Raw genomic sequence first — 72,089 nt, 5'->3', positions numbered from 1 at the left:
GGAGACATAATGGGGGCATAAATGCACACAGCATTACAGTGGACTATCAGCATTTCTGGTCTGAGTCGCATCCCTAACATTTGATCCTCAACTTTATAGTTTACATTAAGATAAACTATCATCAGCTCTTCATAGTTTACCACATCTTATATCCTCTGCTACCCAAACCCTTCCCTCTCCTCCCTCATATAAACTGCTTTCCCCTCCACTCTAAACCGTCACCTTTCTCCTTAAACACAATCTTCCACTTCCAACTCCAGCATCCTCTCCCAGATGCCTCAACACAACTTTATCCACCACATTAGTTCATGTTGCTAAACTAGTTCTGTTTAGTGCGGGCTATGTCCACAGCAACTGCAGAGGTCTCCACTTCCATACAGTCCAATAGTACAGTTCGTGAAGACACCTAGGTTAATCCAGGTGTTTTCAGGATTTTTTTGTTTATCCTGGTGCACGCTGGGACAACTGAGTTTTGTCCTACTTGTCTTTTGCGGTTGTGTATGGGTTAGTATTAGGAGGTGGGAAGCAAGAGACTCCTATCAGGTGGAGACTTCAACTCACAGAGCGACCCACATTAGAGTGGGAAGCTGGGTGGGAAGGGGCGAAGCAACCACAGAGGAAAGTGTCTATCAAAGAAAGACTTTGTTCAAAGAACCAGTTGCAAGGCAGTTGCATTCTTGTCACAAAACACAGACCGAGAAATTCTTGTCTTTGTTCTAAAAAAGCGGCGGTTGCCCAAAGTGTATCTATAATCTGAAATTCACAAAAAAGACGGAGACAGCCCATTCCACCAGGGTGAGTCACAGAAACATCGACTTTGTAAGACACGGTTCTAAGAACAAGTTATTTGAGTTCTCAGCGAGCAACTTCCCGCACTCATATTCGTCTAGTTTACATAACGTTAGTAGCCTACTTGCTTTAAACTGAAAGGCATAACATGCTAATTTAACCTCATAGATTTGTACACATTTTTTTGCATTAGGAAACGCCACATCTCTGTAAAAACTAAATGTTAGTAGAACCCGGTAGTGTTTTGGGGGTTGCAGTGCACATGTTAAAGGGATGTAAGCCGGCTATAGCCTACCCACCTGCCAGTTGCAGAAGACAAATAGTGGGTTTCCCGTTACGGACGAACAGATTTGTACAGCACACTCGGCCCCCTGCATTACGACATGCCCATCATACGCAATGTGTCCCGGTCTGTCTGTGCTGTGCACATCCGGATCACGTTGAACGAGGCCCGCTACCTATGTATAACGAATTCGTACCTTGCTCCCCCAATGCGGGCCAGTGTCGTAGGCTACATTCGTTCAAACCCATCACACCAACAGATCGACATAGATAGCTTTCCCCTCGTTTGACATTCTAAATTAGGCGACATCACTTGAGGAAATTAAAGAAAGCCCTATTTGCGTACTGAAGTAATCTCAAGTGAAAAATCTTACCGTAATTAGACGACAACGATAACAGGAAAGATCTGGACGCAGGATGTTGCCTCAGTGGCTGTTTTGACTCCCAGCAGATGAGATGCGTACACTACCGATCATGCGCAAGGATGAGGGTGATGCAGCGCGCATCTGATGCTCCGTGGAGGAGAGGAGCCGACGGGATTGTCAGATAACAGGCGCGCCTCTATCCCGATGTGGGGTATTCGTCAGCGTAGCTAACCATCTAGCGCTCTCTCCTATCGCGTCAGGACGTGCTCAGCACAACTGTTTCCGTCGTTAGTGTCTCAGATCGCCCTCTCTTGCTTTCATTTTGAGAGACACTTTCTCTCTCTCTTTCTCTCTCTCTCTCTCTTTCTCTCTCACACAAACACACACACGCACACACCCTCTCTCTCCACCCCTCACTCATCCAGCATGCTCCAATCCACTGCTTTCATTCACTGGCGCACACGGCAGCACCAGCCCCTCCCGACTCACCTTCGTTGTCTCCTCCGATTGAAATGAAAACAGAGAGAATAACGGTGTTGTTCGGCCCTTTGTTGCAGGTCCTCGTCTCCCCTGCGTACTGAATCATGTGCGGAGGGAATTGGGGGGTAGGTGGATGTACGCCCTTCCCCCCCCTTCCCACCTCCCCAATCTGCAACAATATGCTCCTAACACACGCAATCACACAATTGGGAAGCACACCCGCGCCCACCAACACACACACACACACACACACACACACACAGCATGATTTTCGTGTCTCACACAATTTCACAGAAGCTACACCTGGTGCCTGAGAAACGATTGCTCACACGTTTTCTCGAGGTGACTTATTAGCACCCAGTGCTCACATCATGTAACACCTATTGGTCCTGTGGTATTATTCACAACACGACAGGCACCACAAAATTAAACCAGAATGATTACAAAGTCTGTGTGGCAAACAAAGAAAAAAACAACTGTTTCTTCACAAACCATACAACACATACAACAAATAATAATAATAATAATAATAATAATAATAATAATAATAATAATAATACAGTGTTTTTAACTTTTACTTTGCATCTTATTTTCCATTTTTAAACATTAGCAGTATTTGTTTTATAACGTTTAATTGTGTATTTTATTACCTTTATGGTGTGTTTTAGTAGCCTATGTATTTTAATTGCGTTTTATATTTCTATATTCTATTTTCATTTGACCCTCATGTATTTTTTGTATTATTATTATTATTATTATCTGCTACTCATGCAGATATGTTAGGTCAACATAATGGTTCTCAAGCATCAAATTAAAATCTATGCAAAGTCAAATGTATTTGAGGAAGAGTGTAAGACTAGCAAATGCATTGGACAGTGTGCCGTTATGGATTCTGCTCTAATTAATGAAATTTAGTCTCCCACAAGTGAGAAAGCCACCTAATGAAAAGCTGGTTGACTTGTCGGGCTGCCACAGGACAGATGTTCAGTTCAGATCTGAATGACCTTTCTGACCCTCTACTTGGACAACTGCTCTGAGATCAGCACCAAAGGGCAGAAAGCCAGGGTAAGATAATGGATGTTATCAGGGGAAGTCACCAAGGCAATGAATTCAATAAAGAAATTCAGTCAGACAGACAGACTGCCCTGTGCATGGAGATGAGTGAGATGTATCTGGCCTTGAGAAAAGATCCAGTTACCGTAATGGATTTCAGAAATGTAGTAAGATGACACCAAAAACTCTAAATGTGCCATGTAGCTTTACAGTACAGGACTGGAAGATTATGGCTGTTTCACAAAATAAGGTAATTGCAGAATGTATCATGCATGTGCAACACAATAAATTATGAATGAAATATGCAGAATACAGATTAAAAGATAATGCACATTTTTCAGTGTGCATTATCTTTGTATCTGTATTCTGCAGAGGTCAGTGTTAATGAACGTCTTTAATGGAGTCGGTTTCCGTTGCGTGGCTACTACAATTCCCACTTATCTTAATGATTTCATGACCTGTTCTCTTTTTCTACTTCTGCTGCTGTCTCTCTCTAGCACATTTTGCATGGATAGTTAAGAGCTTCATGAGTGCTGCAGTTCAGCTCAGTAACTGCTTGAGCAGGATATTTTCCTTTATATTTTATGTCTTTGGGAGATGACATCCTATCCTATCATACCAATAGCAAATACTTGATATATGGATCTCATACTGTACACATAAAATGTGTAAGCAAATTTGATCCTGAAATGAAATAAACTATTTGTATATTTACTTGTAGGCAAGAAAGGGACTGATTATTTAAAATCCCCTATTCTAATTACTTCTTGGGCTGAAATGTCAGATTCCAGGCCTCTGTTGCATGGAGTTGATATTCTTATTGAAACCACACCCATGCAAAATGCAACATATCCAGACAGAGTGACAGCCAGACATGGGTACTACAGACATTGTCAGATGACACGAGGAGTGTCCAGAGTGTTTCGACCCGTTCCGGGAACGTTCCTCCCTGTCTGCTGTTCTCCTCTCCGGGCTCATGCGATACAGCCGGGAGGATGCTGCCTGTCATCTCAGCGTGGACTCCCTTGGGAAGCCCCCCCCACTACCCACCTGCCCTCCCCTCGCCTCCCTGCCCCAGACGACTCTCACAGGTCGTATTCATTTTCATATTAGCAGCTCACACCATGCAACACAAAACACATCTCACCCAGGACCATCAGGGACCATATGTTTCTTATCTGCTGGTTGTTGGAGTTGTTTGTTTCTCTCTCCATGAACTGCAGCAGTTTATTCACTAGTCATCACTGGTTTAGCTCTCTCTTTTTTAGGACTAAGAAAGAAAAATATATACCGATGAACGTAGAAATCTTATTAATCAAATTCACTTATTTCAAAATGTTTGAGTAATTCAGAATTTTTACTCAGAGCTTAAGGGGACATTATTATAATAAAGCAATATCTCCTTCATAATACACAAATATGATGATTCAGAAAACAGCAGTGAGACATCCACAGAAGAAGACATAAATATCTCAAAATTTTCAGTGATGTACTACACACATATCTGAGGATAGTTCAATATCTTCAACAATATATACATAATATAAGATAAGGGAATATGTTATCATCATCATCATCATCAACATGTTATCATCATCATCATCTAAATAAACCCATCCCAGAGTTGAGTTATGTACACTTTTGACCACACTTTTCTATGTCTTTTCCTTTGAGGAAAACCTTTTCATTGTATGCTCATTCTGCACCGCATTAATGTCTTTTGATAAGTAATGGGTGTACACATGGACATTATCTTGGTCAATAAATGCTTATGATGTAATCCTCTGTTCTTGGCTATTAATGACAGAGCCATGATTGAGCCTTGGGCTGGATTTCCCTAAAACTCCCAGTGGGAAGGAAAGCCTTCTGTTGCCATAAAGGATCAATACGTTTGATTCCTTAGTGATGCCTAAAAGCCCACCGAAACCCAAGTGCTTTGCCCCACTGCTGCCACCATCCACTACTGTCAGGGTTGACGGATGACATCCCGCCACCACCGATCCCCTGGAAGAGACTGCAGTCTGTCAGGAGCGATAGCGAGCAATCATTTTTGGGCTGGAAAAAAATGGGCTTTCATGCGGTAACCTTCTCTCTTCCTCTCTCTCTGTCTCTTTCCTATGCACATATGCATGCAATGCAAATAACATATGTGCATAGGGGCAGCCGTGGCCTACTGGTTAGCACTTCGGCCTTGTAACCGGAGGGTTGCCGGTTTGAACCCCGACCAGTAGGAATGGCTGAAGTGCACTTGAGCAAGGCACCTAACCCCTCACTGCTCCCCGAGCGCCGCTGTTGATGCAGGCAGCTCACTGCGCCGGGATTAGTGTGCTTCACCTCACTGTGGGTTCACTGTGTGCTGAGTGTGTTTCACTAATTCACGGATTGGGATAAATGCAGAGACCAAATTTCCCTCACGGGATCAAAAGAGTATATATACTTATACTTATACATGCACACACATGCGCACACACACGCACACACACACACACACACAGGTGTGCACAATCCCATCTCCTGCTCTTAGTCAAATGGATGACATTACAAAGATAACATTTCTGCTCCCTGAAAGAAGAGTCGTGCCACTCATTCAGACTGAAAAATTCTGTTGAGAGGTTCTTTGACTAGTTGAGTTTCACTTCTCTTCCTCCTCCCTTCATCCACCTCCTCTCTCCACCTCCACCGCAGCTCAGGGACCATTAGCATTTAGATGGCTGGTTTTATTTGGACCCTCTCCTCCCTCCCTCCCGGGGGGAGGTATCGCCTGGGGCAGACAGTCTGCAGGAGAGATGCTCCGAGGCCTGGACAGAAGCCCCCAGTGCCTGCTGCCTGGGATGGGCATGACTGCATTTTAAGAGCTGGTGCTCCGTACATGCCGTATGAGAGCAAAGCTAAATCCCTGCGCTTCAGCCTTACATAGAAAAACAGTGGATAACAAGGGCACAGCTCAGTGCAAGGCAGTAGAACACACAATGTGACTAGTACTGCTTCAAAAGTCTGTGCAGAGTTTAAGGGATGCACTGAATGTACTGTAACTTGTTTTGTTCAGCACAGTAGAGTCAGCATATGATCGTCTGGGATTCATACTATAACACTGCTATAACATTACTGGGATTGATACTATAACACTGCTATAACATTACTGGGGTTGATACTATACCATTGCGATAACATTACTGGGATTGATACTATACCATTGCTATAACATTACTTGGATTGATACTATAACACTGCGATAACATTACTGGGATTGATACTATACCATTGCGATAACATTACTGGGATTGATACTATACCATTGCGATAACATTACTGGGATTGATACTATACCATTGCTATAACATACTATGACATTCAAACACAAACACATACATACGCTGTGGCCATTACCGATGAACAGGTGGCCTCTGTAATCCTCCTCCATTAGACATGATGAACTGACTCAACAGAGAGCCCTGTGTAGTGAGTGTGTGTTTCATCTTTGACATGGATACAGTCTTGGCCGTATTGGACTGATGACTGAGGTAGAGAAGAACATGGAACAGATGTTAAAAACTGGACATCAAAACTATGATCGATGTCTTATTGTTTATTGTTCATTGTTGGATATTGGTACACATTGGCATTGGCACTATACTGGACACTTTTTTTCAGTGCCATTAAGATATTAAAGGAGCATCCATCATCTTTATTAAGGTTTAAAATTAGGCAATGGCAACAACATAAATTGTACACGATAACTCTGAATGATGAATACAACTCTGAAAGAGTTTAAGCAGATCCAAGGCAAATTTATGCTGGTTGTTTAGTTTATAAAAGTTCGAAAGAAACCTTTAGAGTCAGCTGTTTGTATGCCCTGAGGGGAACTCAACGCAATCCCATGAGGAGCCCTGGGTGAAAACATCCTCTTTGGATGCAGAAAAACTTCATAAGGGGCTTCTAATGTGCAGTGGAGTACATGGTTGTTAAATCAATAGTTAGCCTATGGCCTAGAGTAAGACAACCTTGTAGGAAATGTAAAGTTAAAATATATAGAAGCTAGCGAATCAGCTTCAGCATGGCCGTAACTGGGATCAGTGTATAAAGCTCTCCTGTGACTGTTTTTGGATACGCAGGGTAGATGGTTTTGAGGATATAAGGAACATCAGGGGTCAACATGGCCCAAGCGTATAAGCCAATCAGACAACCTTAAAAGAAATGGACATTCCTGTCTGCCAACTAGTTTTGCAATATGTAATGGACAATGGGGATGGGTTAAAAATTGATACTGGACAAATTAGCCAAAAGAAGCATAAATGTAAGCAAAGATGTCGCTTACAGCACCCATATTGCAACATCTCAAAGAAAGGAATCACCACCCTCTTAATATCTGAAAAATCTGAGTTCAGCCATGAACCTACTTTCTCCTACACCTCTGTCTCTGCAAAATGGAGTCTAGCCTTCCTTTTGGCAGGGAACTTCAAAGTCTGAAAAAGTGTTTGACAAACTGCCAGGGAGACTGAGACTTCTAATGTCTCCAGGTCCAAGCCAGTCGTATGATCGGTGTGCCACCATGGCACAGCACCAACAGGGGCATAGACAGGAGGGGAAACGTCTATCTTATCAATTGACAGGGAAAGAGTTTTTTTTGTGAGCCAGCCTATTTCTAATTACCACTCTGAGAAGATGACCGTGAAACTGATGCCAGAGTAGAACAGCATCTTCCTCTAGGGCAACTGAATGTTTATCCTCATGATTTCATGGTTCATTCTCAGTCCAGCAGCATGTTAGTTTTGAAATGGCCTTGAGATGCCCTGCTGACTCATATAATCTTGTAACTGGAAAAAGTCTGGAGCATTACACAGCCTTATATCTTTGTTCTGAATTCAACAACACTCTTTTCAAAGCTTTAGCCTTTTTGTTTTGTTTTGAAAGGCTTTGTTGAACCCTGGGTGCTGCTAAAATGCTTTGAATCTTTATGAATCATCATTAATGATATGCAATGCAACAATTATACAGTGTACACACTATGCAGGCACAGCATATGTTTACAGTACAGATGGCTGGTTTTTCACAATGTGAGACCAATTAATAGGAAAATCTGTAGCCTGCCAATCACATTGGCGATGAATGACAGGGAAAAGAAGAAGGAAACAGACGCCCGACAGATGATGTGTACCTAAGCCCCACCAACCCCTCACACCCCAAAACCCCCCACCCCACCAACTCCTACTCTCACTCACTTACTTTCATTCCCCTCAACACACAGCCCGTCTTATCTCAGTGGATGGCCCTCATGGGACTGGACCCATTAAAGGCCATTACCCGACAGAGGGAACACGAGAGGACAGGACCATCGATCCTGCAGGCGGGGTGGGCCACTCCATTGCTCGTCTGTTGGCCCTTCCTCAGGAGGTCTGACATTTCCAATCAGCCGTCCGAAGTTTGGAAGTGACATTGACTCGTGTCGCGAGACAAAGGCGGACTTTGTGCATCCATCTGGTAACAAGGTTTTGTGCCAAAACCTCATTGCCTGCATCCCTGACTGGCACTCTCCCAATCACACACACACACACACACACACACACACACACACACACACACACACACACACACACACCACCACCACCACCACCACCACCTTCATCCCCTCCATGCTCCATTACCAAATAAAACCAAGCTCTTGTCTCAGGCTCTTCAGAGAACCAATGGGGAAGAAATAAATAACTGAGGGAATAGTTAAGTGAATTAATTTCATAAAGCACTTCCTCTTTGGAGGGGTGGCGTGCTGTGTGCTCCTCAGATGAAAGCAATTTGCCGACGCTGCACATCAACCAACACCGCCCCCCCCCCCCCCCCCATCCCAAAAAAGGGAAGCGGCATTTCCACGGGCGACGGCGGTGCTCTGCTAAGTTAAAAGCGAGACCCATCTCAGAGGTGATTATTATGCCTGACGGAGCCCAGCAGCCCCTGAGACTCCGCTCCAAACACCCAGGATTCCGTCTCACCGTTCCGCTCTAAACGCTTAAGAGGCCGACTAATACAGATATCAGTGACTCCACTCCTTTCACACCAAGTCGACCACACATTCCATTTGAAGAGATATCTTACGGGGTTTTGGAGAGGGGGAGATCAGCACACTGTGATTAGAACAGTGAGAGCTGATTATCAATTAGTTGTAATTATCAGAGTGTGGAGATTAGAGGGATGTTCTGGGAATGAGGAGTGGCAGTGCTCTCCACACAGCTTTCAGAGCTGGAAGGCAAATAGATTGGTCCATTTAATTTTGGGAAAAGACGGAGCGTTGCTTGCCCAGGGAGGGTGGAATATGGATGACTCACAGGCAAGTGTGTAAATTAATCACAAGACCAAAGTGCCAGGTCTCACCATTAATTAAACATGCTTTTAGGTAGAGAATGGTGTTTTTACTTAGCAGAAATTAAATTAAACGTAATTGCCAGGGAGCCACAGCAGGATATTGCTGAAGAACAAACAATGGTATAATGGTGGAAGAGCACATTTTTTTGAGTTCAAAACACCTATTCAAACAAAATAAACTAAATGTAAAAATGTACCCACACAGTTCACCATAAAAAATAAGCTTACAGTTGGGAAAAGGGAGGGAAATGAAGGTTCCACCCATGAACCTGTTAGAATCCTAAACTAAACATATCTATTGGTTATTTTTTTACTAGTTGATAAATGTAAATGTAACAGCTAGCTGATAGATGTAAATGGCAGAAAATGAAAAATATAACTTACATGTGTCTCCAAGTCTGAGTGCATTTTGATTCCCACGGCCAAAGTGAAAAGGGCGGATGGAAACAGCAGTTCAAAAAGACAGTAGCGACAAGAAGTCGTTAATCTTGTAAATTCCATATAAAGATAGGTTACAGTAGCCTATATTTGTTTTCGTCTTGATTTTTATTAGTTGTGGAGCGTTTCATGAGCTACCAGATAAAATGTGTGCATTTCCTCCAACAAAAACAAAAGCTCTCTTAGCAGTAAATAACACATGTATTGTGTCAATTTATCCAGAGGCATGAGAGATAAAAGATTTGACACATCATGTGTTAAAATGCTATTTACACAGCAATATCTGTTGTTTTTTTGACATATCTGTTTTTGCAGTGTCCCTAAGACTCCAAACACTAAGGAAGGTAGGCCTATTTCTCAGTATCCTTGTTCTCTTACTTTTTTCTTCAGATGTTTTCTTATGGGCTATTTCTTAACATTTATCAAGGACAGAGAGTTCCAAATAAACAAAATAAAGCCTGAAACAGAATGAAGCAAAGAAAGCCTAAACACAGAGCACACTCTATTTCATATCATGTAGGCTAGTCAATGTGTACAAAAGTCTAGAAGCATTTTTGCATTTACATTTACATGTCTCTAACTAGTACACTCAAAAATGCAAAGAAAAAATATATTATCTTCACATCCTAAAGCGTAGACTTAATATTTAACGTGCAATGAGACTTGTGCAAACTACTTTCATTTTATACCTAAAAGCCTTATCACAAAGTTTTATCACACCGACTGTATGTCACACACTAAAATAGACATCAGTTAGAACATAATCTTTGTATTAACATTTTAACAATGTAATGTCTATTCAACATGATGCAATACAGGATATATATAAAAATAATAAACGGACAGGATGTATATAAAAATAAAACAGAAGCAGATGGCCAAACTCAGTGGCTTAACATGAGGAGAACCCCTTCACGCAGGGGCTCAAGAAGCAACAGCCAGTGGCCGAGCTAATGAAATGTAAATCTGGGGAGAGAGTGTGGATCGTTTTAAGAGGTGTGCTTAATTAATAAAAGATGGGCTTGTTTTAGGCTTCCCTCCCCTTCATTCCCTCTCTCCCCCGAGTGCGCGCCCCCCACCCCACTCCACCCCAACCCCGGAGAGGGAAAGGGTGGTGGGTGAAGAACAAGGGTAGGGGAGGAGCACTCCCTCTCTTTTGACATGTGAGCTAATTGCCATACAGTGGCTTCAGCCGGACAGCTGGGCTGGGCAGTTCATTAAGGGGCTTTGCTGTGGCGGGTGTAGGGGCAGGGTCCTCAGGGACGCAGGGAGAGACAGAGAGAGAGAGATAAAAAGGAAGAGGGATGGAGGGAGTTGAGGGGGGGGGGGGGTCTGGACCTTCCTCTCCCCCCTCTGGTGTTACAGTGAGGGGTCAGCGGCTGCCCCTGTTCCCCTGGTCTGATGCCTTAAGTAACATTAATAATTGACAGCGCACAGTGAGCGATGGAGGCTGTGGCTTTTAAGTGGCGAGTGAAGCTCAGCTCTGCCCTCTATGACAAATGAACAGTAATGTGATTACACAAAAAGAAGCTTCCCCCCCAAACGCTCGCTAAAAGTCTCTCCCTGACAAATGATTGACTTAGGAATGACTTCAGATTGTGTCTGGAAGATGGATTGGCAAGCGTTGCATCAGTGTCAGGCATCTCAGTGCTGTCTCACCTCGCACGATTCAGGCGTCACATGGATTTAACTTCACCAGTAGTTTAGTTTTGTTGTGCACTTGGTAATACTGCAGTGCGAATACTTTAGCAACTCTAAGGTCATTCATATTGTTGCAGACTTTGATATTGTTGCCAGTGCATGCTGCATGCGACACCTACACTTTCTGATGGTTATTGTGTAATGAGTTGTGGCAGCGAGAACGCTTTAGCAAGTGATGAATGATGTCATTAAGGTATTTTATCAGTGCTTGACTGATGGTTGATTTTAGTTATTTTATCTATTCACATGTCAGTGTGTGTGTGTGTGTGTGGGGGGGGGGAATCTTGTTGAGCAAGAGATGGAGGTGGTGTGTGTTCTGGGGGGAATTATCCAAAAAGCACTCTGAGAGATTGGAAAGTGTCCGGAATGGTCCTGAAACTGGACCATTGTCATCCTGACAATAATTGACCTTGCCACAGTCCTGATTGATGGTTTACGGTTTATGTAGAAGAGAGTGTATGAGTATACGTCCCCATGTATTCATATCACTCTTTGTCACCCCCAAACTTGTCTGCTATTACCACACAAATGTATATAGTTAATGATCATGAATGCTTGAATAAATGTTTGTAATTAAGGTTTGTTATTTTAGATTCTACTAATATCATAATTAATATGAAGAAATAATTGGTGAGGTTGTTTGCTGGTGTAATCAGTCCCCTGATAACTCTCTATTTATGTCATTATCTCCCGTATGAGACCAGCAAGCAGAGGAAAGTTAATTCGTTTAAATACCAATTCCGGCTTGCTGCATGAAGAAACTTTTTTAATAACGTTCAACATCGCAAAGCCTCATTGGCTAATTCCCATCCAACTCAATTATCAAATAGAACCACCATTTAAGTCAACATTTACAGAATATAATTGACACAAGGCACACAAGTAAATACGCTGTGTGTGTCTGTGTGTGTGTGTGTGTGTGTGTGTGTGTGTGTGTGTGTGTGTGTGTGTGTGTGTGTGTGTGTGTCCTGCGTTTGTCTCCTCTTGTCTATTGTCTCCTTTCCTGTTTGCAAAACCATGCTCCCACTCTATTTTAACCTACTCAGGTAGGTTTTATTTCCCCTTTTCCATGGACTATGTAGCTATTGACTATGTTCCCATGTTATGTATAATATTAGTAGCATTAACCACACCCAGTATTAAACTAATACACTAATGTCTGTTTGGTTAATGACAGTACTACATGGTGTATCCTGCATTACATTTTAGTGAACAGGACGTCTAGCACAGTGACAAGATTAGCCCAAAATGGCATGGATATAAACAAGATGATCCACCTATTCCAAATAATGCAAACAAAATGTTGAAAGCCTTTGGTGTTTTAACCTGAATAATTCCCTGCTTACTCTCATAGCAGACAAACATTGCATTTGGAGTTGTGTACAAAATGGTACAGAAATGATTCAGTACCATTTCTTAATACAAAAGCCACCGAATAATAAAATAGGCATAGAGCAACAGCCTAAATATGCAATGACATTTGACGACATTCAGGCCAGTAAAAATGTTGCCCTTGAAGTCTCTCATGACTAATGCATGCTAGTGCTAGCCAAGAGCACTCTGGAAATTAGGAGGTTAAAATATCCACATTAAATAAGTTTTTGTGTGACTGGGGCGAAGTGAATCATCTATAAAGCAATATAAATCACAGAGCCAGGGAGGTCTTGGAGAGTGTGCCAAGTCTGACCTGGAGCACTCTCGGAGATTAGATCTGAAAGGCCACAGGGTCCTGTGGACACACTGGGACACTGGGTCTGCCCGGCAGGACTCATAAGGAGCGTAAAACACCTGCATCTCGTCAAGGATCACAAAAGGGCGGGCGGACGGAGATGACATCCTTTGTGTTTCTGCTCCACTGAGGCTTACTGGGGGGGTCTCATATTTCCCCGACTTTCTACATATCCATAAATTAGGCTATGCATTCATGGTCAGCGGATGCATTGAAAGTATTAACGGCTGAAGTGTGGTACTCTAATGAATAGAGTGCAAGTAATAATATAAAAATTATAATATGATCCCTGCATATTTTACTGACATGAACAGACAAATTGGTATAAATATGACAATACAACAAGAGTTTGTCTCATATTTGCTGTATATCTCCAGTGTGATAAGAAGATATATGAATGCATAATTCATGATGCTTTCTTTCTTTGTGTTAAATGGGGACTCAAATATAGCCATCTTTAGCCAGGCTTTCTGTTTAACCAGCTATGATTGCTAAACATATTTAGCTAGACCTTTGCTAGAGTTTTGAAAGCTGTGATATTTCTATTTCTAACTGAACTGCAACTGCAATGATTCATACATACACTGTATTGTGAAATAACTTAGATCATTATAGGGCAGATTCGTTGGTCTCTATCTGGACTTTACAGTGAAATAAACTCAGCCTAACACCACTGAAAATCCCCACCTTATTAGGCAAAATGCACATATTTTAGGTGTTTTAACTTGTAATGTTTTAAGAATTTCCCCAAGGGGACAACTAATAAACTAACTAACTAACTAACTAATCTGTATCAAACAACTGCATAGAACAAAGGGTATGGGATCAACAGGGACAATGAAAGACAAGATACTTAGTTTAGAGAAAATGACATAGCTTTACTATAAAGAAAGGCGTTTCTAGCAAGTTGCAGCATCTCATCATACACGCATACATGGTGAATATGGTAATATGCCATTTACTTAGCTTTGACATAACATACAAACACTGGTTGCCCAAGAAGCAGTACTTCAAAAGCTGTTCCCACACACTTGACGGTAAAAATGTGAAACAGAAATCCTTACAATTAAAGTTGAAAAAAGAGCCCAACGTCGCTGTTAATGCATAAAAACACTCAGACTTTGTGATGGAGTATGTGGCCTACTTGTGTACATCCTAGTTTTGCAAAAAATGAACTCAGCGTAATCATAAGAAAAAAAATTAAACATTTACAATGATGTTATGAATACACGTTTGAAAGAATCCACCAGTGGAGAACACAGCAAAAGACACAGCTCCTGCTCAACAGATGTTGAGGTTATCCACATGTTGAATCACGTCCACTGGAGAACAAGTGAAGAACACGGACATCATCAAGCCTAACCACGTCACAGAAAGAGGCCAAAGCTTGGATGCATATTTGAAAAGAATTCCACTGAGAATTCCATCAACCTTGAATGCACTAGGATTTAAGGAGGGTTATGTGAGGATGATGACATTTTATTTTGCTATTATTAGTGATGCTCCTCTGCGTACTATGGATTATGACCACATGTGGCACCATGCCTTGGTGCCTGAGTGCCCCCTGAAGGGCATAACAGGAGGGACAACATTCACAGACTTTCACCAGAGAAGAACAAAAGAGAATGTCACAAGGTTCATAGTGGCAACAGTTGAAAGTATCGTATATGACTGAGGTCTGGGAGCGTTTCTGCAACACAGTTTGTTGTTGCAGTTGTGACAGTAGCACGTGAGACATCCTATAAGCTGACCAGCTGGAGGTACATGTAGAAGTCATTGGAGGGTGGCGTCAGGCTGGCAGGTGGAAGGCAGAGGGCCTCAGGAAGGACACAAGGGCCTCAGGAAGAACACGAGGGCCTCAGAAAGACACGGTCGAGGAATAATAAAAAAAAAAAAAAAAAACATGTGGGCACTTCCGTCCTCTTTAGTGGGTGTGGCTAGAATGCTACTTTACAGTTACTAGAGTATTTGCTATTTACATTGCCAGCAAACATCCCTCACAGGCTCTTGTTTTGAAAGAGAGTGGGAAAGAGCTCGGACGTGAGAACAAGGACACAAATCTGTGTAAGGATTGGACAGTAGAAACAAAGCCCTGGGCCATTCCCGGGTGTGGCTGTCTCGGCGAGGTCTGCCTTGCTGGACTCGCCAATGTCAAGAGCATCCCTCCGCTTATGCACCTAGCCTACAACAGCCTACATAAATATTTACATAGAATTAAACAGGACATCTTTTGGGTCTTAATTTATGTTAAATAAATAAACAATATATCATTTTTCTGTGTTGTGTAAAAGTTATATTAAATAAATTCTAAATATTAACACGTAATAACAGTAATACAACAATAATACTAGAAGAGCAGCAGAATAAACTGATAAAACATTTTCACTGTGACAGTGAGTGGCATTAGTTTCACTGCAAGAAAAAGAAAACAACTCCTGCCTTCAACAGTTATTTGATGAAAGGCTATATTAAACTGAGCCATTCTTGGATGCTATTGGTGTGTTTGTAGCTCTCTGCAGTGGCAATATATCCAAATTCGAAATTCGATCAATTAAATATTAATAAAATTCTATTATGTTATAAATAAAAAAAAAAAAAAACTCAAATATACAAACTGTCATTTCAGTTCCAGCTCTAGGGAAATTGGGTGAGAGAGAGGATGAGAGGTGCTCTTGATGGGGAAGCGGGATATCATTTGATGGATTGTTGCAAGTTACCATAGTTACGTCAACATCCCTGTGCTTTCACCCCACTCTAGAGAATTCCTGTGTCTGTGTGTGTTTGGGACCTGTCCATATGTGTATCTTGACATCAAAAGAGCACAAGCAACCCAGTGTTTTTGTGTCGTATGTGTTTCAAGTCATCTTCTAAATGGTTGTTCAGTCAACACGTGTCTAACTTATCACATTACTTCAAAACCCTTTTCCCCTAAATAGTGAAAGATAGTTCATTACATAAATATTCTCCCCTAAAAATATTTGGACAGAAATATGACAACAAATCTGATTCCAACAATTGCTTTTTCTTTTTCACAAAGCCTTTTTCTTCACCTAGCAACACTGCGGACCGACCATTGAGCACACAATGCAATGCTTAAGCCTAAGGCTCCTGGATGTCAACCAAACTTGCAGTGTGAACAAAGGTCTGAAATAGAACAGAGGAGACAGACCAAGAGTTAAGGGGCTGTTTTTAGAACAACAATCACAGACGCATTTGAATTTAGCTCGAGTATGTGAACACGCCATTTGGGCTAAAGCACGCTCCTCTTGCCTGACCGTTCATTGTCTTTTGCACTAATATACTAACATGCTTCAAAATAATACATCTTTTAGTCATTTACAAGTCAGACCATGTTTTCTCTGTCTGAGAAGAAGTTTTGTGTCAGTGGTTACAGATATAACCTTTTGCGAACCAGAAAAAAACACTGCATTCGCCGTGTTCATAAAATGTCTCCATAAGATGCTAACAAAAAATGAACAGTGATCTAAGGCAGGGGGAATGGAGTCAACAGTAGTGGGGAAAAGAACAGGTGATTCTTTAAACCCCATAGACCCACAAAAACATGACATATATAGTGAATATATAGTGCATAGTTTTTGCAGGGCACAGGAAAAAAAGGGTGTGCCAGCACTGTTTCTTTTTTTTTCTTTTTCTACAGCATTCATGTATATTTATGAACATAATCCATCACCAGAAGCCCAACCGGATAAACAAAAACAAAAACAAATCTCTCAGCGCAGAAATATCAATATGATAAACATATCTGCCCACATGCTGTCCTTCCGCCTGCCCACTGCTGATATGTCACTAAGGGCTTCTGGGTTGCGTAGTTGTCTTTATTGCAAAAGAGGGGCAGGTGAGCAGGGGGTGGGGGGGATTTGAAGCAGGATTTCTTGGGGGGGGAGGGAACAACAACAAAAAACAAACTCAAATCAAATCAATGCTTAAGCCACAAAGCTTGAAATTAGGACGTCCTCTCGGCTCCTATCCCACCCCGCTGAAGCTCGCTCGGAGTCAGTGTGTGTTTGGAGCGGGGGGAGGGGAGAGGGGGCCCAGGGAGAAGGAAGAAGGCAGGTGCTGCTCTGACGTTGCCTCAGCAATCCTTTTCTTGTTGTTCCTCCCCAAATTGTTTATTTTTTTCTCCAGCCCCAAGATGGTAGGCCTTTGTCCTTTTTCGTCCTTTTCTGTTTGTCTGGTTGAGCATCGGTGCTACTGTATCCTGCACCCCCCCCACAGTGACCCACTACTGAAGAAGCGTCACTCCCCCCCTCCCCCCCACCCCCCACACGTGTGTGTGACTGAATTAATATTTCTCTCTCTATTTTACGTGTTTTGTGTGTGATAGCACCCTGTGTCCACTAGGAGTCGCCCTGAGCAGGCAGGGGGGCGGGGGGGGGGCTATGCCAGGGAGTAGATAGCGTTGACGGGGGAGGTGGCCTCTGAGCTCTCATTGCCCTCCGTCTCTTCCTTGTCCTTCTTAACGGTGTACTGGCCGATGAAGGAGCCGTCCTCGTTGAACTGTCCGTCGCCGCCCTCGCCGTAGTCCACCAAGCTGTCATCGCTCTCCTTCACATTCCCGTCCAGCGACGTCTGACTACCCTGCAGCGGCTTGTTGTCCTCGTCACTGCTGTAAAGGGGTGACGGCAAAAGAAGAGTGAAAGAGAGAGAGAGGAGTGGAATATCAAGAGAAGGCAAGGAGTAAAAGAGGAGGGAGAGAGAGAGAGAGCGAGAGAGAGAGAGAGAAAGAGAGAGGTGTGTTAGTGTTAAGGGTTTCAGGTGCAGAAGCATATATAGCTCAGAAAAGCCTCATGCTGGGATGTTAAGTGAAACTCTTTAGTCAGTGTATCAATGCTCAAAATAAATATATGCTTTGCATACAAAGCATTCTGCTGGTACGTGCACACACACACACACACACACACACACACACAGATATGCACATTTCACATTTTCCACCCCCCCACCCGTCTCTGTCAAAGACACACTAGTATACTCTTGCACACACCCATTTTCATCATCTTCTTCTTCTTTGCTTTGCTGACTGCGAGGAGAGGAGAGCACAGAGGAATGAGAGGAAGCGTGGTGGTCATTGAGCATTGGCTGACCTGACCCCACTCAACAGCCTTACAAAACGTACGTATAGTTTGAGTCACCTCAAACACTGTAACTGTAATTGCATTGACTGTAAGACTGCAAGACTGTAACCACAATTGCATTGACAGTCCAGAAGAACTATGCACAGCATGAACTGCCTACAAATGGCCACCACAGTCTACGTAGACTCAAGGGGCACTCCATTTCCTTCAATGTTCTTGTGTTCAGGTAGTTTTGACCACTGGTTAAAGATCGACTAAAGTGAATTCAAAAGATTTGCTTGGAAATGCTTGGAAATAGTTGGAAAACTATTCCTGAAAATGTGTCAAAAAAGACTGTGTGTACTGATCTGCATCTGTGTGCATCTATTTCACATCTTTTGTGGAGCTGGACCATGAAATATTTCAGCATGTCTGAGATTAGAACTTTTGGGGCGGGCATAAAATATATGCCCCATCACACACATAGGCTGTACAGGCCTGGTTTAGCATAACTTCCCTAACTTCCCTAAAATGTGCAGAACAGCTTAGTGTCCTTATGTTGACAGGGAAAGATGACGAGGGGAAGATTGGGCATTTTGATTGAGCATGGTTTCAGCACCTTCAGTGGACACTTCACTATTTGGAAACCTAACTTTATGAAAGTTACATGCGTAGGTGTTGATTTGATTTCTATCCATTCAAATGAATTCAAAATGTACTGTGGAGTGATAAAACACATTATTTGTTTAAGCTTTAGTTGATCTTTAAAAGTAAATGTATGCTGATCTCCATTGCAGGAGGCAAAAAATCCATCCAAATTCATAATCCAACTAGCACCTGTCATTCTCTAAAATCAACATCATAAGCTAAAGCCACAGAAAACAGATGCAAAATTGAAGACATAAATTATGACTAGGGCTAGATTACTCTCTGTAGAGATGGAGAGAACTTCTTCTGCAGGATTCAACGACTGTCGGGGAGAAAAAAGTTTATTTGCCTTTAAGCTATGCTTGCTTCCAGTGATGATCTCATCACTTCATCAGCACTTCAGCAAAGTATTCAAAATCTGTAACGATGCAAAATAGCAGAGGCTCCTCCTTCTAAACCAGTCTTCACGACTGCATTCCCACGCATGCAATCTAAGGCGGGGTCGTACCTCATATTGGGAGAAGCAGTTCTCCCACATGCACAGTGGACCACAGGCCTGGTCACCTCCCTGCATCAATACAAGCAGTCTAGCGTTCATAAAACGGCAGTCTCTTAACAGGAGGATTTTCACAAGGAAAATTCACATAAGGGGGAGGGATGCAAGGCTCTGTCAATCGTTCAACCTCTTGTTTCCGCTACAGTCTGAAGAGGTTTCGCTTTCGGGACCCTCGGATGGATATTGACAGGCTGTGATGCAGACCTGCGTGCCTGGGAGAGCCGTAGGGGCTCGCTCGTTAACGCTCGCCCTTTCCCTGCAGGGACAGTCTTCCATCACAGCCCCTCCTCAGCCATCCCGATTGCTAAGATGCTCTTAGCATTGCTTTTGTCGAACTTTCGGGGCTTTAAGCGAGCCAAGTGCCGTCGAACCTTACCCAAGAGTCAAAGTCCAACACAAAAAATCACACGTTTGCTCGTGAACCAGGAGACCAAGGCTCCCAAGCATGCAACATGCCAAGTCATCATGACAGTCGGAGAAAAACTTGCACCAACGTAGGTGTCACGGGGAAGTAGCCACCACAGCTGGAAAGAGACAGTCTACAGTGTCTTAATCACATCGTCAAGCTAAATCCACACCCTTCCGAGGTCAACAAACATCTGTTTCTGGTCCTTTGGAGACAGACTAGACACTCTTAGGCAATTCTCCAACAATTTACCGTTTGGGTTTTAATCAAAGGACCCCACCGGCACAAGTGAGGGGGCATGGCAGAGTGGTCGGTAGTAAGCACACTCTCAGCCATACCCTTCACCGCCAGGAAGGAAGCTGTGCATCGTATTCCCATGTCCTCACCTGAGTAAGTTCAGTCCAACTACTACGACTAGGCATAGCATTGGTCGTGCTCAAATTCATCCTAAGAAAGAAGTGGCGAAAGCCACGGAATCAAATGTGCTGATGTTGCAACTAACGGTGGATTGCACTCACACAGGGCAGGACATGGTCATAGGCTCAGGGAAAAGTAAAGTGCTGCTGTGTTGCTTTATTTTTAGGTACTGTAAAAATAATAAAAGTGACTGCTGAAATCAGGTGCCATTTTGAAGACAGCTGACACACCAAATATTGCATGAGGTTTGGTTTGTGACTTGCGGGGAGAGACTGGGTTTCAGTCAGGAAGATATAGGTCAGTGTAAGGGAAGGGGAAGATAATTGTGGGGAATTGAATGTATTGGCAGTTTGATAAGTTGTGTAACATGACTGGACAGGGACAATATTTAGTAAGTTATTTCAGCTGATAAGGAAGTCATGAAATATCTCCAACTGCAATTTTGTAAACTTGGTTACCGACTCCCTCTTGCTCTCTAACATTTTATTAATTTCGTCATTCTAAATAAAGTTGCAGTAGCAATACTGTCTGCAACATCAAGGAGCACAGCCGGACAATTAGAATGCAGTGGATGGTTGAAGATATTTTGATTAAGGGGTGTAAGTGTTTCAATTGAATAAAACCCAAACGCAAAATAAATAATGCTATTCATTTCAGAGGTTAACAGCTCAGACGCCTTGTTGCATTTAGAGCTTCACCTGTCTTCTCTTTCAAGAGACCTTTATAGAAGAAAATGAGAGGAAAAGAGAGAGAGAGAAGAGGAGTGCAAGGAGAGGGAGAGGACAAAAACATTAACAGGAGAAAGAAAGAGTTGAGGTTCAGCATACAGAAAGGCATCAACTACAGTCCGACACTCTTACTTGTCTTCCACACCAGTACTGTTCTATGTACATTAGTCAGAGGGAACCTCAGAGGCCCTAAGATAAAGCTGGTTATAGGTGTGTTCTTACTTTCTCAAAAGGTCTTAAAAAAACATTACACCTCTGTTCATCCAGTTACAAACATCTCTGCATGCAGGTATAAGAGGCTGTGTCTGACCACCGAGCAACTGTGCCTGGTCAACCCAAACCCCTTCTTCACACATATGAAGAGAATTAGGGTAGCTTCTGTGTTGAGTCCTGTGACAAGAGTTCTTGCCTTCATTCAAGGGTGCCAAACTGTGTCGACTTTAGGCTAACTCTGCCAATTACCATAGCGCATAATCACGTTAGCAGTTGTAAAAGTACAACTCAAACAAGGGCAAAACAAAGGGGAAAACACTAGCTTATAAAGTACTACGAAGCAAGCAGGTTGGTCTCATATTCCCTCTCACTGTATTCCTTTTACTGCTCTTATCTCAAGAGCTCTGGAAGGGTAACTATAACTGCACCTCTTTGGTCTCCATTTGTAAACTGCTCGGCACACAAAGATTAGGCATATTAAGCGCAAGGACTGGGTAGCAAATTGGACTTGTGTTTGACACCCCTGAATAACACGTGAACTGACAGCATACAGAGCATGTGCTCCTGTTCCATCCTGTCAAAATGTTAGCCAATGGCATGCTTCAACTCAGAAGGGGATGCCGTGCTCAAACCAAGTACCTGTTCTCGTTTCTTTACCAAACCGGATGCCATTTTCAGTGAGGAGGTGAATGGAACAGAGAGAGAGAGAGGGAGAGAGAAAGAGAGAGATATAGAGGGAGAGAGGGAGAAAGGAATGTTGTGTAGGGTGAGGAGGGGAGAAAGACACACATTGGAGCTGGTTTGTTAGCATGAGGTCCAGTTATTACGAAGAGTTAACTTAGGTAGAAGTGTACCAAATGTCATTAGTGATCATCATCAATCTGGTTCAACAAACTGGTAAGACAATGTTATCTGTACTTAGCATCGCTAACAGGACACCTTTACATGGCTACTCTTGGGTAGTAAATGTTCTCCACTCAAATCCAAAACTTGATGATTATGTGTATATAGTTGGAGGGGAACATCACAGATTTTGTAAGTAAATTATGGAAAAGGTTTACCGAATGGAAAAACACAAAATGTTATGTCCCAGGCACAGGCTTTAGTTGCCTTATGGGGTACCTATACAAATCTGGAAAGAGGAGATAGCACTAAACTGGGTAGAGAGAACTGAGCATAACAAGGCGCCCATGAGCCAACCAAGGGCTTTCCTATGTTCCTGAGGGAAAGCTGACATAACAGGAACCGTTCGAGATGAGAGGCTGCAAAACTGGGACAGCTGATAGGCTGAAATGGCAGCGAGGAGAATCACTCTCTAAGTACCACACGTGGAATGGTCTAAATGTCACAGTGATGGCAACACTTGAATAAGGAGTTGAAAGGCGTAAGGATTTCTCAGTAATTCTGTCACAGACAGCTCTGACCTTGCCATGAAGAAAAGCTAAGGATGCTAGAGGTTTTGGACCTGGCTCCATTTAGAGGAAATGGCTTGTGATTACACAAGATGAGAGCTTATTTTGCTATGTAATGTGGGCAATCTATCACAACCTTCCATCTACTATCTATCTAAACCTGACTGAGGCCATATAAAAAATAATGTAATATATATTTTCAGATACATCATACATGTTATGTTGTAAGTGATGGGCAGCTTTTATTCTTTTGGTTTAAAAGGATTAAGGTTAGTGAGCTGTGACACAAAGACAGACAGTCGTGAGCCCAGGGCTCTGTAGAACCTGCAACGAGCAGAAGAACATGACTAAACAATAGGAATCACACCTCACGTCATCTTATTAAGCTGACATTAGTCCAGTCTAATCTAATCAGCAGTCAGGGACATTACGTCTGTTTTATGTCAACACATGCACATTTGGTAAGACCAAATTGAAGGAACTTACTGGTAGTCAAAGGATCCGTCCTGGTCCTTATGATCGACGGCATCTAGAGGGAGGTCTTTTTTATCCCTCACTAGACAAAAGAGGACATAGACGTTTAATACAAGGAACACATTTTCTTCATTTGAATCCTTCCTCTTTGCAAGGCACTGTGACATGATTAAATCAACTTTAAATAAAGACGTGTGAACCAGGAGAGCTGCTCTACTGGCTCTGCAGAAGCACTGTGTGATTGCTGGATCTCAACACTCCCTTGTATGGGAGTCAAGAGTGCATGGGGACAGGTTCGAGAACGGTTTTACCTTTTGACAGTTTCGCGACACTGTCAAAAAGTCACAGGCTCCAGTTATCAAGGTAGAGATTCAGCAAAAACATAGTAAGTGTGGACTTCCAACCTGGATACTTTCCTCCTCGACTCCTCTTGATGAAGCAAACGATGAGAAGGATGAGGACGATGAGGGCGATGGCACACATCAGGCCAATAAACCAGCCCTGCGTGGCGATGTCCACGCTGTCCGTTGTGATCGCTGGAGTCACACACACACACACACACACACACACACACACACACACACACACACACACACACACACACACACACACACACAGAGGAAAACAGCAGAGGGAAGGAAGTCAGACTTTGGCAGATCATTTGTTTTGATCCAGATTGTTCTCTGACCAATTAACACAACAACAAATCTATGCGCCTGTATGTGTTATATCAGAACTACAACTCCCTAAGTGCACCAAGGCACACAAAGAGCACCAACAAGAGGAGTGATTACCATAAGAAACATGTTAAGACAGTGTGGTCAGAGATACGTTCATAAAACATTTCACATATTAAGGCCAACCTGTCTGAGTTTTCCTCCTTCTCTGATGAAGGCTATTGACCAAAAGTTGGTCAATAAATAAATAGTGCATAGATGTGAAGAGAAAGGTATGCACAGCTACACCTCATTAGGTTGCAGACTCCTTTTAATCAAACATCTTCCCAAAACACTTAAGGAGAAAATAAACATAAGCCTTGTGCCAATCACCACTGATTTCACCAGTAAGGAAATAAGAAAATGGCTTCTCATCTGCATTCTCACATGGTATCAAGAAATAATTACTTTCCCCCAAATATGTACTCTACCCACAATTCAAATAACAAGAAATGAAAAGAATCTATTTTGTCATGTACTGATGAAGAGAACATACTTCATTTTAACTGTAAAAACCTTCGGCACTATAACAACTGGAGTTATTAGCATAACTTTTTTGTTTTCGACAATCTGAGTAAATATTTGCTCCGTTTTTGATCTGATAAACACTTGATTATAACCAACAAATGACTTTGTGGAGAATTTCAAAGGCAAAACAAAAGTTTGTTTAAAAATATTACAAAGAACATTTCTCATTAAAAGTAAGAAGCCGTTTGAAAAGAAAAAAAATGAAAAGAAAAAAGAAGAAGAAATGCCATGTGAAGTGTTTGAGATGTTGAAGTAAACAACAAAAAAATCCACCAAGCAGTTCAAGCTTGAATTACTGCATCATTACCCCCTCATGACGATGTCAGTTTTGTGTCTTGTCAAGTGAAATCCGTTCGGTGGAAACTATGATGAATTCAGGATTACATGCTGTAGTCCACACACAACCCTGGTAGATATATCTCCGTTAGTGGCCTCCGTACATGGCTCACCTCGACTGGTCTCGAAGGTGACGTACGGGCTGCTGATGTGGTTTTGCACGAGTGAGAACACCCTTAGCTGATATTTGGCCCCCTCCACCAGACCCGCCAACCTAATGTGGGACTTGTGCTTAACGGCCACTGTCTTCACTGTCTTGTTACCTTCAGGGAGGGGAGAAGACAAGAGCACAGACGCCCATCAAACGTAGACGTGGGTGGGTGGGAGGGAGGGACACAGGTCTCACCCAAAATCCACAGGTCTCAACAACTCCAAAGCGCAATGCACAGGTCGCCGGGTGACAGATGCCTGCTTCCACGAGATGTACGGGTCATTCTGAAATCGACTGAGACAGAAAAGCAAACCTCCTGTCTCTCTGAGTCTACAGAAGATGCTCAGCAGTTAATATTCAGCATTTTAAAACCCTAATTTCCTTGCTCCTAGGTCTTCTCATATTAGTAGAGAGAGAGAGAGAGAGAAAGAGAGAGAGAGAGAAATGGGGAGAGAGTGAGAGATGTTTTTTTCCTCTTTGGTATAATTCTCCAGAGAACAGCAATGGGAGAAAATATTTTTTTCATGATGAAGAGAGAAATTGTGCCAAAAGCCACAAACTGCAGTACACATCAAAGTAGAACTACAATAAGTAGAACATTTCCCTTGGGTCGGATCCAGACCTATGCACTATATAGCCAGAAACTGGTATAAAGAAGACAACTGAGAGGCCACTGAACAATATTGGATACAACAGGAGGAATGCTCAAGTCTCATGTCTCAATTACTCATGAACCCCTGCTCCATCTCATTGGAAGATAACGGCATACGGCATCCAATCAACAAAACTGATCGCCTTTCCACACAGAGAGACGCCATGCAATGTGGACTGACTGGCATGACTTTGGCAATGCCCCAACTTGAGCTGGCATTGGCATGATCATGCATGATCATGCAGTGGACTTGCCATCAATCACAAGAGAAATATGCTAAGCAGCCGAAAGCAAAAAACAAGTCAATGATAAATAAAGGACCTTATGCACTGACAAGGAAAACAACAATACATTAGTGTGGCCCAGCAGATTTCCCAAAGGGTCATAAAGGTGAATGTGGCTTGACGGCATTGAACAGAGGGTGCAGCCACAAGTGTTAAGTTACAAGCTGCCAAGTGGGAGGGTGAGGTAAACAATGTAGATGTGTATGGCATTCTTCAGACATTAAAGCACTGCAAGACTCAACTTTTCATATTTGCATGCAATACCATGGGTCACTTGGCTTTGAGGTTAACTCAGTTTTAGAGGTGCACTGGATTAGACTGCCATACCACCATCCGCTAGTGCAGTGGTTCTCAACCGGTGTGCCGTGAGGCAAGGTGAAGTGTGCCGTGGAATTTTAAACAGGCTCGTGAAATTCACTATTTTTTAAAGGCCTACATTGAAACACATGAAAGCAATGTGAACCATTTGGTTAAGTTATTTCAAACTGTCTGAGAGTCTGAATCATTATTTTGTACCCTCTGCCCCTCTCTCTCTCTTTCTTAATTACATTAACTGATTCTAATGCCAGACTAATAATTAAATTATTATGTATCTATGGCTATCTCCTTAGTCCATTAAGGTTTGTGAAGCTGATCTCCATCGTGCAACTTCACTTCAGGCAGCGCATACTGTAGCTATGAAAACTGTCAACAGGTACTGTAGGTAATAGCACTTGCCCACAACCCGAGTGCGTCATCTGGGAGAAATTGGCTAATGCTAATGTGAGTATCTCTGCTATTGTTATAACCCCTGCTAGGTACATCATTAGTCTATTAGGTGTCGGCACCAACATCAGAAATTTGACGTCATAAACATATTTCTTAGCAGAATAATGATTATCTATGAATAAATTGTTACATTTCTCATTGCTGTGCCTTTATTTTATGAAATCTTGCCAGATATATGTAGTAACCGTTTTAGAAAAGCAATAAGCCACTCGAGTCCGTAGGTTACACTGATTTTATAACAGCTGGAGGTTTTAGGCCTCTCGGGGCTTATTGCTTAAGTTGGTGTGCCTTGGCGTTCTGTTTGAACTTTTGGTGTGCCTTAACCATAAAAAGGTTGAGAACCTCTGAGCTAGTGTCTTTAACTGCTTTTTTTGTCAACAAGTAATCATGATCTCAGTATTAACTATTAACATAACTAACATAATCATAATTATGATTTTTTACAATAATTGACCAGCCCTACCATAGAGCCTTGTGACTTCATCCGAGCGAAAATAAATAAATATATACTGTATATAAATAAGTGCATGAAATGCAGCCCACATCCACATCTTAATGGGAAGGTGTAATTTGTTTGCCTTAGTCCATTGAGTGCCAGCCAAAAGGTACATTTCCTTTAGCAGTGTCCACCTCACACAGGCTAAAATGCCATGCTAACCGCAGCTATGAATATATCTCATCCACTCTCTCTCTCCTAAGTGAGAGCTGGAAAAGCGCTGTTGCCATGAGCAGCGTAGCAAGCAGTGTGACACACACACACACACACACACACACACACACAAAGCATATGAGGCAACTGGCAGTCAGGCATCTGACGACCGATATGAAATGGTGGAGACGCGCAGAGAGACAAGAGCTATAGAGTAAAGAGAGGCGCAGAGAAATAGAGAAAGAGAGAGAGAGAGGCAGAGGGAGTGGCAGGAAGACTGAGAGATGAGATGAGAGTGTGAGATTGAGAGGCCACATGAGGAGTGATCTGAAAAATTTACAAGATGATATAGTGATACATTAAATTACATTAAAACTCCTTAAAACCTCAAACGTCTCTATTCAGCTACAAACAGTATTCTCTTCATACTGCTTGTATGATAAATTTCAATTATGGTACAGTATACTGTTAAATGATTGTGGAATTATTTAAACCACTCTAGCTATGATGCAGCACATACAGTATGGACACATGAAAGCAATGTGAACCATTTGGTTAAGTTATTTCAAACTGTCTGAGAGTCTGAATCATTATTTTGTACCCTCTGCCCCTCTCTCTCTCTTTCTCTCTCACTCTTTTTCTCTCACTCATTCTTTGCCTCACACACTCTCTGTAGGATCAATTACTCAAATCTCTCTCCCCATTCTTCTGAGCCACCAGATTGATGCTGGGCTTTCTAAAGGGAGCCACAGTCACAGCTGAAGACTCAAGACACCCCCTTGCCTTGCTCGCCCATCTCTCTTCCTGTCATCCCAGGTGTCTAAGATACACGTGACCACTGCATGAACATTAGCATGATGACACAGTGCTGAATAATTTTTTAAGGAGATTCAAATAAGACATGCAATAATCCAGCCTACAGTGACAAATCTGTAGCATGAGGCTAATAACATGCTACAGATCAATGAGCTGGTTGCACTGAAGGACTTTGCACTTTAAGCCTTTTTGCTCTCAGCGAGGTGATTTGGGTCTCCAACAGACTGCCTCAAACTCCAATGGCTCCCAATGGAAGGTCCAAGCCATTGGGGTCTGGTTCTTACTTTGCAGGGTGTACTCTAGCACAAACTCGCTGTTGTCGGCATGGAAGTTGTGATCCCAGCTGACGTTAGCATAGTTACTGTTAGGCTCCACCGTCAGATTCCAGATCTCCCGAGGGGTGGCTACACAGAACAGGCCAGAGAGGAGTCCAGTGTTCAAACATGCCTCACAGATTAGATAAATTATAGGTATGTTTTTTTTTAAAGTAATAGTAAAAGTGCTAATTTATTTGGATAGTAGGATACTAGTAATGAATGAAAAACGTTTAGGCCTGACATGACTGCCAGATATGTCTGTTATAGTCCTTAATATCTTATATAAAAACAAATGTCAAAAGAGAATTAGATTAAAACTAGTGCTAACCACAGTAGCTATAGTGCTAACGGACTAACTGATATAACATAAAAGCACTGTATAGATCATGCACTTTGTTCAGACTTCTGACTCCAGAGCAGCCTATACTCAGCCGCCTCGGGCATCAACCAAACTGATTCCCTGAAAGGTGAAGAATTCCATTTAAAATGCTGTCTGATGACTAAACAAACACTACCTTTAAAATATGCACCGGCTGACATTAATGCTAATACAAATAAACACACAAAATGCCAAAGGAGCTAAAAGAGTGGAAGGAAACTCGCCCTTGGAGTCCAAATGGAAGGTCTTTCTTAAATGAACAGACTTTCATCAGGCTGTTTGGCAGAACTTTGTACTACTAAGAGATTACATTGAGGGAAATTAAATTTCCCAGGATCTACAACTACTCATCTCCTTAATGCACCGGCAAATTGAGAGAAATAACTAGGCCTACGCTACTTCCATATTTCTCAAACTTGAAGTGATGGGCAGAGTTTGTACCCAGTACTTTTGGGACCATGCGGGCGTGGGGTGTTGTTGAGGTGCTAACGGTTGTAGTTGTTGAGGTACTAATTGTTGTAGTTGTTGAGGTACTAATGGTTGTAGTTGTTGTTGGGATGGTAGTGGGAACTGGTACGGGAACAGTTGTAGCCACCACGTCATCTGTGAGCTCAACTACAGACGGGAGGGAAGAACAGGACAGTTAGAAGAGAAGGAAAAATGAGAAACACAGTTCACAATCACAGACAGAGGATAGAAGAATAGGAATATCAGAACCATATGGGATTCCCAAAACCAGGCCTGGGATAAACTGTCACAGCACCCTATTACATATTTGAATTGATGAGTTTAAAATTCAATCATTTATTTTAAAATATGGAAAGTATGTCAGGCAGACATTATTTTTTGTACCATAACAGGAATAAAAACCACAAAAGGTTACTATTATTAGGCAAGCATTTTCTAGGAAACCTCTCTTTATTCTAAATCCTCATCATCGGAAATGGATCAACGTGACGGGTGTTTTGGGAAGGCCATCCATATGTGCACAGGGCTGCCAACTCATCAGACACAATCAAACTATGTCTTGTTCATTCTCCTCTGTCCTGCTTCTGCCAGTATCAACCTAAAGGCATCTCCAGAGTGTAACATTGTGGCATGTAGCACACATCATCTATCTATCTCATCTGGCTCTTCTGTTAACCCTTGAAGACCCTTGATGAATTATGTAACGCACATCAATCTTACCTACTTTGTCACAACACAGAACAGGTATGTTTCGTGTCCCTGTGGGTTCCTAAGAAGCACTCACTGCAGATAAATCCACTCAATTCAAACCAATCACTTTGGCTTGCAGCAATGAGACAGATTTTCTGCTTGCTCCAGAAGTTGGCAGCCCTGCTTACATGTGTTCACACACCATCACTGTCATGCATATAACACATCAGCAATATTCTTCACTGTACCTTAAAGTTATCTTCACCTTGTCTACAGACTGTTCCAGTTTACAATACAACAATTTACCTTGAAACCGTTGGACAGACAGGATTTCCGCTACTTCCTAGAAATCCCTGAATCCATATGCGAGTGTATAGCCAGTCCTCTATATGGCATTTATCATTACAAAAGACCAAGCATGCCAGTACTTTGTCTCCCCCTCATGCCCAGGGATGCGTTTCCCAAAAGCATAGTTGCTAACCTGTTAGCAACTTAGTTGATTGGCAATGGGAAATTGCATTGCACCCAACAAAGTACTATGGTTTTGGGAAACGCACAAGATGTGACCGATGGTAGTGTAAAGGTGTCACAATACAGATGAGCTGACAGACAGACAGACAGATGGGTGGGCACAGATAAAGCAGAGCGTGGGAATGTCTCGGTAGCGGTCATGCCTATGTGACATGAGATATCCTGTCTCAAGCAAAGCCAAAGGCTGGGAGCTCCACACATCACGCTTACCTGTGTATTTTACCCAGAGTGCAACAGGGCATGTGCCTGGACTCACATAAAACAAAGCTACCCCCATACCCTCCATACACATGCACACACACACACACACACACACACACACACACAACTCAGGTGAGACTCAACAGTGCAAGCTTCGGCCGTGAGCAAGCAAAACCGACTGGAGGTGAAATGTAACCAGCGGTGTATGGCAGCACTGTGGACACCCGAACCCCCCAAGAAAGATGAAGTGCAGAACTCCCCATCCCAACTGCTGTGGCAAAAGCCAGAGTGGGCATGCTTGCCATTCCTCCATGAAGCCACGATGGTGACTCTCCACTGCCCTCTAGTGGGCATCTGCAGCAAATTATTTATCACTGCACAGACAGTTTGCAAGCTTACCGCACCATGGCAGCCATGGGTTACCAATGTGACCTTAAAATGCATCCAACACATGCTGTCACAGTATTTCCGGCACTTTCTACCATCGCACACAAGCTTCTCATACACTTGTTACCAAAGTAACAAGGCGATGAACATCTGAGGTGGTCCCTTAGAATGTTTTTGAAAGCAAGTGGAGTGAACTGAATTGCACCTCATGTTATAATTCACCATGTCGCTTTTCTGAATGCTGAATGAACAGAGCATGCTGGGAAATAGGTGAGGGTTGATGACATGGTAACAGTCGACAGGCACCATCAGGGATCAAAGATTTATGGAGCAATATTAGAACTACTCGGAAAACAGTGGCATCAGAACATGTTGACAGAAATTCTCCCTATGGTTCCCATAGCATATTCTAGAGAGGGAATCAAGCACATGTATTCTATAGTCAGACACATGTAGGCCATCAAGCCTTGTCCCTGAAAGCGTTACATGGAAGACAAAGAGGAACATGGACACTGACAGAAAATTGATGAACACAGATGACTATTGACAGTGCATTTATGCACTGAATTATCTTCTGATAGTTGAAATAATTTACCATATATACCATGAAATGTTCATATATTTTCCCCACCCAGCTACTTAACCAATCGGTTATATTGAAACTGCAGGCTGAAATTTGAAATTTACCATACTTTGACAACTTTTTTTTTATTATTATTAAACATTCAGTGGATGAGACTGAAGTTGTAAAATGAAATTCCACAAGGATATAACATCCCATTTTAATGCCCAGCATTTTATATCATGTCTACAAGGTGCTCAGAGGTCCTCCTCAGGAACATGTTTTCATATTTCATGAATTATGAAAATGACCAAGCTATATGGCATGGGTCGGCAACAGGCAGCCTGCGGGCCAAAGCTGGCCCGCCAGCAATATTATTTGGCCCGCCAGATTATTCTTGTAGTCCGATTTTTTAAAAATCCTTTACAAATAGCCTATTTACCAATCAGACCACGGGTGCTTAAACAAATATGAGAAAGAACACCAGAACACACTATGATCCGGTCCTTTGATCCCTGGTCCTCTGGCAGCGCATGTTGCACTTTCGCGCTTCTGTCTGGAGCGGATAGGCTATCTTGAAGGTGCCGCTTCGTGTCGTTCCTTTCAAACAGTTACAGCGTCATTGCAGATCAGACACACGGGCTTTGCATCTGTGAAACCAGGTAAGATGAATGCAAACTTGTCTTCCTATTCCTTTTCATAGGCTCTACTTTCACGGTAAAACTTCCTTCTTTAGATTTTTTGACCAAGACATTTTCTCCCAGCTAATTTATACCTATACCTGCACGCTAATATTTATTGCAGGCAAACAATAAACATTGTAACATTGTCGTGTCAGGAGGTGGGTCAACCAAGTAAGAATAAAATTAAGATAGACTATCCAAAGTAGTAGCCTAATAAGCCAGGCTCCGTGTTAAAAGTCTATCATTGCCAAAATTATTGTAGCCTAGGCTACACATTTACTATTCACAATACTGAAAGGGGAGATAAAAGAGTTAATCAAGAGCATTTAATTACTCAAGTAGACCATCAATCGGCCCATGAGTTATTTTTCATGAGTTATTTTTATCCATTCCAGATGTGTGTTGACTAACAGGTCATCCACCGGAGGGGCGTTTAAATATTAGCCTATCCTCTGGCCTGCCATCTATTGGCTAAGAAAAAAACTGGCCGAAAGTTAGTTGCCGACCCCTGCTATATGCCATCCGCTTCTCATTCATATGCAGTGCAAATGAGTTTTGAGGATGGAGATTTTGTAAACAGGAAATGACATCACAGACAGATCATCAGACAAACCGACAGACAGACAGACAGACAGACAGAAGCAAGCAGGCAGTCTAACCCCCTTTACCTACACCTGAGAGGTCAATACCTGAGCTGGTATATAGTTCTGTCAGAGAGAGACAGAGAGGAAGAGGGGAGACTTGTAAGAAGGAGCAAACACAGAAAGAAAAACAACAACAACACCAGGAACCGACAGTGGTGGTGTTATACGGTATCATGTTAACTGGCTGGACTGTTGACTTTGCCTCTGGAGTTAACGTAACTGTCCCCTTCTTTTGCAGATGTGTTCAGCTGATGGTTCAGCCTCTGATACCTGGTCGCAGTTTTGTCTGTTTAACTCCAGTTCAAATTGAAATGTTTGTGATGATCCACTTTGTTGTTTAATAAAGGCTTACAACACAATGTGTCAGAGTCAAAATTCAGAATTCAAATTGAAATGTTTGTGATGATCCACTTTGTTGTTTAATAAAGGCTTACAACACAAGGTGTCAGAGTCAAAATTCAGAATTGAATTGAGAATGAGAAGGGTAGTGTTTAACAATGAAGCTTCACAGTTTACTGTATGTCAGATATGATTGCATCAAACACGCAACTTAAAAATGAACCTTCCCAAAACTGAATGTACAGTCTGTGAGATTCAACACATTCTTTCTGTTGTGTGACTGTGGAATTGCTTTGAATGGCAATGAATTTAATTTCACTTCCTGTCATTTCAATTCAAATTCAAATTCAACTTCCTGGGGCAGAGCCAGTTCAATTCAAATTCCAATTCATGAATTTAATGGAGACCCATTCTAAAATTCGGAATTTTGCACAAACCTGGTGTCAGCGTGGAAGTGTCAGATTTTCTGTAGTAGGCTACATGCACTGGACCATGAATATGCCACCAAATAAATAAATACCGGTAACCTTATACTATTAAATCATTCTCAATACCAATTTCAGTACTGACTCAATACTGTTCCCACCTAGTCTGGCCTATAATCAAATGCTTGACCTCTTTGGACAGCTAACACTGTAGTTTCTTTGGAAACAATCACAATAATTGTGTGGACTGGACTAGATACACAATTATTAGGCAACACTGAATGCCAACCAGAGTAATGGTCAGTTGTGATATGCATCAGGTTAACATGCAGATTTTAGTTTTGTCATCAAGAGTTCAAATCTCATGCCTAGTTTAACTTTTTTATTTTATTTATTTGCTGACGTTCATAATCCTGTGCTATAGACACTTCAGGTAGAGGCGGCCAGAGCCTGACCACAGCAGTCAGTGAAACGTTTGTAAAACTTTACCATGATAGGCTACTTTGAAGGCCTACTAAGTAAATGGCTTGGGCAAAGCAGCAAGATAACATGGTAGCCAGATACTATGATCAGCCGTGTTAACTTGCTACAATCATAATAACATACAGTATACTGTACTAGCTGACCTCTTACAACCACCTCGTCTGCAGTGTCCCGCTGGCTTTGTGAGCAAAGCAGTTGGTCGGACCAATGATATGTCCAGGTTTTTTTTATCAGATATTGGTGGCAACCCTACTGGGTGATAGCTTTTGTGTAGCTTAGCTTAATTTATGGCAGAGTATACCAAATAGCTTTGCTCATTACAATTTCCAAGTAGCTTTCCCAACACTGATGTTATGATATCAATCTGAAATGTAAAACCATCGAATTTCACTCAATGGCCTTTGTGCCCTGTCACGTGGCCTTGGTGCCCCTAAAAAAAAAGGTGAAGGCCAAATGGCCTTGCCCCTAAAATGACGAAATTCCAACCTTAGTTGTAAGCCTTTATTAAACAACAAAGTGGTGCATCACAAACATTTCAATTTGAACTTGAGTTAAACAGACGAATCTGCAACCAGGTATCAGAGGCTAAATCATCAGCTGAACATATCTGCAAAAGAAGGGGGCAGTTATGTTACCTCTAGAGGTAAAGTCAACAGTCCAGCCAGTTAACATAATAGCCAGATACCGTATAACACCGGAAACAGAGAAGTGTTCAAAATGGACAGAAGGGAAGAATGAAATATAGAACAGTGAAGAAGGACAGAAGGGGGAGAGAGAGAGAGAGATAGAGAGAGAGAAAGTGAAGGAGACAGTGCATTCGAACATGGCACATGACTGACAGGAGACTTTGTTAACAGAAATCTGACCACTGGCAGACACGTCTCTTCAGCTCTTCAGACCGTTCCCATAATATCATAGCCTGACCGTCACTGCTGCACGCTGTCTGCTTCTGCACTCAAACCCAAAGGCGCCCACCACTCCCACCTACTCCTAGCCCTTGGTAGTGCCTGCACACATGACATTGCTGGCTTTATGATGGCTTATTCTGAGACACTCTTGGTAAGTATTTACTGCATATCCTGAGTATACTTAAAGACTACATTATATTATAAGTTGGGCAAATACAGATAAAGTATGCTGAAAACTAAAAATCCTGATCGAGTGCTCATTCCTTTTTGGTCTCCCGACATAAACCACCATATGACCATAGACCAGCAACAACAATAAAGCAGCAAATGCCGCAAGCTAGTCTCTGATGCCTAAGACTAGCATGACCCAAGAACAGTGCATTGAGTATGTCACAGATACCACTGGGCATCTGCCTGCACATTGGGTTCAAAGTACTCTGTTTCAAGGGAAATTTATTTGTGGCCCTGTCATCATGCTAAAATAACAATATAAGACATTCCAGCTGCTTGATAGCACCATCAGCAGATGTGTCATTCTGCTATTCTTAGGTGTCGCTGTTTCTTGAAGCATGCAGCTAAATTTACAAACTAAACAAAACTTAAAACAGCAGTGCTTATCACCATAGTTCAAACATACTACTGTCTAGTGTTTACATTAAATTACTTATTTTCTCAAAGGTTACAATCACAGTGACCTAAGAGAGCCAAAGGGAACCACGTGCTTACCACAAATCCAAAGATTTTTTTAGTGGAGTGTATTTTTCCACAAAAGAAAGAAAAGAAGAGAAAGTAGCTGTAAAAGTGTAAAAGTGAAGGACAACTTGCTGCGTGTGTGTGTGTGTGTGTGTGTGTGTGTGTGTGTGTGTGTGTGTGTGTATAACGTGCACATATGCATGTATGTACTGTACATGCATATGTGTGTTTGCTGACCGCTCACCTTCGTTGGAGAAGTTTGGCGACTCGTCGGAGCTGACCTCCCCTGACCCTGCCGGCGTGAAGGCCGCCAGGAAGAACTTGTAGCGTGTGTGGCGGTCAGGAACGTGCAAGTCGAACGATGTCACGTTGGGGTGGAAGCTCTTCACCTGCTCTTTGCCCACCTGTGTCCCATTCACTACAACACAGACAGACAACTGTCACTTACCTCTCTGGACATCACATGCACAACTCTCACCCAACATTTATTACAACAAACAGTATTATCGTACTCATCTACTATGAATCAACAACAGCCTATCATATCACATCAAACAACAATCTAACCTATCACACCCTCAAGTTTACAGGTTAGGAGAGTTTGATAGATTTGTCTTTATCTCTATATGTGGATGAATTGAGAACTGTACCGTTTCTTGCTTACTTGGTTTAAGACATTTCTAATACGCCCTGACTGTACAACAACAGTCACACTTTCCTACTATCTTTTGAATGACCAGCGCGTGTGGTTCCCTGACCTATGTGTTTCAGTGCTGTGTGTGCACGTGCTGAAGTGAGACCCACCGGTGAAGAACTTCAACGTGTACCCGCTAAGGTTCCCATTGGGCTCCAGAGGCTTGTCCCACTGCAGGTGAATGGTGTTGGAGCTCCTCCGGACGATCTTGAAGAACCTGGGCGCATCTGGAACTAAAGAGCCGACATACAATAGCAGAACATTCAGTTGGTTGCTAACCATTATTATATCTGCATGTGAATACAGTAATACAGTAACACACACACACACACACACACACACACACACACACACACACACACACATACACAAACACAGACACACACACAAACACACACACACACACACACACACACACACACACACACACACACACACACACACACACACACACACACACACAGTTACAACCACACACAGACCTACACAACCACACAAAAACACACACACACACACACAAAGATCCCGCTTTGAGTTCCATACTTCCTTGTCTGGTCTTGAACTCCACCGTGTTGCTGGGTGGGCCCTCATAGCGGCTGTTGGCCACCACCATGTACATCTTGTACAGGCTGAAGGGCACCAGGTCGGTGAGGATGCCCGTGCCGGACGAACTGAAGAAGCCCTTGGTCTTCTTATCCTTGTTGACCTTCAGGCCCTTCACCAGGCTGCTCTCCCTCCAGTAGTACAACTGTGAGAAACACACGCAGACACACACAGACACAAAGAAACACACACACACACACACACACACACACACACACACACACACACACACACACACACACACACACACACACACACACACACACACACACACACACACACATCCTTCAGACCAGTGCAGTATATTCACATTCATTCATTTTCAAATAGCACGACTGTGTACATTATTAAGACTTGGTAAACAGACAGCCACAGAAGAATAATACTTATACTGTTGTTAATGTAGTTATACTGTACAGTATAATAGTAGTTGTACTGTCATTACATACACATATAACACTAAATTTATACATGTGCAAAACTAAAGTAGTCACTGGGTGTCCCACATCTAAGTGTGAACCTGACAACACCTTGGCACAACTGACATATCTTGGTTGATCCTTCAGAAAGGAGAAGGGGATCTCTACTGAAGGACAGACTGATATCCAGGATGCAATGATGTTCTATGGCTCACCCTGTATTCCTTGAACTCCCCATGGACGGTGCTCGGGTCTACAGGGTCCCAATGCATGTTGACTTTGGTGCTGTCAATCTTTGACACGTTCAGGTGTGCTGGGGCTGCAGAAGGATCTACGCAGAAGACAACATTCGAGTTACAGCGGATCTCACACCAGACAGAGGGAGAAGAGAAGAGAAGAGAAGAGAGAGACAGAGAGAGAGAGAGAGGGGGGAGAAAAAGAGAAATAGATGGGGAAAGGGAGAGAAAGAGATCCATAGAACACTGTTGGACTTCGGTCACCATAAAATAATGCAAGTCAGAGGGCATCTGCTGGTCCACTATTGTTTTACTGAAGTCACAGTAATACTCTGCTTTCTAGGAACAAAGCAACACAGTAATATATCCTCATGCCGACCCCTGTTCTCATGATTGTTCTAGTCTTTGCTAGCTTTATGCTAAATGTTGAAAAGCACAGGTGTTTTCCCAAGGATCCAGACTTACAGTCCTCGCCAGAGTAGCCCAGCACCATCCCAGACTCTGGGCCTTGGCCGAAGTCGTTGATGGCCTGGACCTTGATGTGGAAAGGCTCATAGGTCTCCGTGTCGTGAACCACATATTTGGCTTGGGTGGTGTTGACGATGTTCCACTCCTCTGTGTCCTTCTTCTTCCATGAAACCTCATAAACAATATTGGGGGCATTCCTCTGAATGTCAGAGAGGGGCTGGGAAAACACACACACACACACACACACACACACACACACACACACACACACACACACACACACACACACACAAAGTGAAGTTGAATCTCTAATATCTCATTGGAAATTGTTGCAATCATTACTGTGCTGTGAGGTGGAATATTCGCACAAGTACTGTAGTCCAATATGTTACAGTAATAGGTATTTGAAAATATTTCAGTGAAAACCACTTTTGTATGGTTATCGAAAGCTTGCCTTATATACAAACAAACATTTATAAATAAATATATATATGTATATATATATATATATATATATATATATATATATATAATTAAGCACTTTCCCTATTGATGATGAAGTACTCATTTCCTACTGTAGACTGTGAGCTTGCCTTATATACAAACAAACATTTATAAATAAATATATATATGTGTATATATATAATTAAGCACTTTCCCTATTGATGATGAAGTACTCATTTCCTACTGTAGACTGTGAGATATTTATGTATTTATGGACAAAGCATTCCCTGTGCCACCTATGGCTAACCTTCCAGGTGATCTCCATGTTGTTCTTCTTGGAGCCCATGCCTTTGATGTCCTCAGGAGCAATATCTGGGGCTGAGTAAGAGCACCACACCACACGTCATTATGTGTCAATGACCGAGTCAATGACACAAGCACATAATATCTAATAATACTCTTCAGACTCTTCATTCTGAGACCTCACTCTTTCTCTCTCTCCCTCTCGCTCTCTCTCTCTCACACACACACACACACATACACACACACACACACACACACACACACACACACACACACACACACACAGTGGACCACATTATAAGTCAATGACACTAGTGGATAAAACAGCAGAATTCAGATCCTCTCAGGCCTATAATCTCATTTACTGTAATGACACATCCTTCTGCAGTGCATGAATGAATCAGAAACATCCCTCTCTCTCTTTCTTTCTCTCTCTCTCTGGCTTACGTGCTCCGCTGGTCTGGTAGCGCAGGGAGGGCCTGCTGGGCTGGCTCTGGCCCACGCTGTTGATAGCGATCACCCGAAACTGGTAGTTGACGAATGGGGACAGCTCCAGCAGCACCGAGTTCACGTTGCCCGGGTGACTGGACAGGTTCTGCCACTTGCCCGGCTCCCAGCGGTTCTCCTCAAACTGAACCAGGAACTCTACAGAGCAAGAACAAGATATCACATATGACATGATAAGGAATGTGTGTGTGTGTGTGTGCGTGTTTGTGTGTGTGTGTGAGAGACGGGGGGGGGAGGGGTATGATATCTGTCAGTGTATGATATTATATGCATCAGTGTATGAAGTGCCGACATGTATGTCTGTGTGTCTGCGTTTCTTGGATGTCCCACCTGTGATGGGGCTATTGTTGCTATCTCCAGGTACCCATGTGAGCCGGACGCTGCGAGCGAGCAGGTCCGAAAGCTCCAGATCTTTGGGAGACTCTGGCCGGTCTGCATGGAGACAAGGGGTTTGTAAGCTCTTCAGCAACCATTGCATGATACATATTGACAAACACATTGACAAACATATTCACAGACCGTACACTATTATCAGAGAGCTTCTCATGCCACTAACAGACAACTATACACCGGCATCATTGATAACAAATAAATTATCCACTGATAAGACCAACATATTGATTGGTGGTATATGAAGATAGTCTGTGACTTTGAATATGCAGTTCAAGGCTTTGTACAGCCACATCTTCATATGTCCAGTTAGAGGGGAGAGAGAGCGGTCAAATTTAGACGCAAGTGTTACCTGCTTGCATGGGACTACGATTGGAGGGAGACAAGGATTCCTCCTCTGTGAGATAAAGGTTATAAGGTCACATGGTTAGTAAAGCATTAGCCCAGGGACAGAGTCAGTAAAAATCAGTTTAGAGATTTCAACATGCAGTGCATATATTATTATTAATATTTATCTATTGTTATTTACAGACTTGGTTACTTAGCAACAGTGTTATTTTTGTTATTTGGAAAGGGAGTTGCAAAGCTGTTTTTCTACCTAAATATACTACAAAGATGCAGCTCTACTAACAAGATAGATAACTATAGAGTATGTTGGTGTCTGTGTATGTGTGTGTGTGTGTGTGTGTGTGTGTGTGTGTGTGTGTGTGTGTGTGTGTGTGTGTGTGTGAGTGAGTGTGTTTGAGTGTGTGTGTGTGTGACGGTGTGTTTGTGCATGTGTGTTTATGTGTGTGTGTATACCAAGAACAGTAAGGCGTGCCGAGGCCACGTCCTCATCTATCTCAGTCTTGACCAGACAGGTGTAGGTGCCCTGGTCTCCCTCGTTGATGTTGGTTATGGTCAGAGACTCTTCATCCTTCGTAATCCTGCACAAACACAGAGACAGAGTACATCACTGACCACTGCAGGACAGCTTCTTCATTTCAAACTTATATATATATATATATGACATTAAGCTCATTTGCATATCATTTTGTAATTTTCGAAATTTAATAACTATTATAAGCAAAAGCATGTCAGATCACATCAAGTGTACATGATTGGTTTATTTATGTCTTGATAGGTGTGGTTTGAGGAAAGGTTACCTCCATCCGTAGCTGAATGGCTGGTCATTCTTCAACCAGTTGACATGAATGTTAAGGGTGGGGTCGTGGCTGATGCGGCAGTTGAAGCGAACCGAGCTTCCCCGAGTAGAGGACACATGTTCAGGGGCTCTCACTATGCGGGTGGGCTCTGGAACAATTCAAAAACCTTTCATGAGACAGAAATATTTTGCTGGAGGTAAATGCATCGGCCCCTTTAAACGGCTGGCTTGAAGCATAAATACCATTCCATTACCTGACACTCACGCCAATATTAATATGTGTAAACACTAATATTTTGCTTCGGCTTGTGCTTGCCAAGTGCTTTGAATGATTTTGTGTTGTGACATTTTGAAGCTCGATGTACAGTAAGCTGTAGTTGAGGTTCTGACATTTAAGCCAGCTGCCTTCTCTAGTGTACACTGCTGACATACAGTATCAGGCAAAGCAGAGAATGCTCCAGGCTGTGCTCGCCCCTACTCTGTGCAAAGCACAAAACTGGACTCTGTACCCAATAAATGCTCCTGACCTTTGACCTCCAGGCGGACCTGGTTCTCAGCCTTGCCCAGGATGCTGCTGGCCACGCAGGTATATGTGCCCTGGTCCTCCGCTAGCGCCCGCTTGATCTCCAGAGAGCCGTTGACGTAGACCCGGTAGTGTCCGCCGTCTAGCCCGCTGCCCAGACCATTCTTGAACCTACACTTATACATACACACACACACACACACACACACACACACACACACACACACACACACACACACACACACGTACACACAAGAAGACAAAGTTTGGTGAGTTCACCACAGTTCATATAGCCGACATGGCCAAAAGTTCTCATCTATTTCATGTTTCCCACCCAGGTGTCGCAGAGAGAACTCGAATACATAAGTCTGCATGAGCACTGAGGTGCCTAGCGTGTACTTACCAGCGCAGGGTGGGAATCGGTGAGCCAAAGTAAGGGCAGTCCAGGAAGGTTAATTGGTTCTTGATGACTTTGATCAGCTGGTTCTTGGGTCCGAGCATCCGTGGCGCCATGTCTGTGACCAATAGACAAGACACAAGTAGATCGGTTAGAACTCGAGAGAATTCAGACTCCAGCTGGACAGCGCAAAAACTCTGCACAGCCGCGTGTCTGCCCTCACCCAGAATGTTGACGAAGGCGTTGGCCAGCAGGTAGCCATGCTCATTGGAGGCGTTGCACTGGTACACGGCACTGCCTCCCATCAACACCCGGCGGAATATGATGGTGTCGCCCTCCACCTCTCGACTCGGGTTTGCCAGAGACACTGCAGGTATTTGATAGGACGTCAATACACCTGGACACCCTTTCGACATGTTGCATTTTTATTTTGTTAATAGAAAATCATGCAGAGGAAAAAAACCTTGGGGATTTTGGCAATGTCTTATTCACTGCCTTTATGTGTTAGGGCAAACAGACAGTCATCCAGTCTCCCCACAGACTTCCACGACTTCCCAGGGTCATTTGGTGCCGTTAGAGCACCAGAATCTCACTGGAGGCATGATTAGAAGTTACTGTGCTGTGGACTACAAACTGGACTTACTCTCTATAGGCTCCCCGTTCACCAGCCATTGGATTGTGGGCTTTGGGTTGCCGTGGGCGATGCAAGTCATGCGTCCATTCTCGTCTGGAGCGAGGACAAGGTTCTGTGGCTTGTCCAGCCAGTATGGAGCAGCTGGGGAGCACAAGTGTGACACAGTTAGTGAGACAATTATACCATCGACACATAAGGAAGAGCATTGTGTCAGAAAGTTCCAATGGTTGAAATGAGTTATTGTAAGTAGCATCAGAGTGTAAATGGTTCTAACAAACATCTTAGAGCCGAGCACTCTAGAATCTTTAGTTCTGACACCATTGGTAGCCTGGGATCGGCAACCTGATAAGGAAGACCTTTTTGAAGTACCATATCCTGTTATAACCCACTCTCTTTAATAATACAGTATGTGGTTAAGGTAACATATTTAGATATAAGAACTACATATAGGGACGGATATACATTTATAAAGTGTTTATAACATGGCAAGATAAACTACCATAAATGTAGAGTTCTCAATAGCCAAGCTGTTGGACAGTGGACCAGTAAAGTGCACCTCCACATAAAACAGTAAAGGGCGCCTGACCTTTGACCTGCACGGCTATCGTATGCTGGATGCTGGCGAGCATGTTGTTGGCCATGCAGATGTAGTCGCCTGAGTCCTCCTCTGACACATTGATGATGCGCAGCGTCTTGTTGAAGCTCTCCAGCTTGACCCTCCTCATGGGCAGGTCGCCGCCCTTCTTGAACCACTTGATACTGGGAGTGGGTCTGAACATGGGTGGGCATATGAGGTGTTACTTCACACACATCGGAGCAGACCCTTAGACTTATGACTGTTAGACTTTATAAACCTTCACATCAGTTCTGCATCACGTCCATACATTCATTTTGAGGTTAACATTGTCACTTGAAAACACATTACCATCCTAAGTACCTCCTGTAGTCTGGACAATCGTCATTATCGGTAACAATCATTAAAGGTCCAAGCATTCTAGAATAGGGTGTGTGTGTGTGTGTGTGTGTGTGTGTGTTTGTGTGTGGGTGCTGTGTCATCTTCTCTACACTCACACTCCGGCGGCGATACACTCCAGCAGCAGCTGTTCCCCGCGGAGCACCATCTTGGAGCTGATCAGCCCAGATGGCGTCAGGAAGCTGGGCGATGTTTCGGGCAGGTGACGGGCTGCAGGAGGATGAAGATGAGGAAGAGGAAGAGGTGTACTGGAGGTGACTGAACATTAAATAACACTTGAACCTGAACCTGACCAGAGACTTCCAGCCTGCAGTTGCACTCAAGCATGCTAGAGCTCCCGGCTCCCACATGTAGGCACTGACATGAGTGCGCCGATTCTTTTCTGTCACCAGAAATGACTGGCAGGGTGAAATGACTGACGAGCATTTGATAAACAACAGATTTCACTGAGCAACGCAGACAAAAATAGAACTGAATCGTAATCAATATGGTGCCGGCGGCGGCAGAGTTCGACACTAGTGCGCAGGGTTGTATTGAAAACAATGGAATCTAATGTCATCGGAAGTCGAAAGATGAGTGCGCCACACTCATGTTGGAGCCTATGTGAGGAAGATTGGCGCCTGTGCGCGGAGGCCTTTAGACTGGGGGAGGATGGTGCTGGCCTTCCCATGTGGGGAGGCCTTTAGACTGGGGGAAGATGGTGCTGGCCCTCCCATGTGGGGAGGCCTTTAGACTGGGGGAAGATGGTGCTGGCCCTCCCATGTGGGGAGGCCTTTAGACTGGGGGAAGATGGTGCTGGCCTTCCCATGTGGGGAGGCCTTTAGACTGGGAGAAGATGGGGCTAGCCCTCCAATCCAGGCCTGACTGCAGACTGCACCATCCCAGGCCAAGCCGAAAGCTACGTCGGCAGGGTCTGACTGAAAATGGGCAGCTGTTGTTTCATTGCAAATAACAATGTCTCTTCATATGTGTTTCCTACTGAAGAAACAGAACACTTCATTGCCTTGCATGATATCTCATGCATATTCAGACTGGATGAGCTAAGTGTTATTAATTGTGTCACTATCACTTACGAGTCATATGGTAAAATGCTGGGGGAGAAGCACTCTATGCGTAAATGTAAATTCTGGTCAGAATATAGAGTTTGACCATGCATAAGCATAACCCTTCCAAAACACCCTGGTTGATAATTACCAAACACTAGCTATTAAAATGTGTCACAATTTAAAATCAGCTCCAGAGAGACATGTGTAATTACACTACTTCCACTATGTTGCTTCTGTAGAGGTTCTGGCTGGTAAATTAAAAGTTGTAAGACATCTGGCTGAGCTGTGTTTGTGCTGAGGCCTTTTCATCACCAGGGCCACGGGTTACAGAAGGCCACGTCTCTACAGCCATGGCTCATTTGACTTTTGTGCATGTGTGGTGGTTTCTGGAGGCTTGCCAGCCACTGCCTTTGGGTCAAACTCAAGTCTGCTGTATATCTCAGTTATTAATTGCTTCACTCTCCAAATGACGCCTGCTGCCCTCCCCCGCGTATCCAAGAGAGCCTGTCTGCAAACCTGTAGGCTGTAGCAGCACTGCCTGCTACTGAATCAAACTGATGTAGAGGGAAACTAAAATGGGAGTCTTGGGGATGCTGAAATTGCTACTTATATGAGCAGTTTGATCATCAGAGAATTGGTGGATGAGTCTAGCACATGATGTCAGAATGCTACGGAACTTTGCATACCCAAGGGGAAATCACAATGGGAAGATCAACACTGGAAACAGAACTGCTGTTATAACAACACAGATAAGAACACATAAGACAGAAATGATAGTGAGAACATTATAGATAGATAGATACAGTAGATAGATAGATATATAAATAGATACTCAACATCCATTTTTTTCTTGAACTGACAGACAAGACAAACTCCAAACACATAATTGCTCAAGCAGTGCAGACAGATGGCAAGTTAGACCCACAGCACATGGGTCTGTGGACAGGACTCCCTACAGAAGCTCTATGAATCTACTCCCATGTGAACAGCGTTAGTTCTCTATTGTAATGCATATTTTTATTGGAGCTATAGGATCTGCGAATGGTCATTCATATTGCAAGTGCCCTGAAGATAAAGTGACAATAGCCTTTGTGAGAGGGATCAGGGGGAGACACAGAAGAGAAAGCATTTTTTTTTTTTTAAATGACAAGGCCTGTCAGAGACATGGCGACACGTCGCCGTGACAACAATGGTGCCGGCGCTATGGAGTATGTTAGTGTCTGCCTGCCGAGTGCTTGTTCCTACACTCCATAGTTTGAGAGACTCCTACTGTGTGTGTGACAGAGTAATCAGCTCCGCGAGGATCCCAGCTGTCTGGGCTTTATCACTGAGCTTGTCGGTGGGCTTTTAGTGTCCCAGCATAGACGGCTCTGTGGCGTCACTCAAACACCATGTCTCAGATACTGTCATCAAGTGTCACCGGTTCTGCATTGGTTTGGATGAGCACTGGCAGAAACATCTTTTAACACTCACACTCGCTCACACACGCACGCACGCACGCACGCTCGCATCAGAGGGTAGCCACGCACGGAGTGCAACAAGTACATGTCTTTTTGCTGAGCTAGGAAGTAACAGTGGGAATCCCTATTTAATATAATTGGTTAGGCTAGAGTAGTGATTTTTAAGTCTACATTCCCTAATGTAACATTACCTCCTTTCCCAAAGTGAATGGGTTGGTGAAACCAGACTAGAAATGTGAGTAGGCTTAATTGGTTAGCAAGGTACTGTTGAGCATTAGGAGTTGTTAGGTTGGTCTCCCGGCAGCAAGTTGCCATAAGAGACGTGGCGAACAATGAGAGACTGGGCTCACCGTCATACAGGTCAGTCAAGTTGAAAGAGGAGGAATTATTGTCAGGTTGCTCTGTAAACAGAGTAGTGATGGACTAAGAATCACAGTGGATCATTCACAAGAACCCTAGGAGCAGAAACACTAAAGACAGCTTATGTGTGTACAAAATGGGCTCTGCTTACTGTAAATGATCAATGTTAAATAACACATTAAATTAACACAATACATTTTTGATTTTTGTTTTGTTTAATTTTTTGAAATTTTATAAATGAAATATAATGCATTGACTGAGTATGCTCTTTAAACACATTAATATAATAATGCATTGAATGAAGAAGTAAACAAAGAGTTGTAACTAATAAACGTATGACTGCAATAAAAGAAGAGTCCCATCAACACAGGGGCATAAGTGAGGATGCCTCCTGAGCCCTGTGTGAACCCGCCTGCATGTCCACCTGACAGATGGCTCTCCCGGGTCTCAGTGCCCCCCTCTTTTCAGGAGGAGCAGATCAATGTGATACATTATTCCTGAGTGTGCATGTCCCAAACAATACAAAATTTATGTTAATATTGGCTCCGGGTCAAAACCATCACCACTCCAACTTTTAACCATATTAATTATTGATGTTTTTAAAGTATCCATTTGAATAAATCTATATCTATACGAAAGAGCATTGGGTGTAAAGTTCAGAGACCTAGATTGCAATAAAAAGTATATATCCATTTGTCTATACCCCTTATAACACTCTACACGATACACTAGTGGGGATGCGGAAGAAGACAGGAGATGGGTTCTCAACCAGACCTATGGTGTATGTCTTCTTCTTACCACTAGATGGCAGCACACCTCAGATACATACACACTGGAACACACATCAGCAGTACATCATACACCATTACAAACACACACACACACACACACACAGAGAGAGAGAGAGAGAGAGAGAGAGAGAGAGAGAGAGAGAGAGAGAGAGAGAGAGACACTCTCTTTTCTAACTCACAGCTTAATTTGGTAGACAGAGACAGCCAAAACAATTGCGGTGGAGGCTGCTTCTAAATCATCCCCTAGCAGCACTTAGGATACTCACTGGTGTGCACTTTGAGGGAGTAGGGGTTCTTCTGCTGGATGGTGTGGGTGAAGAGGAAGCGGGCGTTACAGCTGTAGTCGGTGCTGGTGTCCTTGGACAGGACGCTGGAAAAGTACAGGTCCCCGTTGAGCCCCATGGACACACGAGCATCCTGTCGGATAGGCATCATGCCTGCAAAGACAGCAACAGCAAGGCAGAGGACAAAGAGCAGGTGGTGAGTGAGGAAGACATGGAGATAGAGAAGGCTGCCCACTTCAGTACACTGAGGGGACCCCACACACACACACACACACACACACACACACATACACACACACACACATACATACTCACTTACCTGCCCAGAAGATAGCCTACCGAACCCCCACTCACATGCCCAGAGGGTTGTCCCTTACCCCCACCCCCACCAAACACACCCGCCCAGAGGGTAGGCTAAAGAGCCACGGCAGCAGCTACTCAACTGTTAGCAGAGCTCTGCTCGGCGGGGCAGCACAAAATGTGTTACACAACAGAACGCCAGTGACCAGAAAGTGCTGGTCATCACTCACTTCCACAGTACAGAAAAAAGACCAACTTTCCTAATGTGTTGTGACTATGCAGTAGGAGCCCTAATGTAAGGAACTACTATGATAAGAAAGGGCATAAAAGAATCACTTTGAGTGAGTAAGGTTGGAGTATGAACAAGTCCTTTCAGAGAGCTGATATAAAACATATCTACTTCAATAACTACAACTACAAATAAATGACAATTTATTCATTTATTTATGTATCTATTTACATAAACCAACGACATGGACAGTCCCCTAGATCAACTTGGGGTTAAGCGCCTTGCTCAAGGACACAACAGATGTAACTGGGAATCAAACCCAGGACTTTCTGGCTACTGCTTTCTGCCCCAGTTCCTTAGCCACTGCACTACCGGTGACGGGTGATGGGGTGGATGACGCAGCCCCTTTAGAGAGATAAGAGGGCCGGCTGGCTTCAGTGGAGCTCTGCTCTGCTGTGTGCTGTGTGTGGAGGGCCGGGCAGGGTGTGGGCTGAGTGTCCTGAGGCTGCAGCAGAGGGAGGGCGTCTCTCTCTCGTCTCCCAGGACCTGGACTCGCTCTGTTCCTGCCCTCTCAGCTTTTTTAAGAGGCCACGCAGGGCGGCATGACACACACATAAAAATACACACACACACACACACACACACACACACACACACACACACACACACACACTCACACACAGAGGTACACAACCACATACTCTTGCTCAGCAGTAATGGACACTGCAGAGCAGGAGGACACGAGGAGCGGTGGCACCACAGTCTAACACAGCAATACTGTACCAAGAAGAGAAGGATAGGGTAAGGGACGGAGAGAGAGAGAGAGAGAGAGAGAGAGAGAGAGAGAGAGAGAGAGAAAAAAAACCTCAGGCCTAGATGTACTAAGAATTACCGCCAAATTACCGCCTGTTTTGCACCTTAAAACATGGCATCGTATGTACAAAACTGATCACACGTGGATGGCTATCTGCACTTTTCTTACTGATGCCTATGCATTTATGGGAGGAAGTAGAAGTAACGTGCAAACACAGGGGAGGAGAAGTACCAATAGTGATTGATTAAGTATTCTTCCATATGTATGAAGAAACACTTCCACCTGATAAAAGCAGGTGTAATCCAAATTGCAGTTAAATGTGTCAATTAGAGAAACTTTCGGAGACAGCTGAATCAGTATTCAGAGCATCGCTTTTCTTCATTGTACTATGTCAAAATAAATCTTAACTTTTGTTTGCCTTTCTAATATAGTATTTTCACTTTCATGACATCCATTTCCTAATCTGCTAGACAGGGGTCATAGCCCTAGTCTACGTGAGGTAAATAGTTCAAGTATTTTTAAAGTGGATTAGTAGAACTACTAGGCCTACTCTTTATGGCGCTGCTCGTTGCCATCTTATTATCATGTATGATGGCTAAACTTTGATTCGTTTTAATGCCGCAATCGGTTAACTCCATTCAACTGCGCTTGTGGTTCAGCTGCGGGCATGCAATTTGCGTTGTAGAGGGGGCGGGGATTGGCAGTGATGAGTGCTGTTTACATAATGAAGTGACAGCTTAGTCAATTCCAGGCAATACGGCAAAGCACATCGTTCGATTTCTGCTCAAAGAAAAACTCGGTATTAGCGCTTTCTTTGTACAACCGGCCCTCAGAGACAGACACAGAAACAGTAAATAAACAAACAAAGACAAAACAACAGTAGTTGTGACAGACATAAAAGACAGTGAGAACAGTGATAAAGTAATATTTATTGAGAAAAAAGAACAGAGAGAATGACACATGAAAGGAAGAGTGAGAGAAAGAGAAAAGAGAGAGTTACTGACCGCTGTTCATCCAAAAGGTGTTGGGCGGGGGCAGGCCAGGCGGCGGGTTGCAGGGCAGCACCAGCGAGCTACCCTCCGTCACCACAATGGGCTCCAGGACCTCTTTCGGCCACAGTGGAGACTCTGCGGTGAGCACAACGGGTACGCTCAGACACAGCTTATGCAGTAGTGATCATAATGAATCTCACACACACACACACACACACACACACACACACACACACACACACACACACACACACATACACACACACACACACACGCACACACACACACACACACACACACACACACACACACACACAAACACACACACACACACATATACACAAACACACACACAAACACACACACACGCACACACACACACACACACACACACACACACACACACACACACACACACACACACACACACATGTAGGTGTGTGTGTCTTTGCACTCACTGGAGACTCGCAGCAGGATCTTATTGGACATCGCTGTGCCAAAATCATTGGAGGCGAAGCACTGGTACTCGCCCTCGTAGTCCTCAGGCCGGCCACCGTTGCGGAAGGAGATCTCCAGGGTTCCCGAAGGCTTCCGCTGCGTCACGTGCTGCACTTTGCCCACGTTGAAGAACCGTAAATTCCGCTGCCACATGAACCTGTTCGGAGGTGCCCACACAAAAACACACAGAGAGGGGCGGGTGTGAGCAGAGCAACACTTGCAAGAAAAAAGTTCTTCACCACACTTCACCCTCCAGACTCTAGTTTGCTTTCAAGCAGTCAAAAAGTACACCTGTTCTTAAGTTCACACATCATAACCAAACACTCCCCAAAGTCATATATAGTATAGTAGTATATATACTCTTTTGATCCTGTGAGGGAAATTTGGTCTCTGCATTTATCCCAATCCGTGAATTAGTGAAACACACACAGCACACAGTGTACACACAGTGAGGTGAAGCACACACTAATCCCGGCGCAGGGAGCTGCCTGCAACAACAGCGGCGCTCGGGGAGCAGTGAGGGGTTAGGTGCCTTGCTCAAGGGCACTTCAGCCGTGGCCTACAGGTCGGGGTTCGAACCGGCAACCCTCCGGTTACAAGTCCGAAGCGCTAACCAGTAGGCCACGGCTGCCCTAAGTCATAGTGACAGGTGAATTCCAAACACAACACTCCAAACAGTAATCTAGCAAAAACAACAACAGCGAATAGACTGAGTCATTTTTGGAAGGCCATGAATGAAGTGATCCATTGGGCATGAATAGTCATCTGGGCACATTATTCCAGCACAGTGCCCTTCCTGGGAGAGCCACCATGGCGGTGCCGTTGTGTAAACAACCCCTCCAATATGGCCCGCCAAGCAGTCACAAACGCGACCCGTCGTGAATGGAACCACTGTCCCCAGCTGGTCCCGGATTCATATGGCTTACGTAAGCCGAGGGGGGAGACCACGAGAAAGAGAGAGAAGAAATGGAGAGAGAGAGAGAGAGAGAGAGAGAGAGAGAGAGAGAGAGAGAGAGAGAGAGAGAGAGAGAGAGAGAGGGAGGAGAGAGAGGTATCTGGTTGCCTGTGCCTGTGCTATCTGATGGCATGAGAAAGGCAGTTTGGGGCAGCGGGGGTGCTAATGTTTGTTCCCCTAGTGCGGATGCGCTGGGCCAGGCAGCTCCGTGTTCTCACTAATGGCTGTCATCCTCAATTAAGACGAGGTAGAGAGGGGGAGATGGTGGAGAGGAGGAGGAGGAGGAGAAAGAGAAAGACAGGATGACAAAGACCAGCGCTGAGTGATGGAGGGAAGGAGAGATCAAGGCAGACAAAGGGAGCTGGAGAGAAAGAGGGGGGTGAGAGAGTAGGAGAGATGCTGCAGTGAAGGATGGAAGAGAGAGAGATAGAGAGACAGATACATAAAGAGACAGAGAGAGAAAGAGAAAGAGACAGAGATGCCAGGAAAGCAGGTAATGACAGAGAGGAGAAAAGTGAGAGAGAAAGAGACGCCAAGAGAGACAGTAGGAGACGGACAGAGATAGAGACAGAGACAGAGACAGAAGGAGAAAAAAGGCAGACACCCCCCAGAGGACTTGGTCAGAGGGAACAGGGTGAGAAAGAGACAAAAAGAGGGAAAGAAAGCAAAAGAGGGAGGGAGGGAGAGAGGGAGATGTTAAAAGAAGGGATGGTCTGTTGGTCAGCACTCACGTTGGTGGCGGGTTCCCCTTGGCCTCACATTCAATGATGATGTTATCTCGAGGGTCTACAATGTAGTCCTTTGGAGACTGTTTCACAATGGTAGGAGGTTGCTTCACTGTGTAGAGAAAGAGAGAAGGGAAGAGATGGAGCCAGAGCGAGAGAGAGAGAGCGAGTGACATGGAGAGATAGAGAGGATGAGTGTGATAGGGAGAGAAAGAGAGAAAAGGGCACTTAGCAAGAACTCCATTTGTCCTTCGGGATCTCAGCTACACAGAAGCGTATGATTGCTGAACCTAATGATGGATTCCATAATAACTGAGTAGTATTTGTGTAATGACACCCATCGTTTGCATGATGTATGAGTCTTCACGCTGTATCACAAATGCCCTTTCTCTCTCCTTGTCTCTCATTTTCTTTCCCTGCCCTACATTGGGATATGGGAGCAACATGGTTGAGTTGTTCACTGAAATATGTGACACATATATATAACACAAAAAAATAGAATCTTACTGCTGTAGAATGATGAAACAACCAGAATGCAGGCAAAAATAAATTGGCTGGAAGAGTTTGATTGTCACAGCAAATGAGAGGCCTTGCTAAGAGTCTCTAGACCATAGTGCTTCCTTTTCCTTCATCACTGGACTGCACTGGGCAGTACAGAGTTGGGTATACTGGGAGAGAGTGGAGACTGAGCTTTACCATGTTGTTCAGCTTCTACCTTACTGCCAGCTGAATCTCCTCATTAAAAGAGACTGTCTTTCTGAAGTTCCAGAGACTGTCTAGTGTCTACTCTGATCTGTATTCACAGGGGCACTGTGTATGCATTAGAGAGTATGACTGTCATCATGGTGACATTTTCTTGTGATGACAACATTTTCTAGATATGGCAGTGCAGTAGTGAAAACAACACACACACACACACACACACACACACACACACACACACACACACACACGCACACACACGCAAAGAGGTGGATGGAGTATATACTTACTGTCTTGCTGGATCTTTGCTGTTAGTTCCCAGCAGCAGGTGCAGAGAAGCAGAGAGCGGGGAGGGAGGGTTTAATATGACACTGTGAGTTACTGCAGCTGCTACACACACCCACACACTACACACTGCTGTTACTAAACAACCGGACATGAGTGCATTAGTTAAACATTGGGGTGGTTAATGCTATTAATATTGCATCTAATCTAACACCACTAGTAACATTGTTAATGGATAAAGAGGAAATAAACTTACCTGTATAGGTTAACATAGAGTGGCGGCATGGTTTTGTAAACAGGGAAGGAGACAATGGACAAAAAGAGACAAAAGCAGGACAGTTAGTGAGCTTGTCAAAAAAAGATGGCTAAAGGTGGTACTTGGCAGACAAACAAACATATCTTTAAATGTCAGAGTAACAATATATATATATATATATATATATATATATATATATATATATATATATATATATATATATATATATATATGATATGTCAAAGTAAATACTGTAATATATGTTATTCTATATATTCTATGTTAGAGTAATAAATGTATGTTTGTGAAAAAAAATCCCTGTAAAATCCCTGTAAAATCAGTAGCGTAAACTGGAACAAACAGGAAATACAACTCTGTATCACAGGCAGAACACAATGACAGATTTCACTGAGAGAGGGCTGAGTTACATAATGGCACTTAAACACACTTACAGTAAAATCAGCTGCAGTCATAATCTTACAATCACAGCAATCACAGGCCAGCCGTGCGCCTTCAGTCTGACTGTCTCTTATTCAATGGTGAGACAGAGAGCTCTTTTATTTCCACTACTCCAACTCTGTTTGACAAAATATTACTGAAAGAAGTCCTTCAAGTGGAGTGGATAGAAAGCACCATGCCGTGGCACTGTAGGTTGGCTGTGCTATCTCTAACTGGATAAACTGCTATTTTGACTTGCTAATGAAAGTATGCTTTTTTAGATTGAGATACTAGAACATCAGGCATGTGTGTGTGTGTGTGTGTGTATGTGTGTGTGTGTGTGTGTGTGTGTGTGTGTGTGTGTGTGTGTCTGTGTTTGTGTGTGTGTTTGGGGGAGGGGTACGTCTGCTCTGTGACCCCTAGGTCCTGATTATGAGACAGGTCCGGCTCTGCCTGACATTCATCATAGTAAATCAGCAAGGTCATATCACAGGGGGTCGTGTGTGTGCGTGTGTGTGTGTGTGTGTGTGTGTGTGTGTGTGTGTGTGTGTGTGTGTGTGTGTGTGTGTGTGTGTGTGTGTGTACGGTATACGTCTCTCTACCTTTGTGCCTACATTTGTGTGTGTGACTCACATGCCTGAGAGGATTTATACGTGTGATGTGTCTGTGTGTGTGTGTGTATGGAGGGGAGTTCATGTGGGGGTGGATGCAACTGTGTTTGTGTGTGTTCACGCAGCATGAAGCCTTGTCTGTATATGAGTGTGCAAGGATGCGTGTGCATATGTAGTGCTTTGTTTGAGCATATAGTATATCATTTTACACATGTGTGCATGTATAGTCTGCTTTTATCAAGTGTGTGTGTGTGTGTGTGTGTGTGTGTGTGTGTGTGTGTGTGTGTGAGTGTGCGTGTGCGTAAATGTGCATGATGTTGCCTTTTGAGTCTGATTATACTGTGAGTAAATAGATGTGCACAACCTGGACTTTTTAGTTTGTGAGTGTGTGTGCATGTATGGGTGTGTGTGTGTGTGCGCGCGCAACAACACCAAGAGGGGGTGGAGGATGGGAGTATGGAGGTGATGACAGCCCTCATTATCAGCTCTGGTCGAGCAGAGAGGAGAGAAGCCCCTTTCTGACGCCAACAACCCCAATTAGACAAAAGCACCCCCCCCCCCCCCGCTGTGTGTGCCAAAGGTCGCAAGGTCAAGGGGTCAGGGGTCATATGGGCTATCATGTCTCTTAGAAGTGAGAGGAGAAAACGGCAAAATGATCAATACACATTTATGAGCCCTGGGACAGGAAGCCACCGGCCATAAAAGAGACACTGGACGCAATGAAGAGAGAGAGAGAGAGAGAGAGAGAGAGAGAGAGAGAGAGAGAGAGAAAGACAGAGAGAGAGAGAGAGAAGGGTGGAGGAGATATAGAAAGACAAATACAATAACAGGGAGCGGTGGACCGAGCTCGAGACAATCACATTAATGGCTGCCAGTGGTCAGAGTGGATCTGCTTTTTTATGGACTTAAATGAAAGCCAGCAGCCCAGCTGCTCTGGGGCTTTTTACAGTGTCTGCGTTGGCCCTGCCTGAGACCCCTGCTCTCTGACAAACAGACCAATGAGCCTCTGTGTGTCTGCTGGGACAGGAGAATAAACAGATACAGACACGGGGCATGGAGGAGACAACAAGAGAGGGGAGAGAGAATGAGTGAGACAGGAGAGAGAATGAGCGAGAGAGGAGAGAGAGAACGAGCGAGAGAGGAGAGAGAGAATGAGCGAGAGAGGAGAGAGAGAACGAGCGAGAGAGGAGAGAGAGAATGAGCGAGAGAGGAGAGAGAGAATGAGCGAGAGAGGAGAGGGAGAATGAGCGAGAGAGGAGAGAGAGAGCGAGCGAGAGAGGAGAGAGAGAATGAGCGAGAGAGGAGAGAGAGAACGAGCGAGAACGAGCGAGAGAGGAGAGGGAGAATGAGCGAGAGGGAGAATGAGCGAGAGAGGAGATATGGATTGGCTACCCTTATATTTATATCTTATTATCTATCTATATTTATATTGGATAATATCTGTGATTTTATTTAAATAATATTTCACATCTGAGTTTAAGGTCAACTTTGGTGAGCTCAGTGTTTATACATGAATGGGACAGTGAAAGTGTGAGTGCAGGTATACACTCTCCATGTTTTATGCAGGCCAGGCTACAACCAGAGAGGGTTAAAGCGGATCTTTGCTACAGTATAACAATGTCTTGCAACCATGTTAATGTTACACAGGATACTGGTCTGCTGTCTCCTCATCTTTACTGGGAATCAATGGAACAATCAATCTCATCTCCACTACACACTATACACTGCATGGAGTGGAAACAATGACAAGTGAATAGGCACTGCACAGCATCTTTTATTTATTCAGCTGTCAATCAAGCTATTTTCAAACACTTTTCTACATACTCAGGGCAAAGGGTGTGTGGGTGTGTGTTTGTGTGATTGTGTGTTCGTGTCTGTGTTACGAGACAGAGAGAAAGAAAACAGAAAAAAAGAGACTATGGATATCCTTAATAGCATGTATGCCTACATATATTCAGGGTAAAGGCCATGTGTGTGTGTGTGTGTGTGTGTGTGTGTGTGTGTTTGTGTGCTTGTGTGTTTCTGTCTGTCACTAAAGAAAGAAAGAAAAAAACAAACGAGACAATGAGAGAGACTGTGGATGTGCTTATGAGCATGTGTGCCTATTAAAAATGGTATGCCGACCCCTCCTCCATTGGACTGCACATGTGGCGTTGTCAAACTCCTCATGTTGAGCTTCACGCACAAAGGAATTCAGCTCCATGATGTAACCATGTGGCCAGCCATGTGACAGACTAAACATCAACAGCATCACCAGGGAAATGCAATCCCAACAGATGCTGATAATTCCCTCTCTCTCTCTTTCTCTCTCTCTCTCTCTCTCTCTCTCTCTGCCATATGGAGGCCTCCCCTTCACTAATGGCGAGCTCTCATGTTTTCACTGTTCATACATAAAACATGTCTGCCTCCATAAATAGCATCCATGCCTATGGACCCACTTCGAAGTGTGTCAGTGGTGGACTTACGATCAAGCGGAACTTCGATGGATGATACGGTCCTCAGGAAGAGCAAGAGGAGTGGCCATGTTGCCAGACCCACCCCCTCGCCTTGCTTCAACATCGCTCTCTTCGGATTGGATCCCGCCAGTCTTGGCGTTGTCTCGGATTGGCTCAGCAGCAAACCTTTGGCCTCTCTGAACTATCAGAGGAGAGGAAAAAGAAGGACCAGACTGTTAGGATTACAGTCCAGCAGGATGCCTTTGACAGAAAGGAACATTGAGGAAATACTGCTGATCTAATGTAACAACCAGGTGCAATGGAAAACTACATGTGCAGTTTCTAGTCGATGTGCTCCACAAAAGGACACAGTGTTTTTTAGTCATTGCACATTGGCTTTAGTCACAACGACAACCATGAACATGAGGTGGCTGTATGGCCAGGTATGTGTGTGTGTGTGTGTGTGTGTTGTGTGTGTGTGTGTGTGTGTGTGTGTGTGTGTGTGTGTGTGTGTGTGTGTGTGTGTGTGTGTGTGTGTGTGTGTGTGTGTATGTTTGTCCATGTGCCTCTTTGCCCGTGTGTGTTTGTGTGTATCCATGTGTGTGTGACTGCATGTCATGTTGGTGAAAGGGTCTGGGCATGTGCGTATGTGGGTGAATTTGTAGCATGATTAAACATGTATGTGCCTGTGTGTGTACCATGGACTGTGTGTGTGTGTGTGCGTCTGTGTGTGTGTGTGTGTGTGTGTGTGTGTGTGTGTGTGTGTGTGTGTATGTGCATTAATGTGGAGGTTTCTAGATGACCTACATGTGCAGCTGACACTGGCGGTCCCCAGAGGCGGTGAGCTGTGGCCAGTGGGCTGCAGAGGTCCCCCCAGTAAGATGGCTGGTCGTGGGTTAGAGAGGAGCAGGACAGTGGGCACCATGCAGTGGACCAGGGGAGAGGGCGAGGCTCTGACACCTGCACCTGCCCCCTAAACCAGCAGCCACTGCCCTGCACCACCCTGCATCAGACCCTCACAGGACTCACAGCCTCTGAAGCAGTCAAGTGCTTCCTTTCCTCCCACCCCCATTCAATTTCTCAATGTTTATATGCCAATGCATGCACCCATGCAACACATACATTGTGTGTGTGTGTGTGTGTGTGTGTGTGTGTGTGTGTGTGTGTGTGTGTGTGTGTGTATGTGTGTGTGTGTGTGTGTGTTTGTGTGCTTGTGTGCTTGTGTGCAAGATAGCATCTGTATATTTGTGAGTGTGTGTGTGTGTGTGTGTGTGTGTGTGTGTGTGAGGGTAGGTATAACCTCCACAAATCCGCCTGTAACGTTACACTCTGAAGCACACCCGTTGTCTGCAGGAGTGACATACGGTTAGGCGGGCCCATCCCCTGCACCAGCAACGCTGCCATCTTACTTCCAATCCGCATGTCAAGAAGAACGCACCCCTCCAGCCACCCACAGCTCTCTCTGCCATCACACACTGTCACACCAACCAGCCCATGGGACTAACCACAGTGGCCCCTAGCTTGGCTAATTAGCACCCATTACATCCACCGCAAATAACCGTTCTGCACTATTACCTTCTAGCTATTTTGTAGCTGTTTTAGGTTAGCATTCTGGCCTGGTGTGCGATGAGGGTTGGATGAGGCCTCTGCGTTGGAGATAACATGCTAATTAATCCAATTGAGGCGGAGTGCGGGGGGGGGGGGGTGGGGGGGGGTGGGCGGAGAAGCTCTTGAAAGCCCTGACAAACTCCAGCTGGGCCTAACTGATGTGAGGGAGGATGTGCGGGGGCTCCATAATGAAGACCCTGTCCCACGGCTCTTTAATCTACTACTGCTGCTCTGGTGGCAAGGGCTGCTGTTGGGAGGGGTGGGAGGAGAGGAGGGGAGAGGGGGGTGCAGTGGAAGGAGACCCTCCTGCTCTTTTGCACCAGGGGGGAGCACTGATTTATGAGGGACCAACGGAGGCGCTAGGGCTTCCTAGTGTCCAGTGTCCAGGGAGATGGGTTGGATGGGGAAACACTGAAGCTTTTGTGTAGAGTCTGACTTGAGCCAGCTAGCCAGAAACTCTCAACCCTCAAAAGGGTTTCCTTTTATTTTAGATATGCATTTACACACACAGGCACACACACGTGCGCACGCACGCATGCACACAGCCACGCACACACACACGCACGCACACACAAACACACACACACACGCACACACATACATACACATTCCACACACATACAACTTTTCATTCTCCCACTGACACAAGTATACACATACATACTGTACAAACATACACACACTTACATGCAATCCAACACCATTTTACAAAAAAGCTAATCTGCCCCAGGGGGGAGTGGAACATGCCTCTTCCTGGCTCTGCCTCCTCCACAGGGACAGAGGGCCAGGGCCATAAAACTAGCCACACACTCCACACACACTCCTCACACACACACCTCACACACACACCCCTCACACACACTCCACACACACACTCCACACACACACCCCTCACACACACTCCACACACACTCCTGACAGGTGTACACCACAAACACTGACAAAGGGATCCAAGACTGACGAGGCTGCGTGCACATGAGGCTATTGGGTGTGGAACAAAGCCAGACTCGTCCACCCGAGCGGTCGACCACGTTTATATCTGTCCATTCATTCATATATTCCCAGTGGGCGGGCGGAACTGGAGTAAACTCGGGAGATTGAGGTCACTGTGACTTCTAGGAGCCTTTGATGAACGAGCCTGGCGCAGAGCTCACCAGCACAGAGTCGCCCCGAGCACGCAGAGCAAGCCACCGTGAGTAACACGGGAGAGTAAAAAACACACACACATGCACACACACACACACACACATACACACACACACACACACACACACACACACACACACACACACACACACACATTCATTCACACAAACATACACGTACACACACACACACACACACACACACACACATGCACACACACACACACACACACACACACAAACAAACAAACATGAACAAACACATAGATTGTGCATACAGACACGCATGCACTAAAAACCTTAACATAGATTTTTTCCTTGACACTGTTACTGTGCTTACTCTAAGGCAGGGGTCGGCAAGTAACTTGGGCGCGGGCCAGTTTTTTTCTTAGCCAATAGAAGGCGGGGCAGAGGAAATACAAGTATAAGTATAAGTATATATACTCTTTTGATCCCGTGAGGGAAATTTGGTCTGTGCATTTATCCCAATCCGGGAATTAGTGAAACACACTCAGCACACAGTGAACACACAGTGAGGGGAAGCACACACTTATCCCGACCCAGTGAGCTGCCTGCTAGAGCGGCATTCGGGGTGAGAGGTTAGGTGCCTTGCTCAAGGGCACTTCAGCCGTGGATGTGGGCATGGGAGAGCAGTGCTCAACCACTTCCCCTGCCCACATTTTTCCTACTGGTCGTGGATCGAACCGGCAACCCTTCGGTTACCCAAATAGGATAGGACGATAGGCTAATATTTAAACCCTGCTGCGGTGGATTACCTGTCAGTCAACATGCATCTACATGGAGAATGGATAAAAAAATAACTCATGAAAAAAAAACGTATTAACCATAGATGGCCCCATTGATTTCTTGATTAACTCTGTTTTATCTCCCCTTTCAATATTGTGAATAGTAAATGTGTAGCCTAGGCCACAATACTTTTGGCAATGATAGACTTTTTAACACGGGGCCTGGCTTACAGTATTTAAATTAGGCTACTACTTTGGATAGTCTATCTTACCGACCCACCTCCTGACATGACAATGTTACAATCTTTATTGTTTGCCTGCAATAAATATTAGCGTGCAGGTATAAGATAGCTGGGAGAAAATGTCTTGGTCAAAAAGTCTAAAGAAGGAAGTTTTACTGCGAAAGTAGAGCCTATAAAAAGGAATGGAAAGACAAGTTTGCATTCATCTTACCCGGTTTCACAGATGCAAAGCCTGTATGTCTGATCTGCAATGACGCTGTCGCTGTTTGAGAGGTTTGCAATGGCAGAGGACCAGGGATAAAAGGACAGGGTCATAGTGCGTTCTGGTGTTCTTTCTCATATTTGTTTAAGCATCATACTACAAGAATAATCTGGCGGGCCAAATAATATTGAGGTGCCAGCTTTGGCCTGCGGGCCGCCTGTTGCCGAGCCATGCTCTAAGGGGTTAAAGTCTCAGACTCTGTAAAGCACCTTGAAACAATGTCAATTGCTATACAAATGAATTACACTGAATTAAACTGAAGTAAAAACAAATCACACTCTTTACTGCACACTCACATGTACACACACACACACACACACACACACACACACACACACACACACACACAGACACACATACACACACACACACACACACACACACACACACACACACACACACACAAATGTCCTCAAACCCACTGATGCATACACATGCACTGCAAGCTGGCCACGGGCAGTGTTAGCCTAAGCGCTACTGACAGAGGTGCATTGCATGACCCCCCCACCCAGTCACCGGACCAGTCACCCCACCTCAGGGAGGCCGCCTTGAGGGAGCTGGAGAGCAGCAGACACCCAGCCACACGCAGGCCCAGGATCAACCAGGAGGCCATCCGAGGACGCTGTGCCGCATGCAGCTGTCACATAGACAGACTCTCCACCAGCTGCAGCAGGTCATCAGACTTCAGCTCCAGCACTACATCAGACGGGCAACTATGCACCCATTTATTACGGCACAATTGTGAATGAATAATTATGATTATTATAGGGACGTTAATCACCAGTCGTGACCTGAAATATTAGCATTAAAGAGGCCATAATGCATTATGACAAATTACCTACGACTTTTCAAGTGTGCAAATTGGTTTCATTCTGAAAAGGCTTGGGTCTCATTTAGGCTTGTCCATGATACCTCAGGAACCAGAATATGGAACACCATCTGAGTTCTGAGTTCCTTGAGGACTACAGCCATTTCCTGTGCATTAGCCATATTGTGTATACGCTGCATGACAGTGTTTTATGCAGAGTAGAAACTTAATAAAACCGCGTATTGACCACCTTTGTGTAGGCTATTAACCGCAGTGCCCAATGAATCAGAGAGAACAATGAAGAAAATAAATGCATTCCCATGTATGGCCCACCCCTAATTAAAGGGGTGGTTCAGGATTTTGGACATAGGACCTCATTTCCAAGTAAGCAAGTGTGATATTTATCAGTGGAGACCGTTTTCAACACGTTTCATTCAGTCCTTCTAATTGCAGAGTTCGCAGGTGCTAGGCTAGCGCAAGTCAACGGTATGTGCTAGCCTGCCACTAAAAACAGTCTTACCCACTCCAAAGTACACCCGAGGCAAACAAATTATAACGCCAGACTATCGATGTAAATGTCTGTATTGATAGTGTTATTTCTAACGTTATTCTATCCTTGCATTTCAACGATCGCATTACATTTTGATGGACTAGTTTCTTAGCAGCGGCGGAATTATACTTCTCCGGTTAGTAGTACTGCGCCGAAAAGTAAACAATAAAGCGCACTCCAATGGGGATACCTAGTAGTAGCCTTGGTAATAGCAGTCCGCCGCTGAGTTGCAAAATGACTACTAACAACTTCAGGGACCAAAGTATAACTATTGCAACGCGATGCAAGGGTAGTTGTATTTCTTACACTATTCTATCAACACAGACATTTACATCGATTGTCTGGAATTTGCCTCAGGTGTAGTTTAGAGTGGGTAAGACTGTCTTTAGTGGCAGGCTAGCACATACCGTTGACTTGCGCTAGCCTAGCACCTGCGAACTCTGCAATTAGAAGGACTGGATGAAACGTGTTGAAAACGGTCTCCACTGATAAATATCACACTTGCTTACTTGGAAATGAGCTCTTATGTCCAAAATCCTGAACCACCCCTTTAACCTCATAACTGAAGAACCTTTGGAAATGTAATGTATAACCTTGGTTGATAAGCAGGATATTACGGTATATTTCAGTCATCTTTCTGTTTTAGAATAAAGCACTCTTGCTACTGTATTTTGACACGGTTTCAGTTCTTTCACTCTAATACACTTAGCCTTGTTGACACCAGACCCTTCTCAGTTGAGAGTGGGTCTGGAAAAGGTTCATTGACTTACAGTATAACTTCCAGCAGGGGCGTAACTAGCAATGAAATTAAACTTAAATTGGTATATTAAACTCTTACCAAATTGTTCCAGTGTAGCAATCTCGTAAACAAAGGTTTTAAATGCAGTTGTTTTACACAGTTTCAAAAAAATACACGTCCATACCGGATCAGCGATTGTATTTGTGTGCCCATGTTTTAGGGACATTAGAAATGGGTTTCAATAGCCTCTTGGCCAGACGGACCTGCAGAGCAAATTCCAAATTTGCCAAATCCTCTATTATCTCACATACTGTATCTAGTCTCTCCTATTTCATGGGAGACTGCATGTCACACATGAAGGAGTCTCAGATACAGCATGTTTAGGATCATTGTAACACAATAATGACAATAATTCCATCTTACTGTACAAAGCTCCCCGTCATTTGCATTCAAACAGAAGAGGCAAAGGGTGATAATAAGGCAAAAAAGAGAGAGTGAAAAAAAGGAGGAGTAAGAAGTGGACTAAGACTAGGGGATTTGGGGGCATGTGTCCCCAGAGGTGTTCCGGCAGGGGGTGAGGAAGGGCTGCATGCTAAAAGGGGTTAATGATCCACACAGACGACACAGGCAAACAAGACTGGCACGGTGGAAACGCCTAGATGCCCCGGGTGATGACAACATGGAGGGGTGGGAGACGCCAGCCGGGGGGTGGGGGCACTGTGCCCTCGAGCAGGGCTGAGTTTCTCCTCATCTCCTTTCCTTCTTCCCTTCCTCCATCTTGTTCTCTCTTGCTCTCCTTCCCTATCTCCTCTTCCTCTCTATTCAGCTGACACTGGCATCGCCTCAGGCAATGACAAGCTCCCCCTCAGTACAACCCCCTCCCTCTCACACACACACACACACACACACACACATACACACACACACACACACACACACACACACACACACAGCCCTCTGCCACATCCCGCACCCATAGCTCCCGATCTATAAATACCCCTCACGCCCATCACAGTCAATTACCCTCTGCAGTTCCAGGCCTTAGAGCTCAGAGCCCCAGACACACACCGCTATATGCCCTCCCCCCTCCCCTCCAGTGTTCACTAATTCTCCACAGGCCATCAATGCCCCCTCACCACCGCCACCCTCTATACTGAGCTGGAGGGAGGGGCCGCGAGGGGAGTGGGCTTAATTCGCACACTCATACATCATGCACGCACACACACACACACACACACACACACACACACACACACACACACACACACACGCACACACACACGCACACACACACGCACGCACGCGCGTATGCACATACATTCCCATGTGCACATGAATACAAATGTATGCACAGACACACCCAGGACTACATATGGGATGATCCATGCGTATCCATGCCCATCCACACACACATGCCAAGGCATGCAGACACACATGCTGCATACCTCTGGGTGCACTTCACATGCAAAAATGCACATGCATATGCCAGCATTAGCAGAATGTATAGGAGCGTAGCCTACATAATTCATGCGAAATACAAGAACATTACCTGAACGTTCAAATGCTCTGTGAATCGCAATAATATATTGTGGGATGCTCCGGTGCTATAGCTCTACTCTTTTGCAAAGGCCTAGTTTACACACACACACACACACACACACACACACACACACACACACACACACACACATACACATACACATACACACACACACACACACACACACACACACACACACACACACGCACAACCACACACACACCAAATCTGCTAGTAGGGAGCTAATGTATCGCCCCAAATCAGGCATCAGCCCAGGGGAGGATGTCAGAGCTTGAGTTATGTAATAATGGCCTGAAATGGAAATAAATAATCTGCTTGCTCTCGAGACTGTGGATCTGAAGTGTGGCGACATAAAAAGCCTGTAAATGTGGGTCACACAAGCCAGGGCCATGAACTCACGCCAACAAGCACTGGGGTGTCTGAGGCTATGGGCTTACTGTATGTGCCAACCGCTGGGGTGTTCGGGATCAGTGGACTCACTCACCGCTGTGTCTGGGAGCTCTTGGGCAGTCTTAGTGGTGGAGCGGACAATCACCTCAGAGGCCTGTGGGGAGAGGACAGAGCCAGGGTCAATAGGCTGCACAATGCTGGAGGCTTTGAGCACGATGGATGTCAACACACAAATGGTGGTTAAAGCTAATAAGAAGACTTCAATTTACAACATTGTGAGAATGAAAATATATAACAACATTGATGGCTGAAAAAAAACAAGATGGGAGCTGATATTATCTTTTAGGTCTGCAATGATGTGTGTAGAGTTTCTTTTAGGCACATCTGGCCTGTTAACATCGGCCCAAGGACAACAGATGCAAAATAGCCATTTTGGCTAATTCTGGCGCATTTACATTTTTATGTTCATTAATGTGCACTGTCCATGTCTAAATAAACCTTAAATAAAAATAAAATAAAATAAATAGCCAAAGCAAACAACTTCCCTATATCAGTGTCTGGTACATAAAAATGAGTGCATTCTGACTTTGTGGTTACAGCAACAGGCAGAGCAAACATTAGCGATTTGCAAATGCAAATCAGGAGTATTCTTTCTGTCTACAACAACGGTGCCATTCATTGAAATGAATTCAAATCAGTGGTTAGCATTCAGGCAGTTCAAATGCAAGCGTACATAGCCATGTTGATATCTGTGAACAGCCTCATATTACCAGACACTCTAGCAGTGTGCACACCGTAGCACACAGATCTGAAGCAGCCATGGCATATGAGACCTCACCAGCGTGGCTCCTGTTGGCAGACATCTTAACCCAGATGGGACCTCAGCCACGCGGCCTGCCAAGGCCACATTTGTTTGCTTGATGCCATGTTTAAAAAGCTGGAAAACCACCCACACAATGGCTGTACAACAGAACGCGAGTGAATAATATCAGTGTCGTTATCATGGCCTTAATGTCTTGTCCTTTGTTCTGCAGTTAGCTAGCATCTATAGCTGAGTTTCTCACTACACGGGAATGATCTAGTTAATGCAAATGGACTCGTGCTGCATGGGTGATTCAAATCAAACATCTGTGTGTCTCAGGGCCAGCTTGTTGGCTTGCTGTATCATAGCAAGCGGTCAAGGACAGACAGATAAAAAAAGCCAAGCTGGTCAGATTGCAGTGCCCAATAATGCTTCACCTTCTCCTTCTCCCTGAACATGTACCCATTCCAGTATGTTTCTAGTTCATTTCCTGTGTCCTAGTATACATCAGATGTTCTAATATTTTCTATACAGATGTTTTGATTACATAGGTGCAGATGGTCAGATTTATTAGCGAGGATGCAGATGTGTACACAGGCCAGTGTGTTTTTAGGTGAAGTGCACAAGTGCCTTGGGTCACAGCAGCCCTACTTGCTGAAGTGTGAGTCAACCCCCCAAACCCCCCCCCCCCCCCACACACACACACACACTGAGGCAGCAGTGAGGGGTTGCCACCCCTAACCCAACAATCCTCAATCTCACAGTTAAGTCACACTCTCTGTCTTTATCTATCACATAGTACTCAGATGCACACTCACAAGCATACCATGCAATGTGGCAAAACAAATATGTATTAAATGGGGGCGATAGTAGCGCAGTGGCTAAGGAGATGGGACAGCATGCAGTAGCCTGAAACGTTGTGGGTTTGCTTCCCAAATGCCACCGCTGTCTCCTTGAGCAAGGCACCTAACCCCAAGTTGCTCTGGGGCCTTGTACAAATTGACATAAGAATATATATATATATATATATATATATATATATATATTATATTAGATAAGGTCTATAGTGATTCTTCTATCAGTTGTGTTGCCCTCATATAAATTCACCAAAGATCAAATCTCACATCTAATCCCCCTAAAACACATGTGCACACATACACATACACATACACATACACACACGCACAGACACACACACACACACAGACACACGCACGCACGCACGCACGCACGCACGCACGCACGCACGCACGCACGCACACACACACACACACACACACAAACATTATAAGGATATTAAAGGAAAAGTTAGCCCATGTCAATGAACCCAAGACCATATCAATGAGCATTAAATAAGACAGTTCAATGACTTTATGTGAGGCAAAGAAACTATCCAAGGTCCTGAACTGCATAGGGATCTGGCCTGCAATTCCTGCAAACACAAACCTCTCATAGCAGTGATACCAGTATGGTAACGGATAATGTGAAGGAGAGATGGGGAGAGTACAGGATACCATAGGGTGTAGGATGATTGACATAAGATGAACGGGTAGGATAGCTGTACTGCACATTGAAATGATGACCATAGGATAAGCAATATCTTGTGTTTCAATGTGACTACCCTGGTCAAACAAAGGATAAATAAATACATTTTAAAAAGAATTGATCATTCAAGGTTTCTGATCTGATCCTGAGCAGCATTCAAATGCCAAAAGGAGTCACTAGGTTCACCTCAGAAAGAGCAAACAGCTGTGGACAGCACTGACAACAGAGTGTCCTGAAAGGAGAAACAAGAACAACGCAGGGGATACGATCTGGCAGACGTTGTGTTCTTGTGTGAGAACACACACACACACACACACACACACACACACACACACACACGCACACACACGCACACACACGCACGAACACGCACACACACACTGTGTGCCTACAACCCTTATATGTAATCTGAATGTTCCCGAAAGCCACAAACTGTAAAGCGATCCAAGAGATGACCTTTTAGAACGCCATGTCACAAAACCCTTATCTTCATTCAAATAATTTCACTAATGAATCCCCTAAATAAACACAAGATTAGGCATCATTAAAGCTTTCATTGAAATGACTCATATCCCTAGATAATGACGAGAGGCTTCAAGAAACAAAGCTTTACTCATGTGTTAAGTGTTACAACAGTTGGGGATTTAGGCATGGCAAGCAGATTATATGGGCTATGAAATGTTGGAGAAGCCTCTAGAGTTTTAAGTATATTTTGTCAAAAATTGTTATATAACCCTCATAAACAATGACTCATATGTGTCTCTCATGTCCAAGTTAATCATCTGTGAGCAGTTATATTTAAAGCCCATCATCAAATTTGTGTCGATCTGTAATCTAATTCACTCCTCTTAGGACATGCCTCGGGTTAGCGAGGGTCCTCTAAATCAGCCACATAAAACAGTGTGAGTCCAACCCATTTCCCCAGTAATAAGTTGTATATTTATTTTGTGTTTTAACATGTATCTAACTTGAGTGGAATGGAACAGTAAGTAGCACACAGTAAGTGACAGAAGATTGTTAATTCAGCTTCCATTTCCATCTCAATGCTGCTTGCAGTGTTATAAGTAGCACCATAAACAGCATTCTAGAATTACACTGATAGGACCCAACATGCTGTGACACTGGCCTGGTTTCCTGTTGGCACTGGAGCCGGCTGAGAGAGAACTGAGTCTGGACCAGCTGAGCCCTGGCCATCAGCTGAGGAGGGGGACTCGGGCAGAAGGACGGTCTCTCCTTACCCACGGCCCCTCATCTGTTTCAGTATGCATCACGCCACCGAGACGCCAGACCCCTCTGCCAGCAGTTCTAACCACACACACACACAGGCGAAGAGACGCAAGGAGGTCAGCGCTTAGATATCACTGTGATGCTTAAGACACATATTAATGTAAGTGAGTTATTCTCTTTGGAATAGAGAGTAGCTGTAGTTGGCTGGTGGTGTTAAGTTACACTTCAACTGTATTAATATACAATGTAATTACGACAAGGAAACGGAGTTGTCGGTGAGGGGTCTGCCCACTTCCCAAAAACGTTGCCTCGCTTCCCAGAAAATTGGCCTCTCTGACATGACCTTTGAACTCTGTCCATTAGAGGGACAACACGAGGTGAGTAAATACGTCCACCAGCACTAGGGTGTAGGGGTCAGGGAGCACTGGACGGGGCTAAGTGGCCGCCTCTCCGGCGAATGTTGTTTTGCCAACGCGCTGCTGTCACCATGGGAACAGCTGGTGATGTGGATTAGCCGTTTATGAGTTTATGAGGTTAGTGTCAAAACGATTTTTGTTTGTGTCAGGAGGAGGAAAGAAACAAGAAAGAAACAAACAGACTGGCGATTAGATGGTGGGTCCATGTGGATGGCCAGAGGAAAGGAAAGATGGGGGGGGGGGCAGGCAGGAGAAAAAAGGAACAGTGGTGCGTCGCTCATGCTTGGCAGGAGCAATAGCTCAATGTTGCAGCATGACCTACTTTTAATCAGAGAGAAAACGAGAGAGAGAGAAAGAGAGAGAGAGAGAGAAATGTGGGGACACAAGAAGAGGAAGGGGGTGAATCAGGAGAGAAAAGATAGAGTGGGGGGAGGAGAAAGAGAGGAGAGGAAGAGGGCAGCACGATGAAAGTGTGTATGTGTGTGTGTGTGTGTGTGTGTGTAGAAACAACTCCCATTCAGGCCCAAGGGCATGTGTATGTGCATACATGTGTCTGTGTGTGTGTGTGTTTGGATGTGTGGTAGCGGGGGTTGTATGTGCATGTGCATGTGTGTGTGTGGTGGGGCTGGCTGGGGGTTACAGGAAGTGCCTGGCTCCACGACGAATAAATCAATGGCTGCTTGTCCCAGGACGCACCACACTTCCTCTCCTCTTCCTCCAGCGCGTCTGCCATCGTGGCTTTCCCCCCCATCAGCATACATAAATTAACTGTCCAACTGCTGGATACCTGGAGCTATCCACACACACACCCACACACACATATCCCGCACATACAGACTACACACACATACACACACAGCAGTGCAGAAATAGAACAAAAAACCCTGGAAAGCAGTGGAGACGGGATTTCTAGACACCCAGACTCACACGCTGTCTGAGCACGTCTGGGCAGATTGAGGAGTTCTGCTTCGGATCGCGTCTCTCTGCCCAGTCCTCACATGTCACCGAGCTGAGGGGGCTGAAGGAGAACGGCGTGGGCTCACTGATCCGAGATCAGCCGACTGGCGCTACACGAGCAGGATTCCTGTGGTGGGGGGCGGTGAGGAACAGATCTGGGTCGCCCACGGTGCAGCTACAACATCATGCATAATCCACCAAAAGCCTGAGCTGCGTGCCATGCCATGCCACTGAACAATAAAGACGTGCACCACTTGAAAAATTAACTCTGGGAAGACATTTCTTTTTAATCACGACTCTTAATAGGCTTTTTGCACCAACAGATGAGATGTCAGATGCTTCCCTGCTGAACTGGTGCGTGAGCTTGAAGAGGGGCTGACAGTGTGTGTGTGTGTGTGTGTGTGTGTGTGGGGGGGGGGGGTGATTAGAGTCTTTTAGTCTCTTCACACAACAAGGAGCCGTGCACCTCATTGGTTCCTTGTCTCTGTGGAGACAGGGGCGAAACCTCTGGCACCTTTTCAAAGGGGGTTGCTCTTCAGCCCTCTGCTGCAGGTCAAATCCAAACACCCTGGCCTTCCCCTGAAATATTAAACAGCTCCATCCCAAACACTACCCTCCTCTCTCTGACCTTCAAAACATGTGCTTCTTTTTTACGAGCCCAATATTAGGTAGATAACCACACGTCACATGTCAATAGGACTAAAATTGGAGGGGGGGGGATGTTGAGGCTAGGAGTTGCCAATCAGATTAGCAAAAGATCTCCTACGTAACGTTTTTATTGAATTTCTCCCCTAATTTCCATTACCACTGAAAATGTGTCTTGGCATGCCTTGCACATGTAGGAACTCATGTAATATGTATCATCAGGAGGACATCCTTTTATTAAAACCTATCTTCTATAATTCAGTTTGTGTGTGTGTGTGTGAAGCACAGACCAAATGTTTAAACTGGTAATTACACTACAGCTAGGCAGTGATTTCCCTAAGACTGCTGATAATAATAATTCATGTAATTAAACTATGCTTATCTAGTGATCAAACACGATTACAGGAAATTAGAAGAATTTTCAATTTAATGACATTCAAATGAGATACAAAAATGTCAGTCATAAAAAAGCATAATCATATTGCTACTTTTTTTCTTCTACATGTGATTGCAAATATACTGTATGACATAACAACTATATGATATGTAGAAGATCAAATATGGTCAACTTACTCCATGTACAGTGCTATTTTATGATAGAGTATGATATAACAGGGTTGTATTATTAACAATGATTTAGGGTATAGCTATTTTGTTACTATTGTGTACATGATTAATAAATGTATATGGCTGATTCAATGGTTTATCCATTAGTGAGGTTCCCAAAAGAAATTAATAGAAATATGGGTGTATAACATTGGTTTAATATGATTCAAACTCATTGTATATTCCCTTTTTCTGCTACAGGAGGAGGTCTTTGAATATGATAAAGACACTCGCTGTTAAGATATGGTATTCTGAAGAAGGCCTTTTCTGTTTGTGTAGCCAATGGCCAGACGACCTTTTGAAAGAGGATCAGAAAGCGAACAACAAAGCCCTTCCTCTGTCTCTCCCCCCCCCCCCCCCCCCGTTCGTCTCTTCTGTGGAGGGCACACGGCAGCGAGAAGCTGAGATGAAAAGCTAGTGAAGCCAGAGCCCGATGACGTGCGGTGCCACATACACTGTACACAGCCCATCATCTCTCTCAATCAAACCCCAGTCGAGCGCACACCAATTTGGGCTCACCCCTCCCTACTGGCTGGGAGATGTCAGAAGCGGGGAGGGGAGTGGGGGGTAGGATAACAAACAAAGGTGAGAGGGAGCTGCTTGATGGAGCGAACAGTCCCATCAGGGAGGTGTGTTCGAAAGAGGGGGGATGCTCGGCCATAATTGCTGCCAACTGCAGCTGGGAGAACCACACCTGGAGGTTTACTGGAGCTAATCCACAAAAGCAGCGCTGATGGCTCAGGCTCCAGTCAGAGCACGTGGGCTTAGACAAAAAGGCAGCCCTGCTCTCCTCTCTCTCTCTCTCTCTCTGTCTCGCTCCTCTCTTTCTCTCCTCTCTCTCTCTATCTCCACATCGCCAGGAAGGGTGAGGTCTGTCTTGACCCTGTAATCCTGTGATAGGAGGGCGAGTCTCACCGCTGAACACGGTTTGTTTCGTTAACTTAATCCCATCTAACGGAGGCTCTTTATGTGTGTGTGTGTGTGAGTGTGTGTGTAGAGAGAGTCACAGAGGACAGGAGTTGGGGGAACAGGGGGACCGGGATCAGCCAAGCGTATAAAACTCAGGTCTCCAGGCAGAGGGGAAGGAGATAGTAAGCCTGCCTACTGCAAGCACAGATTACCGCGGCTCCATTAGAGAGCCAGCTACAAAAAAAAGGGAAAGAGATGGAAAGAAGAAGGAGGAAAATCAGAGCA

At 44.3% G+C, this 72,089-nt stretch overlaps 1 protein-coding gene across 1 annotated transcript; it reads right to left on the bottom strand.

Moving 5' to 3' along the window:
* Positions 1–17,589: 17,589 nt before the first annotated feature.
* On the bottom strand, positions 17,590–56,735 carry nfasca (neurofascin homolog (chicken) a). Its single transcript, XM_076267336.1, has 31 exons — positions 56,677–56,735; positions 52,912–52,929; positions 51,926–52,031; positions 50,200–50,396; positions 49,754–49,876; positions 47,389–47,559; positions 43,564–43,675; positions 43,079–43,263; positions 42,502–42,633; positions 42,082–42,225; positions 41,865–41,976; positions 41,466–41,632; positions 40,940–41,087; positions 40,596–40,720; positions 39,735–39,836; positions 39,345–39,542; positions 38,902–38,972; positions 38,148–38,367; positions 37,662–37,777; positions 36,968–37,172; positions 36,535–36,657; positions 35,975–36,148; positions 32,928–32,945; positions 29,158–29,331; positions 28,982–29,011; positions 28,584–28,595; positions 28,305–28,424; positions 24,814–24,963; positions 23,525–23,656; positions 23,133–23,202; positions 17,590–17,818 (listed from the first exon to the last, which is right to left on the bottom strand). Coding segments are annotated over exons 2-31 (3,867 nt in total). The 5' UTR covers positions 52,913–52,929; positions 56,677–56,735.
* Positions 56,736–72,089: the final 15,354 nt, after the last annotated feature.

This window comes from Alosa pseudoharengus, unplaced genomic scaffold, assembly GCF_046254945.1.
Source record: "Alosa pseudoharengus isolate Yale_2024_CS ecotype anadromous, Long Island Sound unplaced genomic scaffold, YU_APseudo_1.1 YU_APseudo_1.1_scf_5, whole genome shotgun sequence".
NCBI lineage: Eukaryota > Metazoa > Chordata > Actinopteri > Clupeiformes > Clupeidae > Alosa > Alosa pseudoharengus.
Note: the sequence above shows the minus strand (reverse complement) of the source record. Positions and strands in the feature narration are given on the sequence as shown.

What these genes read in the sequence shown, in the direction of transcription:
- nfasca (XM_076267336.1), bottom strand. An exon ending in CTCCCTCAAAGTGCACACCA is followed by an intron (nt 43,676 to 47,388) that starts GTGAGTATCCTA and finishes ATCCTCCTGCAG; the next exon opens with CCCGTCACCTGCCCGAAACA. An exon ending in GGTCCGCCTGGAGGTCAAAG is followed by an intron (nt 41,088 to 41,465) that starts GTCAGGAGCATT and finishes GAATTGTTCCAG; the next exon opens with AGCCCACCCGCATAGTGAGA.